The sequence below is a fragment of the Haliotis rubra genome, unplaced genomic scaffold (assembly GCF_003918875.1).
Source record: "Haliotis rubra isolate DU_JTF1 unplaced genomic scaffold, ASM391887v1 Scf24, whole genome shotgun sequence".
Taxonomy (NCBI): Eukaryota; Metazoa; Mollusca; class Gastropoda; order Lepetellida; family Haliotidae; genus Haliotis; species Haliotis rubra.
Window position 1 is genome coordinate 2,702,027 of NW_025766447.1, and position 72,089 is coordinate 2,774,115.

At 39.9% G+C, this 72,089-nt stretch overlaps 1 protein-coding gene across 1 annotated transcript; it reads right to left on the bottom strand.

The window, feature by feature from the left end:
• Window positions 1-18,167: 18,167 nt before the first annotated feature.
• Window positions 18,168-52,493, bottom strand: LOC124278633. The gene is made up of 4 exons (XM_046714400.1): window positions 52,233-52,493; window positions 22,208-22,301; window positions 21,267-21,341; window positions 18,168-18,952 (listed from the first exon to the last, which is right to left on the bottom strand). Exons 1-4 carry the CDS (start codon window positions 52,347-52,349, stop codon window positions 18,750-18,752), a joined length of 489 nt encoding a protein of 162 aa, XP_046570356.1. The 5' UTR covers window positions 52,350-52,493; the 3' UTR covers window positions 18,168-18,749.
• Window positions 52,494-72,089: the final 19,596 nt, after the last annotated feature.

Below are 72,089 nucleotides of genomic sequence, written 5' to 3' on the forward strand. Positions count from 1 at the left end.
GTTATGTTACAGTGTTATGTACAGTGTTATGTTGCAGTGTTATGTACAGTGTTATGTAACAGTGTTATGTTGCAGTGTTATGTTGCAGTGTTATGTTGCAGTTTTATGTTGCCGTGTTATGTACAGTGTTATGTTGCAGTGTATTGTACAGTGTTATGTTGCAGTGTTATGTTGCAGTGTTATGTACAGTGTTATGTTGCAGTGTTATGTACAGTGTTATGTTGCAGTCTTATGAACAGTGTTATGTTGCAGTGTTATGTTCAGTGTTATGTTGCAATGTTATGTTGCAGTGTTATGTTGCAGTGTTATGTTACAGTGTTATGTTGCAGTGTTATGTACAGTGTTATGTTGCAGTGTTATGTTGCAGTGTTATGTACAGTGTTATGTTACAGTGTTATGTTGCAGTGTTATGTTGCAGTGTTATGTTGCAGTGTTATGTACAGTGTTATGTAGCAGTGTTATGTTGCAGTGTTATGTTGCAGTGTTATGTTGCAGTGTTATGTTGCAGTGTTATGTACAGTGTTATGTTGCAATGTTATGTTGCAGTGTTATGTACAGTGTTATGTACAGTGTTATGTTGCAATGTTATGTTGCAGTGTTATGTACAGTGTTATGTTGCAGTGTTATGTACAGTGTTATGTTGCAGTGTTATGTTGCAGTGTTATGTACAGTGTTATGTTACAGTGTTATGTTGCAGTGTTATGTTGCAGTGTTATGTTGCAGTGTTATGTTGCAGTGTTATGTACAGTGTTATGTTGCAGTGTTATGTTGCAGTGTTATGTTGCAGTGTTATGTACAGTGTTATGTTGCAATGTTATGTTGCAGTGTTATGTTGCAGTGTTATGTACAGTGTTATGTTGCAATGTTATGTTGTTATAAGCAGTGTTATGCACAGTGTTATGTTGCAGTGTTATGTACAGTGTTATGTTGCAGTGTTATGTTGCATGTGTTATGTACAGTGTTATGTTACCAGTGCTATGTTGCATGTTGTTAAGTTGCAGTGTTATGTTGCAGTGTTATGTACAGTGTTATGTTGCAGTGTTATGTTGCAGTGACTATGTTGCAGTGCTATGTTGCCAGTGGTGTTATTACAGTTGTTATGTACAGTGTTATGTTGCAGTACATTATGTTGCAGTGTGTATGTTGCATATACATGTTATGTGGTGACATATGGTGACATGTTGTATAAGTGTGGTGTGTTTAAACCAGTGGTGACATATACATGTTGTATAAGTGTGGTGTGTTTAAACCAGTGGTGACATATACATGTTGTATGTGTGTTTAAGACATATGGTGTGTTTTAAACCAGTGGTGACATATACATGTTGTATAAGTGTGGTGTGTTTAAACCAGTGGTGACATATACATGTTGTATAAGTGTGGTGTGTTTAAACCAGTGGTGACATATACATGTTGTATAAGTGTGGTGTGTTTAAACCAGTGGTGACATATACATGTTGTATAAGTGTGGTGTGTTTAAACCAGTGGTGACATATACATGTTGTATAAGTGTGGTGTGTTTAAACCAGTGGTGACATATACATGTTGTATAAGTGTGGTGTGTTTAAACCAGTGGTGACATATACATGTTGTATAAGTGTGGTGTGTTTAAACCAGTGGTGACATATACATGTTGTATAAGTGTGGTGTGTTTAAACCAGTGGTGACATATACATGTTGTATAAGTGTGGTGTGTTTAAACCAGTGGTGACATATACATGTTGTATAAGTGTGTGTGTTTTTAAACCAGTGGTGACATATACATGTTGTATAAGTATAAACCAGTGGTGTGTGTTTGGTGTGTTTAAACCAGTGGTGACATATACATGTTGTATAAGTGTGGTGTGTTTAAACCAGTGGTGACATATACATGTTGTATAAGTGTGGTGTGTTGAAGCATGTGGTGACATATACATGTTGTATAAGTGTGGTGTGTTGAAGCATGTGGTGACATATACATGTTGTATAAGTGTGGTGTGTTGAAGCATGTGGTGACATATCCATTGTCCACCTGGCACAATGTTCAGCAAGGTCAAATCGTTCTTCACCTCCATTACCCCTGCCAGCTTCCAGTTTAACGGAGTGAAGGAACAGGGGAGTTAACTCTAAATATACTTGTTGAATCACATGTCCGCCATATGGAAAATTCGCAACCCTTGCTTCATTCGCCCGCTACGTCAGAAGTGTGTTTCAGAATAAATGTTACAAAAACAACGTCATATAGATATATAATCTTCATAAGTTTAATGGTAAAATTAGGCAATATAATATTTTTTATTAATTTCTGCTTATTCTTGTTCCTTCACTCCGTTGAATCTGAAGCTGGCAGGGGTAATGGAGGCGAAGAACGATTTGATATGCCATGAGTGGCGCTTTAAATGTTGAATGACATATCTTTTGAATATGAGGTAAGAAATGTGAGAGCACAACCTTGTGAGGAAATGGGTGTCTACCTTTGATGGTGGTGATATTATATTTTGACATTAAAGATCTTTTTTCGAACCGGAGCGGGGGAAGTACGTTGCCAACGTTTGCTCGCTTCGCTCGCGCATGAAAAGACTGATAAATTTTCTCTCTGTTGCGCAACCCTATTTGCGCTTCAGTTTGCATTTCAGTTTGCGGTGAGCATTTTAGGTTGAGTCCTATTGTTTACCTGGAGACTAGGGTACATTTCTTTACAAAAGTCTGCAACCGCATCTAAGGGCTATTGCTGTTCTGTGTTAAGAATAATGCCATAATCGGCATATCATCATTTCTCACACGCACTCTTTGATAGAGACAGCTCAAATGTTCTTTCAGACACACATTCTAATCTAGAGACGCTTAAACCTCATCACACACTCCAACACACTTATGTAAAGACGGCTGTTGTGTTTAGTCGTGTACTCGAAAATACGTTCCATCCATGATAACATGAAAGAATTCTCTTGTTGTTCGACATGGAACTGCTTAAGATGTAGCAGAGGGCACAGGAAAATACACACTTTACTTTGTTGCATGCTTCTTTTATCTGATTACTGCCGCAACACCTGGTGTCATCAGTATTTGATAGTGATTCACTGATACATACTTATGATATAGACCACATCACACCATGGACTCCACGAGATATTTCTCTTAATCACAATAACAACAGTTTTAGCGCTTTTCTCGAAGTCATATTGATCTGCACTATTCAATTCTTTCTAAAACTGGTATGAACACATTTATGTTGCAGTTATAAACAGTATTATTTAATCATTTATAATTAATTCATTATTTAATCAAACATAAACTCGATTTTCCTTCTATTATGTAAATCATAGGATAAGAGTGGAATTTACGACCACGTGACCTAAACAATCTTTTAAAATTTAAGTTTTTTCCAAAAAATCAAACGTGTTTTGTTGTTGAGTATTACGCAAAGATATTTCTTTTACATATTTTTTAAAGAAATGATTGAAAGTTTTAATTTCACCGAGAGTTCTTTTATAGAATGTTGCTAACTAAAACATATGATAAAATTAACAGAGAGATATAGTAACTTTTGTTCCCCAGGCAATATTTCGATGACGATCTCTGGAAACCATGAACAATTATTTCTTACTGTAACAATGAGTTTAGCCGTGGTGTTACAACAGGCATGACATAGCCATTTTACCTTACCATGCTACTGTTGGGGTGATGCAGGGAGGTGTAATTTAAAAGTGTACAGTAGTACATGCTATACGAGATTCTTGAAAGGCATTTAGAAGTAGTACATACATTAAAAATATACCAAATAATGGCACAACACGAATTTCCTTCCTACGCGCTTCACATTTGTCTGAAGGGAGATATCACAGTTACAGATGTACTTATATGGCACTAACGTCCATACACAAGGTGGATGCTCAGAGCACTAACATAATAATCCCGATTAATGGATCAGTGTGCACTACAACCTAAGCTGCATGTTAGGCATTGGAAAGATAACAGTCTTTTGACCATCTCATCCCACCGGGTACCCATTCACTGAAGGGTGAACATAAGCATTTTTCAATAACGTCACTTATCTAAGGTAAGATCACATATGATATCCACATATTTGTTTGTAATAGGGTAAAGTCTTGTTGGTCTAAACAGCAGAGCAAAAGTAAAAACAATGAATTTGACCAAGGAATGACAAACATTATCAAAACTTTATTTGACTAAAAGCTCAAAATGAAACGTTTCAAATTTGGGTAAAAAACACAGCTATTATACCCGTATGAAATTCATAACCGCCGGATAACCAATTCCTGTTTGCTTTAGTTTCAGCAACAAACATGGGTGTTTCGTGTTTCCAGTACTGATATGGGGCTCGGCACAACAACACCTTGACCATGCTGAATGACCACAACCATCCATTACGGTGTGTTTAAGCTGATCATCCTGACAGACTCCATAATCATCATGCTGTAATACAAGTATTGGTGCATCCTGTTCGCGTCCCAGAGTCATCCACGGGATTCGGTTCTAACTTCCATCGCTAATAAATACTGCAGCCTGTGTCTTTTCTGTGCACTACGAAGATTGTGGTTTCATTCAGATTAAAGCAAGATACTTATGTTTTTCAATATATTTCCTGATATATTAGGAGTTTGTGTTTATTTGATCTTGCCTTGGTTCCTGTCAGGCCCCTGGTAATTGTGAACATATCTGAGAACAATATGATGTTTGAGGAGGAAATGCCAACTCTGATGCATTCATTCATCCAGATGCGAGTATGTATCATTATGCTGACGAAGCATTTCTCCCTCCACACCCATTAACTCTAACATTGTTGTGTATTTGTTTGCAGGTTCTTGGTATCGCGAGTTCCGCCCGTGGCTGCACAAACTGCTTGACAACGTTATTGAATAGAAAATAGGGCTATTTAAGTACCAGCACTTATTACAGCAAGAAAATGATTGTCTCCTTTGCCGCCGCCATCGGGTACGACTCGAAGAAGACTAATTATAAAAACAGTCTCACGGCGTACGTGATGTTTCAGATTTGCTTCGAGCTAGCTCAGCCATGACTGTGGAAGAACTGTTGAGAAATGTCTAGAACCGTTCCTGACTTTCTTTTTTCATAGTTTGGCGTTAAATATGTCTTAAAACATAACTTTGATCGACATGTAATTACAATTCACTCATGGTTCTGATCATTGTGTGTCCTTTGGGGTTTGGTGTTATCGTTTAGTTACACTTCACTACAGACTTGCTGAGATAACTGCTCGGGTCGGTTATAGGAATCTGTGACACAGAACACAGGTGCAGTGAGTGAGTGAGTGAGTGAGTGAGTGAGGTTTGACGCCTCTCTGACAGTATTCCACTTATATCACGACGTGCCATCTTGATGATGCAGCAGTTGGAATGTTTACCCGTTTAATAAAACCCACGCATGGTGTTGACCTAGGAACATAATTGGAATGAACAGGTTCAAACCCATGTTTCTCCCTTGACTCAACTCTGCACTGCGAACTGCGGCGCCTCAGACAACTGGACCAACCGCGCTCCCCTACTCTGGATGTATGGTAACGGTTTCGGCTATAAGGCGGTACTGACCTTATGTTGCACGTCATTTAATTAGAGGTACTAAATGTATGTACATGAGCAATCTTTATTCCATAGATTGTTGACATTTAGTTTTGATGTGGCTTGTTTTATGTTATTCTGTGTTGCAAAGTCCAGATGCAATATGCTGATACGATGGATCATAATATCTACACACTGTAGCATACCCGCTCATATTGATCTTGACAATAATTCACATACTTGAACACCAATGTTTCCTTCTGGTATCGCGATGTACACGGGGACTTTTGTTTCTGACACGCTTTATCTGTAGACAGTCGGGAGCCTGAAATTCGCGGCGGGAAGTTTGGTATGAACAACTCGTTTGAAGCTATTCAGCATACCCATCGCATCAACGGTGACCAGCAGCCTATCAACCTACCTGTTCTACACTGTGACAATACCTGGGTTAAAACCGGTCTTCAGCAACCTATGCTGTTCTGCGCTGTGAGGATTCTGGGTTAGATTGATTGTTGTGTGCGGAGTTAAACAACAGACAAAGAACAAACCTCTTGATCCCAGGGTCCTGCATGTCTGACACAACTCCAGACTGGCTGTCATCAAGTATCTAATAATAATAATAATAATAAGTCCATTTATATAGCGCCCTATATCCAATCACCAAGTGGTTGCTCATGGCGCTGACATATATACATATTTACAACAGGACTTCATATATGTCATAGTGCTTCTTGAACAGGAAAGTTTTTAAGTTAGACTGGAAGCTGGCTATTGAGGGGGATTCTTTGAGAGACACATGCAGATTGTTCCAGAGGATAGCTGACAAGTAGGAAAAACGTCGATGTCCGTATGTCTTCAGACGTGCATTTGGGACGATGAGCAGCGACTGATTGGCTGATCTCGTACCTTGTACGGAATAGTATCATGTCTTAAACACATTCTTATATATTTCGGAAAGAAATCTTAGCTATCTTTCTTACAGGATGCATCATTATTGTGAAGGATATCTCTTGGTCCAGAACCAACCCCTTTTGTCTGGAGTGTACACACACTATAATAACATTGTGGGAAAGAACTGGAGCGCTAATCTGAATATAATGGGCACACTTAACAAAAGTGGAATTCATCTTAAACTTTTGGGATAATACACAATGGGCGCAACCGTCCTTGTCTTGGACTTTGTGATATCTGCCCGCTTCTACTAAAAGACTGTGGTTTGATGCGAGGAAATTTTACAATATTCATTCTACAGATTTTGACATCAATTAATTTGATGCAATTGTAATGCTGGAAGTTATCTGTTATGAAAGAAAACAATTCGAGCTTTGAGCAACATTAATTTTTTGTCGATGTAAACTTGCTTCTAAATGTCGGTACATCTTTGAAATGGTGTAGGAATAAATCAGCACTTCCAACACCTTGTTGAATCCAGGCCTCTGCAAATCCATAAGAAAACAGCAATAATCTTACATTAAAATCCAAGCACACACCACATTATCTGCGTTTTACATTGAAAGATGTATGCTTTACTCAATGGTGTTACATTCTAGTGATATTATAACCAATAGTGATAGTCTTAATCACAATCTAACGATCTTTAAATTATGAAATAATTGAACAGATGTTCTTGCCAACGCCACTTTTGCGGAGATATTTGGTGTATTTTTATGTAATCCCAAGGAGTTTACAAAATCTCTCATGAATGTTTTCTATATCTGCTGAGGCATGGAATCCCAAGACTTCCGAACTATAAGTCAAAATTGGCAGCACTTTAACATAAAAAATATGGAAGCAGACATGGGTAGTTGAAAATGAACATAACCTGGCCCTGATTTCTTGAAACAAACTTAAGTCTGAGTTTTGACTTAAGTTAGAGTTTTTTACTCAAATTTGAGAAAATGCATTTCCCAGAATGAACTGAAATTGATATTAACCTCGAACATAGTAGACAATTTGAGTTTGGGTTTTTTTATTTGGGTTTTTTTATTTTAAAATGCAGTTGAGTTAAAATTTCAGCTGTTTCAAATTGTCAAACTCAGTTTAAAATTTGAGTAAAAACTTCGAGAAATCGGGGCCTGGTATCTGAACTATCTTTCAGGATTGTTGAGCTGATATTGGGTTGTACGGATTGCAATACAACAATTGCAGCAAAAAACATCCAACCAGCTGTTGCGGGGACATGTGGCAGGGACCAACTTTTCCAACATGGTGTGGGGACCAACTGTTCCAACATGGTGTGGGGATGACGCTTGAGAGTTTGGAGGCAGGGACATATAACAATTGCAGCAAAAAACATCCAACCAACTGTTGCGGGGACCAACTGTTCCAACATGGTGTGGGGATGTGTCTCTCATGACTGTAAATTTGACTTGACATTACGCGCGAATTTGACATGTGACCAGTATATCCAGGAAGTGCAGGTTCCAGTTGTTGTCCGTTATTAATCATCCTCTTGCTTCAAGACCTGTATTTATGGATGGCAACTCTAGGCCACTCCGTTCTCGTGCAGTGACAGCTTTCATTCTGAATAATGCAGTGACTCACCTTCCGTGGCCCGCCATGAGAACAGACCTGAACCCCCTGGAGCATATTTAGGGCTTTATCGGGCGACGGGCGCAAGCACATGTACCACCTGTTCAAAATCTGCGTTAGTTGGAAGCAGTTATGCACCAAGAATGGTTTCCTCTGCAAGGGATAGGACTTCTGACGTGGGTATGCGACGTAGGGTACAGGCAGTTAGAGGGTACACTCGATACTGTAATAGGTTCCCAGGTCTCATGACATAGACGTCATGTTGCCTGATCCACGCTCTAGCCTCATATTTGCAGCCAAAACGGACGATGTGTGGCTTGTGCCATATTAACGATCTAAGCGTTGAAGGAAACTGTCGTTGTTTCTTGTAGTCAAGACATGATCTTACAGAATAAAACATGCTTTACCAAGGTACTGTGTGTGCACACCACTGATGCTAGCCGAAACATACAACTTTGTAAAAGTGACCGTGGGTGCGTAACTTTTTGCGTAACAGGTATATATTTGTCTCCATTAAAGATCTAAAATATGATTTTTTACTGAATATCCCGTGCTTTTTTAACTGTATATTACAGTGGAGCGAACCCCATTCACAAAATATCTAACAGTTGAAGAGACTGTACAGAAACATCAAAAACACGTTATCCTCGTCGATATTATTTACATATTTTATAAACTATCAGTGTTAACGAGTGCACAAAGACCCTTACGTCAATGGACGATCTTGACTATTGGCGGCTTCATTTTGAAGCAGGATACCCACGAGTTATTTCCCCTTTGTGCTAGACTTCTCAACGATTCATCACAAAATTCTTTGGGATATTTGCAAATCTCGATACTTCCTAGAGGTAATGCCTCCCTAAAGACTCTGACTGTCATCAAATATCGCCCACCAAGGGAACATCGTATCAATTTACACATCGAAAACACCCGAGGCGAAAAATATAACGACCTATTTATTATCCGAGTAATTACTGGATGCCTGTGTGGGGTAGCTCATTTGCAGTTAGCAACGAGGTTTACACTCCAATATTAGGCCCACTTGTTCTGAGAGTAATACAATCCGAGAGTGGGAAAACGAGTTTACACTAAACAGGGGACGCGAAGGAGGCAATTTATCGCGGATCGATGTATTCGCCATTTAATCTCCATTTTCGGTTTTGTTAGTGGCGCGTAGTGTGACAGTTGCAGCAGCGTGTATGTGATTTGCCTCTGTGTCGGAGGTACCTATTTCCAGCTGATGTTAGCTTGAAGCTGTTGCCCTGTCCGAAATGAAATTTACGGTTGTCTTCCTAAAATAGTTGAGTCGTCATTTATAGAGGTGGTTCTTATCTCACCATAAAGACATCGTACTTACAGCCTGTAGATAAAAGTGTCTATACTTTATGCGTTTTTGCCCAAGGAGAGATTATATATAACGAATAGTTTTATTCCGCTGTCTTTCGCTAAACCTGTAGACTGATTGACTGTCGGGGAGAGTGCCTGTCTGTAATAAAACGGCAAACACATATTCATACCTGTCTTCAAATATAGTTTCGATTCTGTTACAAAGTTAAGATTTCACAGAAATAAGTTTTTTATGATATAATTATGCGTATATGCTTTTAGAATGATATGCAATCATTTTCTTATAAATCTAAAATGTCTGTAAACGCTTCGTCTGGCCACTTTCTGTGATTCCGCACAAGGTATAAAACGAGAACACTGACCAGGTGATCAAAAACATTTTTTTCAATGAATAACAATTTCAAGACACTACGTGCTTTCATGCACACTGTGACCACCACTGCATATAGCACTTATGATTGCCTTAATGGCTCTGACAGTATGGGCCCGGGCGTTATCATGCGGGAAAATGTTGTTCTGGTTACAGGCGAAATGAAATGACTGTCTTTGGTCGATTTGTAACGACACCACAGGACCCACTCTCTGATTCAGGCCTATTCCACCCATACCATGATGCTTGCACCTCCCGATGAGTCTCTTTCCATAACACATTGGTCTGACGCTGGCCCACGTCGTCGCCATATTCTTGTCCTTCCATCTGCAGTTGACAGTACCAACTCTCATCTGTGAACCAGAACAGTCTCCATTGCCTGTATCAGTTTTGCCTAGATTTCACGCCGATGACGAGGTGACGATAGATCATCTACGGCATGGAGGTGCTGTTAAGCACATCAGTACTGATGGTGTTCGTGTGTTCCCATAACTATTCTTGTCTTGTGGTCACCCTTGGTCTGCCAGTACGGGGGCAATCATTTGTGGTGTACTTCCAGCTTGGTGGCCCGGAAACGTTGCTGCAGGCTGCAGATGGTCCGAACGTTGACCTGGAAGTGATTGGCAACGGATTGTGCAGTGTGGCCAGCTTCAAGTCTTCCTAGCGCCTGGTTCCTCTGAGCTGTCGTGAGTCGCGGCATCCTGCTGACGTTGTAATGTGAATATTTCAACCAGGTTTGGGGGTGCATTTTATAGGGCTGATCCTTGTAAACAGCATGTGCAGCATGAGTTGCATGAAAAACATGGAGAACACCATACCATCTCCGAGATCAGGTTGCGTTTTTGAGACCATTTCCTGGGTTCCATTCTGAGTTTGGGAAGGAATGTCTTTGCTCAGGTAAAGTTGGAGATGTTGTCAAAAATATACAATCAAAACATTAATTGAGTTTACAGTTATCTGTTTCTGCGAAGGAAAGTTCCAAACCGACGTTTCTTTTGCTGCTTAGTATATTTAAGTTTAACGTCAAATGCAGTTTGTAGAGCAAATAAACTCCAGTGTTCAAAGACAGTTACTGCAACTGATCTGCTGCAAACAAACATAGCTAATGAAAGTATAGATAAATAAACATGACGAGGTGAATGTGTTGGTTTTGGGTGCAAGCAGTGCTGACTGAAGTCCACTAGGCAAACTGGCAGGTTCAGCAAATTTGATTCAAGATTTTCAGACATCCAGCTCACCTGTTAATTAGAAATGAGTCAGGTGTATCCGTGAAGCGGGAATAATGTCTCAGTTCACGCATTACAACATTATAAAGTCTTAATCTGAGGTATAAATGTCTCCAGACCATCAACCACAGTCCAACTTGAAGCAAACCCATTGATAATGAGTCAGGGATTCACCCCAATGTAACCCCACATTGTTTAATACAACTGTATATTGCGGAGCTCATTAACTGCGTTCACGGTAGTGTGGACATTTATTAATGTTTATCTTCGGACCTATGTGCTCCCAATTTACAAAACCTGTGTTGTGTGATAGGACAGCTGGATAAAGAAGACCACGATCCATTTACTGTTACCCAAACACTTCCCTGTAGACATGTGGGCGGGGCGGTGCCATGATCTTGAAGAAAACTGGCGGGGGCGCATACTCGAGATGTAACATCTGTGTCATTATGTATTCTGTATTAAATGTCATGTTTGAAAACGTAGCATAACACGAGCATGATCCTTGAACACAGGAGAACACAGGGAAATGCTTATAACATGTTAGCGTTGTATCTTGTTGTATAGTACAGTAATATTGACATTTATCATCCAAAACTGTGTTCCACAGGAGATATCGCTTGTGTGAGATCAAACGATATCTCTAGGAGATATCGTTTTGACAGTAGATTTTGTTCAATGCCCTGACAATGCTATGACGTCATGTACTTGATGACGTCACAATGCTATGTCATCGCTGCACTGCAAGTCTAATGGCAGTACCATGTTCAGAGATGTACATTTTTCATTGAAAATTAATCAAGGGTGATTTTGGATGATAAATAGAATCTCACCCTCGTGTCTTCTGATATCAAATATATCAACACTCGTTGATAAAAGTAAAAATATCCTCGGCAAGCCTCGGATATTTGTAACTTTATCAACTCGTGTTGATATTTGATATCAAAATTACTTGGGTGAGATTCTCTATATAGGAATGCTTGCAACGTGTTAGCTACGTATCAATGGTCATGGTCCAGGATTACCATTCCATCAGGATAATGAACATCCTCACATGGCAAGGGTTGATATGGTCTTTCTTCAACAGCACAGTTCAAGTACTGCTGCAGCCTGCAAATTCACCGCATCTTTCCTTATGGAGCTCGAGCATGTATTGGATGAAATGGAGGGACGACTACATCATGTACCAAATACACCAAATAAAGTTTGTTATTTAGCAGCAGAGATGCAGGGAATATGGCACGCCATTCCACAAGCCTTCTGTGCTCATGGTGGGCATACCCGTTATTGAGTTTGTGACATTGTTGCTCGACCCCTGCTCTGTATTTAGATATTCGTAGCGTCAATGTCATGGACATTAAACATGAGGTTCTGACGTCTTCTTATGATCTCAATATCCACCTACATAAAACTCACACTGAAAATCTGTATTGTTGTTATATTTTCAAAGTTAGAGAGACTTTTAAAAATGTACGGTACAAGAATGCTTGTAACATGTTTATGTATTAAGCTGTCGCATATTTGGTCCTTGCGCGCACATGGACATATGGGAATGTTTGTAGCATGATAGTGTTGTATGCTGTTTTGTTCACTCCAGCTGGTGATAAACCCATGTGAGATAACAATACTGACGTACAAAAGAAAGTACACATCTAGTGTTTGGGGATTATATTCCCAGAACAAAGAACATATATTTTAACAGTTTTCAAAACAGATATCCTTTACAGTGCTGTGAGCGGAATTACATGAAAATCATAGTATGCGCCAACAGTAAGAAACATCGTCGATTGAGACTGATGGTGGTATACCTGTTAAATGCCAAGATTGTCAGCAGCATAGCGAGAACAAGCCATTGGAATGTCGTACATAGGGGCATCAGACTGCCATATTGCCAGAACATTCATCTGAACAAGGCAGGCCATCACCAAAGTAATGAGACGCTTCACAAGCAGATTTGTGTAATATTTACGTTGCTTTTTTTGGCAACCCTACTGCAAAACTAACATTGACATATAGGAATGCTTGCAACATGTTAGCTACGTAGTACGTTATTTTTAGTGCGCACTTTCTTTTGTACAACATTTTATTATACATTTTAATATATCCAATCTCTCTGTAAGATCGAATCCCAGGGTTGTAATTGGATACACTGCAACCTGTATTTAGATTATGAGGGATTACGTCCTATATTGTAAGATAGTCGTGTTTCTGTTGAACGTACTTCTCTGGGGTAAGTTTACGGTTTTAGACGGGGAAGTGAAGCGGGTGTCAGGCATTCATGACGTTGGTGAAATACTACGGCACCGGTATAGTGATTGCACACCTAGAAACATAATCGGGGGATTCAAATCCACGATCATACGTGCCATTGGAACGTTGACATCTCTGCAATCTATGCCCCTATGCTTCTTTAGGCCCCATAAACCCTCAGTTAATGCAGATAAACTGCGTATCTGCGTACATTACGCAAATATTTATGTGAAAACTCAATTCTTATTAAGTCCATTGCGTACAAGTAAGCTTGATTTTTTGTAAATACTCAATATATTTGACCTTACATGCGTAGACACAAAAATGTCAAATCTTAGCTTGCGTACCGGTGCATAGATGAAATAACTGAGGTATATTGAGAGGTACTATTTCAACACATGAACTTGGCAACTTGCAGTCTTTCTTATATTACAGATCCAATATGAATAAGATTTAAACTTTGTTTTATTTTTACAATTAATGGAAAATGATAAAATACCCAATTGAGTTTGAGTGGGGTGGGTACAATTTATTTGGTTACTCAAAGGAAAATTAGGATACCCAACTGAGATGAACACAAGCGAGTACATAACTCAATGACCCCAAAAAGTTATCTGTAGCTCTGTTAATGCTTGCGTCAGATCAGTGTTTAGTCCTATTGTATATGGCCACCAAGTACCTGTTGCTTGGAATAATTAACTAGTTTTATGGAGCATATACGTATAAATAGTCTAATCGTACCTTAACAATGGCTGTGTCGACTATATTTTGCCACGCATGCCTCTTGGCTTAACAAATACTATTCCTTGCTGTAAATAAATGCAAGCAACACATTTCCATATTCTTCTAAAAGCTGAGTCACTTGTTCGATTCCGACAATATCATCAGCATGTGTTTATGAATCGCTTTAAAAAGAAGTGACACCAAATGGATGGCATTGTATATGTTTATACATGTATTTCCTGAACATATATATCTTAGTTATATGAGCATTGTATATGTGTATAAGGGGCGGTGGGGTAGCCTAGTGGTTAAAGCGTTGGCTCGTCACGCCGAAGACCCGGGTTCGAATCCCCATATGGGTACAATGTGTGAAGCCCATTTCTGGTGTCCCCGCCGTAATGTTGCTGGAATATTGCTAAAAGTCTGCGTAAAACCAAACTCAGTCAGTCAGTATATGTATATACATGCAGTTCCTTAACATATATATCTGAGTTATATGATCTGTTTGTAACTGTAATGTAAGTTTGTATTTATTGCATTCAGCTGCGTGTTGCCGCTTTGAAATGCTTACACGCTCATGTTTACTGAGATCTATCTAATTAGATATTTGTCAGTTGGGATTTATGACATTGTCTTGGTGCTGAAATCATTGGGTCTTTTCGAATTCTGTGGTGCTGATGGTTGCCTACCGTGGCTGTACAATGACCGGAGTAATTATGATTCTTAATCAGCCTGTCGTTCCCTTGCTCTTGGGTTTCAGAGACCTGATCAGCGCCTACGACCCTTTGGAAACAGACGGTGATACAACTGAACCGAGGTTTGAGTCATGCACTCAGTTCATTGGTCACAAGTGTTTATGAAAGCCACTTTAGACCTTGTCTGCATAACGTATCATCCGCTTATGGTGTGCTGCCGTACTTGTCGGTGTCTGCAGATGAGACAGACTTTTGGGTTTCAAACTATGCACATGAGGCAGACCTTTAGGTTTCAAACTATGCACATGAGGCAGACTTTTAGGTTTCAAACTATGCACATGAGGCAGACCTTTAGGTTTCAAACTATGCACATGAGGCAGACCTTTAGGTTTCAAACTATGCACATGAGGCAGACTTTAGGTTTCAAACTATGCACATGAGGCAGACTTTTAGGTTTCAAACTATGCACATGAGGCAGACTTTTTTAGGTTTCAAACTATGCACATGAGGCAGACCTTTAGGTTTCAAACTATGCACATGAGGCAGACCTTTAGGTTTCAAACTATGCACATGAGGCAGACTTTTAGGTTTCAAACTATGCACATGAGGCAGACTTTTAGGTTTCAAACTATGCACATGAGGCAGACCTTTAGGTTTCAAACTATGCACATGAGGCAGACCTTTAGGTTTCAAACTATGCACATGAGGCAGACTTTTAGGTTTCAAACTATGCACATGAGGCAGACTTTTAGGTTTCAAACTATGCACATGAGGCAGACCTTTAGGTTTCAAACTATGCACATGAGGCAGACTTTTAGGTTTCAAACTATGCACATGAGGCAGACCTTTTAGGTTTCAAACTATGCACATGAGGTAGACTTTTAGGTTTCAAACTATGCACATGAGGCAGACCTTTTAGGTTTCAAACTATGCACATGAGGCAGACTTTTAGGTTTCAAACTATGCACATGAGGCAGACTTTTAGGTTTCAAACTATGCACATGAGGCAGACCTTTAGGTTTCAAACTATGCACATGAGGCAGACCTTTAGGTTTCAGGGGCAGACCTTTCAAACTATGCACATGAGGCAGACTTTAGGTTTCAAACTATGCACATGAGGCAGACCTTTTTCAAGGCACATGAGGCAGACCTTCAAACTATGCACATGAGGCAGACCTTTAGGTTTCAAACTATGCACATGAGGCAGACTTTTAGGTTTCAAACTATGCACATGAGGCAGACCTTTTAGGTTTCAAACTATGCACATGAGGCAGACTTTTAGGTTTCAAACTATGCACATGAGGCAGACCTTTAGGTTTCAAACTATGCACATGAGGCAGACCTTTTAGGTTTCAAACTATGCACATGAGGCAGACCTTTAGGTTTCAAACTATGCACATGAGGCAGACTTTTAGGTTTCAAACTATGCACATGAGGCAGACTTTTAGGTTTCAAACTATGCACATGAGGCAGACTTTGCACATGAGGTTTCAAACTATGCACATGAGGCAGACTTTTAGGTTTCAAACTATGCACATGAGGCAGACTTTTAGGTTTCAAACTATGCACATGAGGCAGACCTTTAGGTTTCAAACTATGCACATGAGGCAGACCTTTAGGTTTCAAACTATGCACATGAGGCAGACCTTTTAGGTTTCAAACTATGCACATGAGGCAGACCTTTAGGTTTCAAACTATGCACATGAGGCAGACCTTTAGGTTTCAAACTATGCACATGAGGCAGACCTTTAGGTTTTCAAACTATGCACATGAGGGCAGACCTTTAGGTTTCAAACTATGCACATGAGGCAGACTTTTAGGTTTCAAACTATGCACATGAGGCACATGACCTTTAGGTTTCAAACTATGCACATGAGGCAGACCTTTAGGTTTCAAACTATGCACATGAGGCAGACTTTTAGGTTTCAAACTATGCACATGAGGCAGACTTTTAGGTTTCAAACTATGCACATGAGGCAGACTTTTAGGTTTTCAAACTATGCACATGAGGCAGACCTTTAGGTTTCAAACTATGCACATGAGGTCAGACTTTTAGGTTTCAAACTATGCACATGAGGTAGACCTTTAGGTTCGAAACTATGCACACGAGACAGACTTTTAGGTTTCAAACTATACACACGAGACATACTTTTAGATTTCAAACTATGCACATGAGGCAGACCTTTTTAAATTTGATGCTCACCTCTCTGGACTTGCAACTCATTGGTGTTTGTTTAGTGTCTTAAAGGTGAGATTTCTTGATTGACTAATCAACTTAGTGAATACTGATCAATCAGGCATCACCTATATGATTAGTTATTCACCTATATTGAACCGTATTCAAAATGACACCTGATATTTGATCATAATAATGTGAAAAAAAATTCATTTGAATACTACATAAGGGAACCAGTGCATAGAGGGTGATCTACACACCCACCAGTGGAACCACCACCAAACCATCGGGCCACGGACCAACTTGGAAGGGTACCAAAGTCGCTTGGACAAAATCTCCAGTGAAAGGATCAACCATCACATTCCTCAAGTCAATAAAAATGTCCACTGAACTGAGAGTGAAGCAATATGCAGCCGGAGGCAAACCACCCTCAAAGAGAAGGAATATGTCCGATTTGATTAGACCCTTTTAGCTCTGAAACGGCGTCTACAGCAGGACGAAATCACTATCATTGACTATGCAGATTCTGCTTCTTTCAGCCTTAAGTTGTGCTAGCTTCCATTTGTTATGTAACATCTGAATTGTATATATGTAAATAAATGTATAAGAATATATATGTATATATATAATGTATCTGATTTCATTTTGTATGTACCAGTGTATAAGCAATGTAGACAGATAGACCTAACGAGCTGATCACAAAGGCATATAATCCGGATTATCCGGATTAGTTGCGAAGAAAATTAAACATAATTAAAACTGGCTTAACACTACTGGTCAAATGCACGTAACGCAGACCAAATTTTTTCCCTCGCGAAGCTAGAAGGTCTGCTTCATGTGCATAAACCTACTTGTCATACGTCGTCCTTGGTGATCTCAACGATCACGACGCCCCGTGGTTTATCGGATAGGGCGTTTGTCCGAAGAGCAGTAAGGCGGTGGGTCAATTCCCGGTCCGTCCTACCAAAACACACGAAGTGATTCTATTTCTTCTTTCCTTGACTGGTGTTTGGCTTTACGGGTCTGAGACGGGTAGACTCTGAGTGGGCATCACTTATGTTAAACTGCGGCATGGCATGTCAGTGGGCTTCAATAATACCAGCAGTAGCTCTGACTACACGTCGCTATATCAGTACAATAGTCCACAACGCCACGTTAAACCCTATATCACCCCCAGGAACAACGTAATGGTGTTCATTGATATTGGGTTGCAGGTGAATAATAATTGATAATGATAAACGTTAGTGATACAACTAATCATACAAGAGTCCTTTTTATGAGAGAAAGCTTTTGAAAAATGTCAGAACATAATAAAATAGAACACCAATATAGGCAATCGCCATGTATTGCATAAAATTCCACGAGTCAGATTCACAAAATGGATGAAGCGAACATAGTCGCTGTAGTCTACGTCAACATCAGTTATCTCCCCTTCAATGATATTTTATAGAAAAACGTTATTGAAATCCAGATTAAGATTGAAACACTGATAGAGAATACAAAGTGATATAAAGAAAAGAAAACAACATTCATGAAATTTTCAGCACAATATACATCCACATTCGATAGAACACTCTCGTACATATATAGGGCGCCTCTATGTAAAGTAGAATGGAATAACCTTTGCAACAACACAACCGCTGTGGAATGATGTTTTGTTTTTAAGTTAATGTTGTAAAAACCACAGTTAATTCGTTAAAATGTCAAGATACACAATTTCAATGACCTATGGAAAATGTTGATATTTCTTTCTGAAATATCTTGCCCTGAAACAATAGTATTTGGGCATTTGAACTTATAGTTTATATTCACAGATAAAGAACGAGTGTTATGTATGAAGTCTTGAAAGTGCTGACAACAGGGCACCCCAATATATAGGTCGGATTCATCCAGTTCAGAACAGGTCTGTCTTTAAGCCCAGGGATTTATTTTGTTGTAGCCACCAAATGTGTCGATGACCTCGTTCTCGCTGCGCACGTCAACGTTTGTCCTACACCGGTAGGACATATACCTGTCTTCCGGTTTCCCGCACACGTGGAACACGCCGTACCTGTGACCTCTGACCTCACGGCAGCAAAGGTCAAGACACTCGAGACTGTCCTTGCATTGCTGACCTGCAAATACAATAACTTGGTTTTATACTGTGACCTGGATGATAGATGGATGTTAGATGTACAGTTATCTAAAATGATAAACGATCGGTTCATAAGCATGGTTAAAATCATTCTGTTATTTGATATTTGCATGTGCAGTTATACACTGAATAATGAGGGTAAGGTGGATCCAGTGGAACGGAACTGAACGTTCAAAAACATTGTATGATTGGAATTTTTAGTTTTTCCGTGCGATCAAACTGGAAGTTAAGCACAACTCATGATATTATATATACAAGGGTCGTTGACGTAAACAACCGCACGAAAGGTCTAGTTACGAACTTATTTTGGAAAACATTGCAGAATGCTGGTAACCAAAAACATAGTGCTTGAAGTCAACATTCTGTCGTTTAAGCGTCTTGTCTCAACCCACTTATTTCTTCAAAAATGCTTTATCGGGAACTTTGGCGGACCATCGTGAAGATCGGATGAGAACTGATCTTCAGCATCCGATGCTTGTCGTAAGATGCGACCAACAAGGTCGCGTGGTCAGGATCGCCGACTTGGTTCATGTATGTCATCGTGTCTTAGTTATGAAGTTAGATGATCTTGTTATCAATCGTTGGATTGTCTGGTCCAAGTCGTGTATTTACAGACCACCGTTTAACAACAAACACATTTTGGCAGTCCTAGACATACTCGGTTTGCTCACCAGGATCGATGTGTAGATATCTATATTCCTATAGTGTAAGTATACATTAGAGTTTATTGTTCAGATGTTTCAGATTTGTTAGTACATATTAGCTTTGTTTAGTTCAAATCTCTACATTCCTCTATTGTAAAGATTCTTGTACATTGGTTTATTTTGTTCAGATCCCTATGTTCCTCTATTGTACGTATACATTAGATTCTCGACTCCATATCTCTGTGTTCCAGATTTCTTAGTATTCATTAGGTTCTTGAGTCTGTATCTATATGTTCTAGATTTTGTAGCATGCAATGATAGTTTCTTGAGCGTTATGTTCCTGGGACCTATTCCACGGAGGATTATAGCGCTAGGAAGTCTTTGTTTAACTTCGTGAGTAATGATTGTTTTCACGCATTGTCAAACAGGGACCAGTACTCTCAGCACTTGGTTATTTGAGTGAGGGTCCAGTATTGCAAGTATAAATGTTTTATTGATCATAATTCAGGGATCCGGCAATGAGAAACGTTTGCTTTTGGTATTTTCATTATCTAAACTCCCCTTTCGCCCAATCAAATGAAATACAGTACAAATGAAACAGTTTCAGATCAAGAAGAACTCACCGAAACTGGGGAGATCGAAAGTAGCAACGTCAACTACATCAGTGCATTTGAATACAGTAAATTACTAGGGGAGTGCATGTTTGATCTTAATTACCGTAATGTCTATAATAAACAAAGAGTTAATGAAGAATAAGCATAGTGTTCTTTTGCGTGATGGAACCGTGAGACACGGGATAGTTAATCATGTTCCTCTGTGATCAGTACAGACATCGGTGCCTTGTTATCAAGTAACGGCAATTATCCTGCGGTGATAGCTACATCGTTCACGGTCAAACGATATGTAATTAAATGTCCAATACGTTTCTGTCCAACAGAGCCTCGGTGATATTCTTTCTTTGTTGACATGTATGCGTGACATTCAATATGTTTTCGCTCCTTATTATTACGTTGATACTTTTGTTCTGACGCTGTTGTTTTCAAAGCTGCAGTAACAACATTATACACTGTCGAAACTTTGTAGAGAAATGGAATCATTTGAAGTTGTTTTTCAAGTCGTTTGGTCATATACACGGCAACAGGTAGTAAGCTAATTCATGGACAGTACTCAGCTGTTTACTTAAAGTTCCTGGATGCAGTGTCTGCTTGAGTTCAAAACTGAAAACTGAAAAGGACCCACAAGAGAGTTTTATATCTTATGGTTGGTTGGTTGGTTGGTTTTTAACGCCGCACTGGTCAATATTACACGTATTTGTATGGCAGCGGTCTACAAATAATTTACTCAGAACCAGACAATCCAGTGATCAACGGCTTGAGCAGCGATCTATGAAGTTGGAATGTGATGACATGTTTGTCACCTCTTACGACAAGCATGGCATGCTGAAGACCAATTCTAACCCGGATCATCACGGGTAGTTTCCAGTATTCTTATAGATGCTACAAACTGTTTTTCAGATTATGATCGATTTTTATGTTTCCAACATTTTAATATACCTGGATTGTACGCAGTGGTTGTTACATCTAAGCAACTTGATTAATACATATTCTCATTATGATGATGATGATGATGATGATGATGACGACCACTCACCTGCTTTCTTGTAAGGTGGCATATGCCTGGCCAGCTCCTCGACATTTCGGCAGGTGCTTGCCATGTACTTCTTACCTGTAATGATTGAAATGAAGCATATGATTGAGAGGGGGCGTTTATGTGTGCGTCAACAATTACCTTTGTGCCTACAACAAAATCTCTTTGAGGAATAATCACATCTCTTATACAACGCTAAATACCAAACCAGCAATATCGATCGTGTATAGGATGCAGCGTACCGTGGATAAATAAAGTAAAAATATTGATTTTTATCAAAAAGTTGTCATAATACTTGTTTTAGTCAGTCGAGAAGACTCGGTCGTTTATACATAAAACTATGTTCAGTCACGAAGGACAGTTGATGATGTATTATCTCAGTTTCGTTAATAGCGTTGATTGATAACTACAGCATGATGTAGTCTGTATTGTGCTCATCCATGTAATAAGTTAATAAAGCACGTTAAGCACCAGTTAGGGCTTCAACACTATTGTATTTGAGTATACTATATAGCATATATATAAGCATATATAGAAGAAATTATTATCATCACACTGATGTTTCCAGTTTCCATCGACTGCATGTTTGGTTGATGTATATGGATGTGTGCATGTGTGCGTGCGTGCGTGCGTGCGTGCGTGAGTGCGTTTAGGTAGATGTTTGGTATTGTGTGATCAGCCGATAAATATTTACTAAGTTTTTTTCATCAATTATTATAATGTAATTAGACGTTATTTTAGACATTAGACACATTGCTATTTGTTACTTCTATTCTCTCTCTCATTTGTGACCTTGGCTCATTAAGCGTTCACCATATAGCTGGAATATTGCTGAGTGCGGCTTAAAACTAAACTTACTCACTCATTAAGCGTTCAAAATAGCTGCTGCTGCTGAAAATTTTGTTATGTAGAAGTTTACGAAAAAGTAGCCTGCATATACTTACCTCCATATTTGGTATATTTTGTGCTGGTTAAACACACATCTCCGGGGCTGCAACACTGACTTGTCTGGAGACATTCCTGGCCTGTTTTTACGCACTGAAACAGAACGTTCCATTATGTAGAACATATATCGAAATCGTTTTATTTTCATTCAAAACAACTGATTTCAAAATGTAACGAAATACTTATACTCATGAATATTTTTCAGTTTCTCAAATTATAAAGAAAATCAACAAATTTTGAAATGATTCAGGAAGAACTCACATTACTTCACGAAATACACAGCCAAAATGTATGGACATCTGAACCAATTTACTAAATTCTGGTCATCTTGTCACCTTTTGTTTATCTAGACAGTTTATATACATGTGCAACTATGTACAAATGCAACAGAATAAAGAAATTATAAAAAAAATAATTCTCAATTCTCAATAAAATCCTTTGCAAAGTTAATATGTTCCAATATGTAAGGCCAAAACGTTTGGGGAGATTTTGGTTTCCGGATTTTGATAGTGAAAAGCATTTGGTCGGTAGGTATACAAAATAATACGGCCAACATGAATTGTATTGAATTGTTTAGAGTCTGATTTGGATTGCTTGGTGATAGCAACGTACAATACCTTAACCTGGATTGGGTCTATTACGGAGATAAAATCTGCCAGAGGCATTTTCTGGTCATGTTTATCCCCATAACGTTCTAAAATCGACTTTTAAGGTTAAATAATCCTATATCAAGTAAACAACCGCGAGACCTTGATAATATTTGCTTCCATTTAGACATCGTCCTGTTCCATTTCTTAAGATATCTGATATGTGAGAGATATATTGATTGGAAAATAGCTGTGATGTAATGACACTTGCAGCTACTCGAGAAGAGTAAAAAACGAAGTCGTCACAATAATGTCTTGCATCTCCTAGAACACTTCATCTCTAGACTGCGGTGATGCACTCAATGTGGAGATTTTTACAGCAACATAATGGAGCTTCCGTGTTATCAACGTCGTAAGATATCATCAACGGTAACCGTTCTATTGTATATAGTACATGACACCTGAATGCGTGCCATTGTCGACTCACTCAGCACGTCAGTGTTCAATGTGATAGTGTTCGATATCAACATAAGGGTTTCAAATCACAGCTGACCCTACAAATATGCCTACTCTTCTAAGTAAATCGATTCAAGCTTACTCCGTTGGATCTAACAAATGCGTTGGGATTCTTCCAAAAAGGTCACAGAACCCACACGTCTGTATAACCTTGCTCGAGGCAAAATAGTACGCTCTAAATGATGTCAAGCGTGAAATCTTCTCATTAAATTGTGCCTGTTCCGTTAGCCAATTTTCCATCCTGACCCCAAACTAAAACATCATGTCAAGAGGGCCCTAGTTCGCCCACTCCACAAGTTGTATTGGTAAATTTGAAATCATTCCAAACGGTAGTTGCTCCAGACAGAGCACCTACACTGGTAATTGTCATAACCTCGAGGTCTTCATCCTGATAATTGCATGATGCTAGCAGGCGGCATGACCCCTCAAGGAACCACAAGAGGCAGTTCAAAATGGTATTGTGCGATAGAATGTTAACCGAGAGCTTCAAATCAGTAATGATTAAGTTACTTAAAACTTCTTCCATTGATCTGATTGAGGCAGCTTGATTTTTTACTACATTGCCATTTATGGGACTGCATTGAGGATAACGAAGGAATGTGAAATACATATTTCCCTGGTCGCCTCATGGTTTGTACAATCGGCGGTATTCAATAAAGATACTCTCTGATTCATCGTAGATTCTTCCCTCAGCATCCATATTTACAAGGCGAGAAAAGTTCGTCAGTCCTTGCTTGCCAAATGCAGTATTGCGCCATTTGTTTTGAATGAAGAGGACAAATTCCAATATATGACACCACGTCCCAATCAATAGATGTGGTTATTATCACTATTGTAACATATTTACCTACATTAAATATCAGCAGTTGGGTTAAAATTTCCCACAGCGAAAATGTATCCCGAAAATCAGATATCACTCCGCATAGCAGTATAAAGTGTTGGAGAATTCAACAAACTGCAGACTAAATATGCTTCTTTAAGGAGGAGGTCCCGATGTTATGTATTTAATACAGTAATATATATGAATCGGGTGTCTCTTAACATATTTTAAATAGTATAGAACGTTAATACGTTGTACTTTAACGAAGTTGCAATTGAAGAATCGAAAGTAGCATATAAAATACGTCCACGCACTCTGTATCGTCAGATAACGAATGTCTAACGTCTTCACAACCAAAGGATCAAAGATAGTTTTCCCCACTTTTATGACAAAAGATATGACATGATAAAACAATATGGACTAAAAGGATAAAATGGTTCAGCAATTCCAGTGAAGCAAATAATCCCCTTGATACAAGCAACAATTATTTCTACAGTCAGATGGAACAAATTGTTTGTTTGATCAAAACGTTTTCAAATTACAATTCTAGATCATCTGTTAAGTCATCAGTTTTACTCATATTGACATATTGAAAAAAATAAAGGATAAGAACAAAAGCATTTAGGCCACTTTGAGGCTACCGTGGGTCGAATGCCACAAGCTGCGATTCACGGAAAGAACAGAGATGTGAGAAAAACATCTAAATCTTGTAATTTATACAGTCAGATAAAATTCAATATATTCCTCTACAAAGCTCAGTCGTAGCTTTTGCCATTTGCGTCAATCAGTTGCCAGTTAATTTTGACATATTTAGTTGGTTTGATCAAGTCAATCATAGGGAGACCACCACCTCCCACTACATGCCTGCTCTTTATGTAAGATGTCTTATTTGAAAATCAATAGAAATTAGATTGTTGTGTTTTAGTTTCTGACATTTCGATGTGGTTACTTGTAAGAAGGCATCTGGTACAAAACCGTCACACACTGGTTACAGTGGTATTCATCAAAACGATATTTCTGAGGACAGTGCCATTCGTGTGTTGTTCCATATGTTGGTTTAGAAATGAAAATAGTGTCATCATATACTGAATTAAGTTTGCGCACATTATTAACAATACATATACAAGCGTCCTCTGTAGTTCGTGGGGTGATGGGGTAGTTTAGTGGTTAAAGCATTCGCTCGTCACGCCGAAGACCCGGGTTCGATTCCCCTCATGGGTACAATGTGTGAAGGCCATTTCTGGTGTCCCCCGCCGTGACATTGAAGGAACAATGCTAAAAGCGGCGTAAAACTAAACTCATTCCCACTCTCTCTGTATTTCAAAATATAGAGGAGAATGAAATTATTCTTATTTCATTTGATTTACTTATATGATCATGTAAGTCGGGCGGTGGGGTAGCCTAGTGGTTAAAACGTTGGCTCGTCACGCCGTAGACCCGGGTTCGAATCCTTACATTGGTACAATGTGTGAAGCCCATTTCTGGTGTCCCCGCAGTGATGTTGCTAGAATATTGCTAAAAGCGACGTAAAACCAAACTCAGTCAGTCAGTCATGTAAGTCAGAGACAGTGAAGTAGCACGCTGGTAAAGGCCGAGACCAAGGTTCGATTCCCCACGTTTACAATGTGGGTTACTGTATCCCACCACGTGGTGTCGCCGTAGTTTTACTTATAGAGACTCCCTGACTCCATTGATCCCCAAGATGAATCTGTAACCCAATCAGTTAAAACACTGCGTATGTTAAGGCAATAACGGTTGACTGTCATTAGCGAGATTAAGTCTGTGTTTCGCGTCTAACAGGGGGATAACAAACTTCACCTTCCTTTAACAGGCCATCCTCTTTATTTGTGTCAAAGAGCATGCAAGCAATACTTCAAACTGTCTAACGAAACATTTAAGTCTTTTTTCGTATTCGTTTGCAGTTTTGAATCTGTGCCAAACGTGTATAACGTGAGCATGGTCGTCATTGCGACGTCTACAATCCCATCACACATATACACGGCGTTACCTCATATAACAGACAAATGTGGCTCTGCATCACAGGATGTCCCAATATATTTTCAGAAAAAAAACGAGAAGCTGTAGAAGATTGGTAGCACCCTCCTGCGATTAAAACAGCAATCTATGTTCTTCCAGCCTCACCACGAGAGACCATGCTTGCAAAACGTTTTGTCTTCCACGTCTCCGAGGTCGCGTGCAATTTATCAAACCGACAAATACGTTGACGTGTAGTACGTCTCTCTCTTTATGGCCGACCGTGACGTCCGGCGGGCTGAGGGAAAACCTTAGTAGAAAAGTACCCTCGAGAATTCCGTGATACAGTGCTGCATGTTGACTGGGCAGCTAACCTTTGCTCTCTCGTCTCGATGTCTTTAATAGCTTCCTCAACATCACACGTCCTGATTGATAGCAATAGGTCTTTCAAATGTCCCCCGATTTGATTACTTTCCAACATGGGCGTCGATAAGGTTCTCATGCTAGGAGACTGCAGCGGAATTGTCGATATTCAGCACATCATTTAAAGCCACTTCTAGAGCTCATCTACACTGTTGGCTACACAGAATTATTACGCAACATTAATCCTACACTACAGAATAATCTGTTAAGTTTACTTCCTACTTCAGGTTTTCATGTCTGACATGCACTGAACAAATACTGAACTGCATTGCAAATGAAACGGAGAATTTCTGAACTCGCTCATTAAAATGACGTTCATGCTTTCAGTAGAAGAGGGTTAAATGACCTCCACTGGATTTCTAAATGCAGGTTTTAGACTAAAACCAGTTTCATTAACATAACAAGGAGATACACATGAGAGTGGTCATTTTAATCCACTGTTGACAAAACACTTCCAATGACTTATATTAAGAGCATCGATGTAAGCGAGTACGACAAGATCACAAAAATCTACATGTGATCAGTCAGAAGGCCTGATCACCCGATCCTGATACTTCCATTGGTTGCTGAAGAACAGTTCGAACCAACATCCCCGTAAAAGGTTCTTCTGCCAGGTTTAGGCTGCCAAAACAAGAGGCACCAATGACCCTTTTGAAATGATATCGCAATTCCCAAAACTACATTATCTACAATCAATTTTGAAATATGCACACATTAGACAAGCCAGGTAGGCCTGAAAATATATATAAACAATACAATGTCTTAGAATGATACTGGAGGCTACTTGTAGTAGTAGTTCTGCAAGTCTAATTTACATATACTGGACAAAAATAATTAGGGATATATGTAAATTTTGAAATTATGAATAATTATCTATTTATTTATTAACACACTGATAAAATATCAATCATAAAAATACCAATATCCCTAACCTATTTTGTCCAGTATATGTATAATGTGTAGCATGTAGTAGGAGGTGGTGGTCTCCGCATGATTTTCTTGATCAAACCAACTAAATATCTATAACTTATAGATCCGCATCTCACAAAGAAACGGAACCCGAAGAATATCAAAGCAATTCTTGAATTAATAAAAGGATATGCATTCAAGAACACTATTATCAATCCTCCATAATATAGTGTTAATACTTGCCCTTCTTCAGCGTGCCCCAATACAGGAGTTAATTATGAGGGCATAGAGATGTATAGATGTAGGAACCATGATAAATGTCGCCATGCTGTCAGAACTATCGCAATTTCTCCACTGAAAGTATAGTGTTAAAGCAGATGTCTACTGGAGGAAGCTGACACCATCCAGCTGACACAAGAATGAACATTTCAATTCCAAGGTAATTGCCTCTTCTCAATCTAATATGTAAGTCCCCCATGGCCAATGACTTGTAGGATTTAAGCCTAATTTATAATAGATCTGAATATAACACTTTCTTCAAACCACACATACCCAAAGAGAGTTGAGTCTCTGGAACAGATACACTTGCCTTTTCAAGGTGCGAAAAGACATAAAACGGATTTTTTTGTCTTCGCATGTGTTGTATAGTCCGTGGTGTTGAACTTGGATTCAACGTGACTTTTGAGATGGATTTAACAGAAGGTTACCTCTGTACAATTGAGATCCGTGGTCATTGCCGAACAGTTGCAGGAGGTCATCATATAAGGTATCACCGGAATGCATCTCATTTTGTGAAAACATCCTCCTTAACAGTGTCTGCTAGTGTTATATATATTATGTATGGCAAACTGACTTGATTCAATCGAGATGTATAACATCAGTGCCGGAAAATATTCAGAACTAAATCAGGTCAAGGTGCCTGGTATTCTGGTATGAATACCGCTAAGACATTGACATTTTAATGACGCTAATACTCTCTCCTCAACCTCTTTCCACGTCTGGCTGTGATCATGACTGTCAATCTGTACATAACAAGACAACAGTATTCTCAAGCTGAAATAAAATACATTGTATCTTGTTCTGTATTGTGTACCTTTTGTACACCCCAAATAACATTCATCACATAAGTATCCGCTATACACAACCCTGAACATTTTGTAATTCTGCGTTAGTATATAGTAAGGGTATGACAGCAATAATCATGCCATTTAAGAGTTATGTATTCAGAGACATTAAATATACACCCAAATGCGTAGATCGATGCTCATGATGTTGATCACTGGATTGTCTGGTCCAGACTGGATTATTTACAGACCGCCGCCATATAGCTGGAATATTGCTGAGTGCGGCGTAAAACTCACTCACTCATTAAATTTACAGAGATCTCAGTGAAGAGGTATCAGAGCATTAATAATTAAGTCTTCGATGGGCATTTACAAGTTGACTGAACGTGAAGACATGAAACATTTCATGGAAAACAACTTCCTTATTGTTTGTGAGCCTTCACGAGACAAGAAGCAGGCTTGATCATCCCCACAAACACTGTAGAAGAACGTCTTGTTTTATGTCAGCATTGACAATTGTTGGCACGTTAACAGTATAAGCAGAACAAACCTGTCGTTCTGTAAGTGTATTGAAACACTTCATCAAAGCTACAGCATGACTACATGTTCTGTATTCTGTCAACCTGTGAGAAAGTTGTCTGAGTTCATACGGATCGGTATTTCCTTCTAGCAAATGGTGTAATCCCCTTGCCCCGGCGACTGACACCGACTCAAGTGTGGACGATGTGAAAATAGCAACTGGAAATTGACTCTGTTTCCCGTGGGGAGGTTTGTAGTGTTAGTTCTAGCTGCTTACAATTTAGGATTTTCTGATTACAGTGTCAACTGGTCCATTGCTGTTAACAGTCTTGATTCCTAATCCAAGGATATTTTCACACGTTGTTGCTGTGCCCCTATGAGATAACACCTACACGTGTTCTGCCCAGGAATTACTGAAAATGGTGTCAATGGTGTCAATATCAGCACTTAAACCTGAGACGAGGACGAGGAGAGGACAAATCTTACTAAGTCAAACTTACTGATTGCATCTCAATTCTCAAACATGAAGTAATTTTCTATTAACGTGTTGACTAATTCACCAATCAATGTAAATCTTGAAAATGACATTTTTGAAAGTCCTGAACTCAAAAACTCAATGCACACATACGATTCAAGAGGAAAGTTATTTTATTCATTTTTCGGCCAAAAAAACGTATTTGTAATAACTAATACATATCCTATCTGCGCCAAATATGAGTCAAGAGTCGGTTATTGCAGTGCCAGTTATACACTTGGAATATGACAGATGTAGATTGATTCCAGAATTTCAATTTACACTGGTTTATTGACTTGTTTCTGGATTTGCTTCTAGACGTGGTTCTAGACCTGTTTAAAGAACTTTCCAGACCCGATTCCGGTACGCCTGCAAAAAGGGATGTTAGTGCTAGGTTGTTTTACGTCTCTGTTATAGTAGTGAAGTTACGATCGTCTCAGCCCTACGATTACTTAGTGGAACGGGGTCCTGCTTCTAGACCTCTTTCTGTATTTGTTTTAGGCTGGTTTCTAGACGTACAGTACTATATATCGAAGTTTCGTTATATCTGGTGATGGATGTAAATCAGGTTCGTTCACCTGAGACTTTTATTCTTCTTTCATCTATTTGGTTGGAAATTACTGTGTTTCTCACAACATTTAAAACTAATAATCATCTGGTATGGTATTTTCAACATTGTTGTACATAACATAACATAAAAGAAGTCGGCAGTCTTTGAAGCGTGAGAATATTAACTAATTAGCAAGGTGACACTGAGTTAGACGACTAATAGACGTCCCCGTTGTTTTGGTAGTGACTTTAATCCGGAAGGTTTATGTTAGGTACAGCATGACATCAGAACTGTTTCGTGATTGGTTGCTAGCATTTGACAGACAGATGTATGTACAGGTATGTTCGCACGTGTTATTGACTTGACTACTCTATTTGACAAGATGTGATTTTAGTACATTGTCATTTGTTAATGTCTTTATCAATAAAGATTACGCCTGAAGTAAGTTTCTTTGTATTTCTTTTTATATATGGTCCTTGGGTTAACATACGTTATATTTGGGATTACACTTTCTTAGTAAAGTACAGATTCTAGTACTTTTTGGGTTGAGTCCCATCCGGGATTCGAACCCACATCCTCAGAGTCAGGCACCTAATCGCCAGCACACAAAGTCAGACGCCTAGACCGCTCAGCCACCGCGGCTTCCACAAAAATGGTTTAGATATCCGGAAATTTGTTTATCCGGACAATTTCAAGAAAAACACAAGTTTCCGGATAAACGGGGCACGACTGTACACCATACAAGTGATTTAAAGGCATTAGCAACTCTAAACGTATCATCGTAGGCACATCGTAGGCTGTCCACCCTAAAAGGGTATCTGCCATCTGTCTAGCAGTTTATCATGAAAATTAATTCTGCAAGATACACAAGAAATATTAAAAAGCGAAAAGCTTGCTAAAACTAACATAATGATTCCTCTTTTGAAGACCTGCACAGAGTACTCGTTTTACTGAATTAATTTGTTTTATTTTGGTCCTTTCTGTTGTCCACAAAAGCTATACGCCATCACAACCGTCAGTGTTCGTAATAGGTATTGTGACAAAAGTGTAATAGAAAGCCACTGATCGCCTTTACACATGTCAATACACCATTCAGAAGAAACTAGATTCTGTCGAAGGAACGTAACTGCGTGATGGACACGACAACTAGATAATGAAGACTCAGCAAATGGGATAGAAGAATGTCTTATTTCTATAGTGAAAGACCTAGACTACCCCTGACTGGGACGTACAGCTGTGTTCTCGCTTTGAAGTTATTTGAAGAAACTGTAGACGTCCGATCACGACCAGTTCGACATATCTACTACTGCTCCTGATATTCAATACTATATTGCAATTCCATATTCACTATTCAGATGTCACAATATCAATATCTGTTTGTCAGTATATCGTCTATTCTCCCTCATAACTTCTATAATATTTCATTCAATAATCCTCAATACCATACAGTATTCCATTTCATGTTCTTAAACTAATATACAATTTCATTTTTCTTGATTAAAGCTCTGTATTCCAGTTCATGTTGCTAATTAACACGCAATATTTCATTTCATTAAACTATTTAAATTTTTCTTCATTAATCACAGCAACAGAAACCAGCTGTTTATCATAAGAAATAAGCGTACATTGTTCCACTTTAAGAGCCTTTGTTTGATGAAAGGTCAGACATGGGGGAAACTGGGGAGGTTAGGATTGCTATGCAAATAATGCCCTCAGGCTCACGGGGCATACAGGCTGCAATGAAAATTAATGCTTGCTTGGTCACAAAAAGTTTTGATCACCGTATCAGTTAAACGGTAATATGTCTGAAGTTCTGACTGAAATTATGTTCTGCCTCAAGATACAAAATCCTACTTCTCCCCCTCACACGCACGCCCTCGTCTCTTAAATATGTCCGACACGTAACAGATATAGACGGTAAACGAATATACGTCGTAACCCCTGACACAAACGTGGATATCGATATTGTGTGAGGAATTAACGCCAGCTGGAACAATCAGTTGAAATGACAGATACACGATTACAACATTTAGTAAATCGTCGCATTATAATATTAATTTCAGATAAAGGAGCTATGTGTAAGGTTATGCACTGACGTTGTTAGGCCAAGCTGTGCTAACGTTAGCCGATCATCATATCTGTTATATTATTACATGTTCGCCAAGATCAAAAGCTTTGATGACATTTGAATATTATCCAAAGCAACTTGACTACTCACTCAATTAATATTCCGTTTGGACCCAGTTTGTACATTAGGTTGAGAAGTAAAGTAAGATTATTTTTGTAACTACGATATGTTTCTATTGTTCAAAAGCAGATGCCGCAATGTGTAGATATTCTTGTTGAGATTCCAGGTTAGAATTGAACACCAGCAACATGTACTGGTCGTGAGACGACGGTTGGTTGGTTGTTGTTTAACGCTGCACTCAGCAACATTCCAGCTATATGGTGTAGTAGGTGTAGGTCGACCTCGGTGACTCTGTATGTATATATGTATGGTGCCTGTATGTCATCTGACCCCGACCCTGGGGATTATACTTACATCATTCTAAGGATTGTGTAGTGAAGACTCGATAATTCACAGGACACCGTTGTACATATTGCTGAGATCGGCGGCCAACAAACAAATAAAGTATTTGACAGAACATACTGGACCAAGACACTTTAAATGTACTGATACCTGTCCAAGTGCTTGGAGATTTCAAAGCTTAACCTAGGGGTGGATGGTGTCGAAATGCTTTGTGGGGAGTTACGTCCCCTTACTACAACGATCGGACCGAGGTCCCTGGTTCGTCAACGCCACTACCGTAGTATGAATATCATCCCAGTTGTTTACAGCACAATATGCGACCCTTTGGGTTAATGGCTGAACTACTGTGAAAGGAAAGCCCCCACAATATAAGTTGTTCACTGGTCACGAGGGGGACATGGGTTGATGTACCCTCGATGTTTGTTTATGTTCCCTGAGCCCGAAACAAACATCGAGGGTACATCAACTCAGGGCCCCGAGGGACCAGTGAACAACGTATTTATCTTACCGAACACCTTTATGTTAATGTTGAATTGTTTGAAGCACGGGTACAAATCTGTTTGTAGCCATCGCTAGATTTTGCTGACAAGAAAAACAGATTAGAGTTATTTCCCTTCCCATCGATTTGCATTCGCAAAACATCGGTAATTTCCGTACATCATACGTGATTCAAATGTTATTCGAGATAAAGAATTACTACCACGAAGTACCAAATGAGTTGCCATTGACAGCGGGGTACATTGAAATGTTACTCGCTTGTAAGCGGGGTACATTGAAAATAATAGAAGAGTGCTCAACCAATCAGAAAGCGACATTTATGTGCGAGGTAAGATAAAGTAGGTTGTCGCTGCGGGGACGACCAAAGCACCTTTCCATATATCCCCCACCATGAATCTCTAATTTCATCACTATCAATAAGTCTCTGACTGTTTAAACATAATGACGGATTCCCGTAGAAGGGAGGTGCTTTGTATTGGAACTAATGATCTAATTCATCCCACGTAATTACTATGGAAATGCGTGTGGGACATGAAATCGAAAATTAATGATGAGTTTCATTGACATTATAGATGGTTTTCATCGGTAAAAAAGTTGAACCGAAATGCAAAACATGAGCATTGTGGCTTTCGGGTGCCCATAGCATTATCCATCAAAGTCAGGGGGTGTAATGTTGGACGCCCTTGGGGATATCCTCCCCGCATCCTAGTTCCACTTCGCACATGCTCTGAGAAACTGAATATACAGGAATCGATGTCCTGGCAGCAATTACAAAATGATACATTCGTGTATCTGCCAATAAAGTTAATGACTCGTGAAGAATTCAATATATCATATCCGTTACTAACGTTGCCATAATCTGCAATCGTACAGGATCAGAGCGAGCGAGTGAGTATGGTTTTACGCCGCCTTTGGCAATATTCCAGCAATACCACGGCGAAGACATCAGGAATGGGATCCACACATTGTACCCGAGTGGGGACTCGAACTCGATTCTTCGGCGTGACGAGTGGACGCGTTAGTCACAAGGCTATCCCACCGCTCAAATCAGGGTCCGAATTGGCCCCGGTTACATCATGCGTCGATGTCGACTGGATGTCGAGGCTCTCGTCCTTGATCAGTTGTTTGTCAGCGTAGTTCGCTTCTCCTTCTATAAGTCACTGGTTCGCGTGGTTCAGAATACATATAGGTGTTTTACAAGCCGTCGTGGTTCACTGTTTTCTTTTGCCTCAAACAATACTTACACGAAGACTACACCACAAGCACACTGTTCAACACCAATGTGAGGAATGTTCGTTCACAAGGGACTCGATTCATTACGTAATCTCAGCGATAAGACTACCGTCACCCCCTCACTTTAACAGACTTAAGTAAATCGTAGCGCTAACTTGCCCGCTAAGATCATTTTGTAGGCTGGGGATTTTTCACCAAGAAGTCGTATCGCTACGACCATCGTAAGTCTAAACTAGGTTATAGTGCGGGAGTACGATCAGCTTATCGCTTAGATCGCCTTGTGGAACTAGTCCCTGGACAACCGACGAGAAACTTGTTTTCTAAAACATGTTATTCATGGTCAGTGTGCATGTGATAAAACTGCTTCTGTGATCTGGATCAGATTTCAATATTTTCCAGCACAACTCCACAATGATGCATGAGTAAACTATTGAAATAATCAATGAGAAAGATATAAACTATCTGTGGTTTCAAGATTCCATTCAAACTTGTTCACATAAAGTTTTATAGCGTCCTCACTTAAACTTTGGTTGAGGACGTCCGTGAAATGAAAGCCTGTATTACTGATCAATACACTCAAGGCATAAATCCTCCAAAACTGACGTTAATTCTACATTAGCAAATCAGCAAGCACCAAGAAATGTAAACTCGAGCATCATAACGCAAAAACGTTTTAATACATGGATGGCGTCTCCTGGTAATTGTCGTGCGAGATTCCTCGTAAATAACACACTGCGTGTAACAGCTACTTCCAGAAGAAAGATGAAGTAGCGGCTTGTCATGTCTTTATCCCATTTCAAAACGACGAAAGAACTCAAGGATTAAATTATATCTTCCTATGTTCTTAATCCATCTCACACGAAGTCGACTGACAAGATAATCAGAAATGGCCAATATAGGTTGGGTGAACACTGGCGCAATTTGCAATGTTGCATCGACGTCGATTATACTTTACATGACCTCTTCACTCCTTGACCTTCATATCCATGTATACTAAATCTGCTCAGTATCGAATTATGAACAATAGAAAGCCTCTTTATGCAAATGAGATGTAATGCCTCATAGTCCCATCCGTGAAAATAAGTGCTGTAACATTACTGTTCTGATGTTGTGGTGTGTTGTCCTGTGCATAGAGCTTAGGTCACAAATATGTTGAATTTAAGCAACGATGAGCGCGGAGAGTTCTGGGATGGGTGACCGTGTTTGGCAGCTTGACTCTTGAGAGTTTATAGGACTTCGGTCCTGCTCCACAACGAAGCACATGTGATACACGTGGTCTCACCTTAGGCAAATGAGTTGTTCAAACTTGCCTCTGTGGGATAGGCCACATGACTATTAACCTTCTGGCGCCTCACAGGCAGCTTTGTGTTATCCGGGGTTATAATAATCAGATTGTGATTTCAGCGCCGTTTAGCACAAATTCATTACCATCAAATATAGAGAGGGTCTATGGTTGAGAAACAAACGCTCTCGTATACTTACTTTACCTTCACAAACACACATTAAGAAGCTTGAGTTAGGGTTAACTAACATTAAAGCAATGTGACCGTGATCGAAGAACGGCAACAACGACCACAAGTTGAGGGACTAAGGACAATGCCAAGCACATTTAGTATATGACATGTTTGACAGTGGCTCAAACGGAAGCATACATGACACGGACCTCTGAATGGTATTTAGAAGTGACTCACAAAAGAGGACAAATTGAGGGATACTGACTTCTTTATTGTAAGAACAGAACGTTTCGGAGTGTATACTTATTCCTTCAGAGGTTGACATCAATAAACCAACTGTCTATATGTCATACTATATATACTGAACATCATTGAAAACGCACCAGTCTAAAATTGTCCATATTTTCATCAAGATGGATTTCAGCATGACAATGATCAATGAATATAACTAACATGACGTCGAAGGGCATGTCCAGTTGAAAAAAATGCTTTAGAAACAAATTCCTGTCCACAGTATGACTCTTAATTCCAACATGCATGAACATGCAGCCACGCCATGAAAAAAGCGCGAATTTCATTCTGAAATCATACTGACTGTGACATTAAAAGCAGGTGTATGAGAACCGATTCTCATTGCTTCACTAACGATTGTGAAACGAGGACAGAGATGCCGAGGTTAGCACGTCGCGAAGGAGAACGTGCACTAGGCATGATTCAGGTGGGCACCAGCAGCAGGGATATTGCTCGACAACTTGGACTTGGCCACTCCACCGTCGTTAGGCTTCATAGACGACATCAGTAGACAGGCAGCACTCGTGACCTTCAATGACCTTGGCAACAACGTGTTACGACGCTCCATCAGGATCGCCATATTGACCTTGTCCATATCAGTGATTGAACACTGCCGAATGCCAGGACTGCTGCACTAGTTCAAGGCTGACGTGGGGGTCATCAGCGCTGACTCCATGCGACGCCGTCTACACGCTACAGGGCTCCATGCTCGACGTCCTTACGTTGGACCAATTCTGACTGACAGACACCGTAATGAGCGTATACAATGGGCTAGCAGGCATTTCCATTAAAGGTTACAACAATGGCATGGTGTGGTAGTCACAGACGAGTCACGTCTTCATCTACGTAATGCTGACGGCCGATTACGTGTTTGGCGTAGACGTGGTGAACGTTATGCTGATGAGTGTGTGGTTCAGACAGACCTTTGGGTTGTGGGAGTGTCATGGTCTGGGGTGGAATAAATTTCAATCACAGGACTGCCTTCATGTCTGTCAAGGGAGAGTTAATGCCCTATATTACCGTGAGCAGATTCTTCAGAATCACATCGTATCTGTCTTCAATCACCACCAAGATGTCCATACTTTTCAACAGGACAACGCGCGGGCACCCACAACAAGACTTTCCATGCAGTATCTGGCCCAGCAACACATCCAGGTTATTCATTGGCCAGCACAGTCGAAACATCCGGGAACTTGAGGCTGCACTACTGCAGAGTGGAATGCCATCCTCAAGAACTCTATTCAGACGCTTATTGACTCAATGAGGAGACGTTGAACTGCATGTGTCAATGCAAATGGCGGTCATACGCGATATTGACTTTTCGATTTGACCCCACGTGTGTTTGATCCTTTTTGACTGTGGAACATTTCAATGAATGAGAGTCTTTTCTGTGTTGTTGTTTTTGTCAGTCGTCCATCTGTTATTATCCACTCAAAAATATCAATTCCTTACACGTGCTTTTAATAATCTAAACTTTTATAAGTGGTGCGTTTTCAATGATGTTCAGTATATTTGAAGTGTCCCTCCAACGATGTTATTGACAACCTATCTATCGGCCATGATGTTAATTTGTAATAGACGACTCTACGCAATGGATTCTTTCATAGCAATTGGCAAGTATAAATATTAATCATAACTTCACAATTCGCTTGCCGAGCATATTTTTACTTTTATCAACGAGTGTTGATATATTTGATGTCAGAAGACACGAGGGTGAGATTCTATTTATCATCAAAATGTAATTTCTGAACATAATCATACTGCCATTAGACTTGCAGTGCAGCGATGTCACAGCATGTCATCAGGTTTTGACGTCATAGCATTGTGAGCCATGTAAATGATGATGTCAGGGCATTGTACAAACTCTACTATCGTTTGATCTCATACAAGCAATATCTCCTGTGGAACACACTTTTTGGGTGATAAATGTAATAATCCGCCCCCTTTTGAGAAAAATAATGTTAAGTTCGTCAGTGACATATTTTCTCACTCCTTTCACTCCAGAGTGGAAGGTTAACTAGCATAAAATCAACTTAATGTCTTTTTAATTGTGTTAGTTTTCTTGAAGTAAAGGCCAAGTGATTCCTATGACATGATCAATCTAGCTGTGTCTACAGTAGGGTAAAAAATCTTGACAAATAGCAAATTGGCCGTCTAACCAAGCATACTTTCTATAACAGCAGTGTTAGCCATGAATCGTGTCCAGGCAATACCCGCATAATATACCCATCATGTATACTTTGTGTAGTTTGTCGGGTAGAGTCCCCGGTGAACACCCTGTCTGAAATACGTCCCCAGCACAATACAGCCAACATGGAGACCTATTGGATACGGTGGGGACATAAGGGAATGTATGACTAAGTCCTGATGTGGCGTGTTGCTAATATCACCCACTGGTTCGACTCAATAACTTACAGATCACCTTGTATATGACGGGACTAATGCTGTGGCGTTAAAACAACAATCAGAACAGCCAAAAACACTAATCGTACACGGTATTCAAAATATAATTAATATGCGGATGTATCGAATATCTTCGGTTTATTTGTAGGACCCAGTGGTATGACTCGGATTGGATATATAATGTCGCCTTTCTAGCCGGCATGACTGGAACTACCAGGGTTGGAGAATGGTTTTCAAAGATTATCTAGTTTCCACTGAATACACAATTCCTAGTGTTGTCAAGGGAATCGGTTTCTTTATCCCTTGGCGACAGTTTGTCAGACCGAACATCGGGACATTCAATTATTAAATGAAAACTTCCATCCTTTTGCAAATCTTGACAACTGCTTTATCAAGCTTCTAAACCAATTATCTATGTGTCATATAGAAATTTGAGATTTCCCTCCTACGTATACGCTGTCATTGACAACCTATCTATCGGCCCTGGTCTTAATTTGTAAAGACGACTCCACGCAATGGATTCTTTCATAGCGGTAAGTATAGCGGTAAATATTAATCATCACTTCACAATTCTATTAAATTGAATTTAAAAGTTTGCGAAGTTTACAAATGAATGTTATTTGCTCAACAGAGTCGTGTCGGTATACTGAGATCATAGTGTTAAACATAAGGTGCATGTAACGTGTTGTCAGTTATTCTGTTAAAAACCTGGGAATTGGTAATATTTTTCTGTCACTTCCCTATGATATGTTTCTTGTGTCAGTTACAGAATTGAGAGAACAATGATTTTCGTGAGTGTAATTCAGAGGCAAAAGCAGAAACTGGTTATCTAAACTTGAATATCACAAATGTTATCAAAACAGCAAATATTGTCAGTTTCGTTAGTGGTAGCATTGTCAGCAGTAATGTGTCGTTACTGAAAAGATAAATGCAAAGGAAGTATTTTTTCCGGGTCAAAACCAAATAAATCTATTTCAAGTAAATGGAAACCCATTACGTGGCGTCGACTTACTCAAATTGTATCATGTGTAATATAGCAAATAGTTTTCACTATAACTGCACGACGAGAGTGTTACCCAACCCTTTTACTTTTCCAATTTAATAAAACAATGTTCAGTGAACTTTGGTTACAACGTCTGGATCTGGGCCGACAATTGGCGTCAGGCTGTGGAGCCGACTTTTCAATTAGACTGTAATTGTAAATTGCTAGCTTACCTCCTTTATAAGTGTATAACGACAATATGTGTAACTACAGGTTGGGGAAACATTAGGAACGTTTTGAAACATTGATGTTTAATAATCTGTGGTTCTAGCCAAAGCCGTAATGACCATTGTCTATCGCTGACGAGTTTTTAATACCAACATGGTCTGATGGTTAAAACCTGGTGCAAAACGTTGAGATCGGGTCACTAGTTGTGGCTAAACATATCTACTTACCATGAAACCAAAATTGACATCACAAACGTTGAATAATGTTATATATATATTCTTCAGAACAACTGTACTAATGGGATAAATACAAATATCACAGGTACATTTTGAAATATGGAACCGAAAATACATTGGGTTTATATCTTTGCTGCCATGACACAATACGAAGAGACCTCTTTAGTGTTTTTAGCATGAAGTTATCTGACTGAACCCAGATAGTATGAGTACAGTGGGTTGGGTGGCTGGTCTATCTCAATCACGGATCCGCCGATAATAGCCTTCAACCAGTTTGGTGTTGTGTGAGATCAAATATTGATTGTGATCATTATACTTTACTCACAAATATAATAAAACAACAACAGATATTATCCCGTCTCGATTATCCACCCAAACAGGCTCTGTCCCGCGAAAAAGGCAAGCAGCCGGTAAAACATGTGAGTGAGTTTAGTTTTACGCCGCACTCAGCAATATTCCAGCTATATGGCGGCGGTCTGTAATTAATCGAGTCTGGGCCAGATAATCCAGTGATCAACAGCATGAGCATCGATCTACGCAGCTGGGAACCGATGACATGTGTCAACCAAGTCAGCGAGCCTGACCACCCGATACCGTTTGTCACCTCTTACGACAAGCATGGGTTACTGAAGATCAATATTCTAACCCGGACCTTCACGGGTCGCCTCACAACAGCACGAGGGCATCACCTGAAAGGCTAACCTCCCGTTGTTAGCCAGCCAGTTGTTAGAATGTGTAAATCAGTTAAAGTGTGCATCCAGAAGGCAAATAAGCAAGCCAGCAAGTTGTAATGTTTCACGTCTCTCTTATTACATCACACTTTTCAGTATGACGCCATCTGTCATCAAAGCGGTTCAAGAAATCATTAAATGCCAAGATCGCTGCGGTCCCTAAAATTATAATATAATGTTAGAATATACATGTACTTTGAATTGTGTACTTATACTTACTGCAAATCTGCGTGTTGGGACCTATAATGATACATAGAAATATTCAGAGCTGACTGCCGACAAAGACTGAGAAAGGAATAATTTTCCAAATTGACTCATTAATCAGTCATATGAGCAGTTACAGTCAGCGGTGGGTATTGTGATTTGATACCTCTGTTAGACACAAAGCAGGACAATGTAATTTCCAAATTAATGTCAGACCTAATAGATAAACCTACTGTGTATGACTATTTGAGGTCGTCTAACTGTTGATAACTGTTGTTTTAACCGACAGATAGTACAATTTCGAATCAATTTAGTTTCTACCATTACGGCAATGCATATTTGAGAACGGTATTCTTTTAGAACTCGTTATTACACATCGGTAAATAGGTCAGCTACCTTAAAAGAGTTAGTGGGAAATAAAATACAAATATTACCCTCGTTAAACAGTAATTATGTTAACTTCATATTGACTGGGCTGATGCGTACAAAAAAGGAGAAGATAATTTATAACCAGAGACATACGCAAGAAACTGGATGCATCACTTTATTTATTGATACCTTAATGGACCCCCAAATGCAGTTAATATTTGTGGTGGGTGATCTGTGACGCGCTCTTTGTGTTTTTCAAGTGTCGATTTCAATCTCAAAGTTTACCAATATGAATATCAGTGCTTGGACCTGAAGGGGATTATTTATATGAAATGAATTTTTCTTGCACACCATTTTGGCAAGTAAGTTCGGACACCATTTTTAATTGGGTAGGACAAATGGCAAATTGCGACTGTAGTTTTTACAATGGACATCGCAAAAATGGCTTTTTGTTTTGGTCGGCGTCCATGTTGTGGATTTACAATAACGTTAACTATAACGAAAAGATTGCACTGTGCATATGGGCCAAGGAAGAAGACGCCAGCGTTATCCCTCAATCAGCTCCTGGAACTCCGATGTCTTGTTGTAGCGACCTACTGAGCCATCAGATGGTAATAACTACAATGAACAGAATTGTCCCATATGTTATGAAACCAAAGTCAACGGGCTGTGATTAAATCCATAGTGGGCACGACGAAAACATGCCCTTCCCCCTTACATCCCCACACTACTAAACGACCTACAACAAAACTCGCACCACCCTCACGTCCAACTCCTTACACTTCATCACCACCAGACCTACACCAACACTCGCACCACCCTCACGTCCAACTCCTTACACTTCATCACCACCAGACCTACACCAACACTCGCACCACCCTCACGTCCAACTTCGTACAACTCCTTACACTTCATCACCACCAGACCTACACCAACACTCGCACCACCCTCACGTCCAGCTTCGTACAACTCCTTACACTTCATCACCACCAGACCTACACCAACACTCGCACCACCCTTACGTCCAACTTCGTACAACTCCTTACACTTCATCACCACCAGACCTACACCAACACTCGCACCACCCTCACGTCCAACTTCGTACAACTCCTTACACTTCATCACCACCAGACCTACACCAACACTCGCACCACCCTCACGTCCAACTTCGTTGCAACTCCTTTACACTTCTTCATCACCACCAGACCTACACCAACACTCGCACCACCCTTACGTCCAGCTTCGTACAACTCCTTACACTTCATCACCACCAGACCTACACCAACACTCGCACCACCCTTACGTCCAACTTCGTACAACTCCTTACACTTCATCACCAGACCTACACAGACCTACCCACGTCACTCTTTGCACCTCCCTCACGTCCCAACACTCGTACAACTCCTTACACTTCATCACCACCAGACCTACACCAACACTCGCACCACCCTTACGTCCAACTTCGTACAACTCCTTACACCTCATCACCACCAGACCTACACCAACACTCGCACCACCCTCACGTCCAACTTCGTACAACTCATTACACTTCATCACCACCAGACCTACACCAACACTCGCACCACCCTTACGTCCAACTTCGTACAACTCCTTACACCTCATCACCACCAGACCTACACCAACACTCGCACCACCCTCACGTCCAACTCCTTACACTTCATCACCACCAGACCTACACCAACACTCGCACCACCCTCACGTCCAACTTCGTCCAACTCCTTACACCTCATCACCACCAGACCTACACCAACACTCGCACCACCCTCACGTCCAACTCCTTACACTTCATCACCACCAGACCTACACCAACACTCGCACCACCCTCACGTCCAACTTCGTACAACTCCTTACACTTCATCACCACCAGACCTACACCAACACTCGCACCACCCTTACGTCCAACTCCTTACACTTCATCACCACCAGACCTACACCAACACTCGCACCACCTCATCACCACCTACAGTTTAGAATATGAAAGGTCGGGTAAAGACACCGGATTAAAACCCTATACGTTGGTGTCGCCGCTATCCGTGTTTACAAACATGGCATCCCCCCTTGTCGATCAGCGATCCAATCTGAATAAACCATTTGGAATATAGAGAAACTACTGGGGCAGTTGCTATTACTATAAATGAGTGTAGGATACTGATAACCTGTCTTCAATTTGGACATAGTTGACACACGTCATAAGTTTGTGCTACTTTGGATATATCTATTGCAAGGTAATGTGGCGAGGACACCAGCCTAGCTGTCCGATATGTTTCCATACCTCTGCGGCTCCGGTCCTTCTCCCCAATTTTTAACCGAAATGTCACACCACGCAGACTAGAAACAAATGTGACTAGGATTAGAGTAGTTTCCCTTTGATAAAGGACAGTAACTCTTGCGGGCAATGTAAACAATATGTGTAGACGTTTGTTATTTTGTCTATATGTAGTTACGCGCTAAGAAACACCGAAGGTCCGTGTTCAATCCCCAACTTCGTAGAATGTTTGAAGCCTATTTCTGATCACACCTACCGTACTATTGACGGAAGACTGTAATTATGAGCGTTCCTGCACGTAACAGATAGTCCTTGTGGGCAGTGATTATATTGTTCAATGGTAAAATCCCCGATAATGGCCAAGGACAATGGATTCAAGCAGTTAATCACCCACGTTTATTCTAAATATCGACAATTCGGCGGTGAACAGCGCCTATTATTTTCGGCTTTACCGTAATAGCATGCAGTATCATTGCCCACACATGCAGTATAAACAAACAAACGATGCATGTCGCTTACTGTAGCAGACAATGCGTGCCTTGAGCTGCACGCACGTACACGTTTACCATAAAAAACACACACGAACTGCGGGAAAAATAGAATATACAGACGAAAACTGGATCGACTAAACAATTGTAAAACAATCGTTATCAAAACGTTACTAGATTATGACAGTCCCGAAACAGTGCAAACATTAGGTCCACAACGCATCTATAATACGAGTAGATCGCCATCGAATAACCATTTGTTGTTTGTTTCTGACACTGTATATTTTATTTACTACTATCTGTTTAGATGTAATATAGTGCCTTGTGTCTCATAGGCCATATGGCCGGATGTTATATTTTATTGAATGTTTTAAAATCTATGTATGTTTTATATATAACATGTGACACGTAAATAAAAACATTTTCTTCTTCTTCTTCTTTATTTAGGATGTGAACCATAACGCGTGTGGTTTGAATAGAGTTGTAAGGACTTGCTTATGACTGTGAGGTGGCGCTGCGGGTAAAGCATGTAGCAAGAAGGATCGGGTTCCATCACTACACGCATACAACCAGTAAAGTACTTTACAAATTATAAACTGACGAGCAAAAGAAAGTACACGGGTGTAATTGTTGTTGCAATCCCAAATATGCGTTCTAACTAATAAAATTATTGAAAAACATTGATTGTATAGAACGCAACCATCATGTTTCATTTGCCAAAATGCAACCAAAAACATTTGTACGTGTTTTGTACGAAGTTTTGCAAAGTTGTGATTATTGTCCCATGCACCAGCACTTTTCTGACAGAGAGTATAAAACCTGTTTGTCGTGAAGACTGAACAATCACTTGACAGAACTCTCAAGAGGAAATGCCAAGATTGACGTCGGCCCAACGAGAACGGGCCAAAGGAATGACACAAATGGGTTCTTTCAACAGCGATATTGCAAGGACATTGGGTTGCACAAGACAAACCATAATTCGGCTGTTTAACCATTTCAGTACGACAGGCCAGACATGTGATCGACCCAGAAGTGGACGTTCCAGAGTCACAACACCCCAGAGGATCGCTATCTGCGGGTTATTCACCTACGCAACTGGATGTTGACGGTGACGTCATGAGCAACCACATCATTGGGTCATCGCGTAAGCCGATTCACAGTGACAAGACGACTTCGTCCTGCTGGCATGTATGGGCCTACCGACCGCTGCGTGGAATGGCCTTGGCCTTCCAGCATCGTAGGAACCGTCTGCAGTGGTCATCACTACATAGCTGTTTATTGTTACAATGTCATTTTTCCGATAAAACACGTGTATTGCAGTGTGCTTCAACATACATTTTCCATTTCATCAAAAGGTTTTGTTATTTTTATCTTATTGGAAGAAACACAACCTGTGTACTTTCTTTTGCACATCAGTTTAGATGAATACACTATATGCTGAACGGATGTAAAATCTTGCTTACATACAATATCGTAATTTTACCATAGGCGATTCGGTGGTCCAGTGTTTAGTGGTGATCCCGTGTTTAGTGGTCGCCCGATGTTTAGTGGTGGTCCAATGTTTAGTGGTGATCCCGTGTGTATTGGTGGCCCTGTGTTTAGTGGTGGTCCAATGTTTAGAGGTGATCCCGTGTTTAGTGGTGATCCCGTGTTTAGTGGTGGTCTAATATTTAGTGGTGATCCCGTATTTAGTGGTGATCCCGTGTTTAGTGGTGGTCCAGTGTTTGGTGGTGGCCCAGTGTTTAGTGGTGATCCCGTGTTTAGTGGTAGTCAAGAGTTTCTGTGGCGGTCCGGTATTTATTGGTGACCCAGTGTTTAGTGGTGGTCCAGTGTTTCTAGTGGTAGTCAAGTGTTTTTGTCGCGGTTCAGTGTTTAGTGGTGGTCCAGTGTTTAGTGCTGATGTAGTGTTTAGTGGTGATCCGGTGTTTAGTGGAAGTCAAGCATTTTTGTGGCAGTCCGGTATTTAGTGGCGACTCAGTATTTAGTGGTGGTGGTTCAGTGTTTAGTGCCGACCTAGAGTTTAGTGCTGGTCCAATGTTTAGTGCCGACCTAGTGTTTAGTTCTGGTCCAATGTTTAGTGGCGACCTAGTGTTTAGTGCTGGTCCAATGTTTAGTGGCGACCCAGTGTTTAGTGGTGGTCCAGTGTTTAGTGGCGACCCAGTGTTTAGTGGAGACCCAGTGTTTAGTGGTGGTCCAGTGTTTAGTGGCGACTCAGTGTTTAGTGGTGATCCGGTATTTAGTGGCGACCCAGTGTTTAGTGGCGACCCAGTGTTTAGTGGTGGTCCAGTGTTTAGTGGCGACCCAGTGTTAAGTGGTGGTCCAGTGTTTATTGGCGACCCAATGTTTAGTGGTGGTCCAGTTTTTAGTGCGTGCGGTGTACAGCGCCGTATGATTGCATTCACTTCTTAATCCATGTTTCGTATACATGCAGTAACGACCAGGCGGTACCTTGTGAATTCTTTGCAAAATATACGAATAAAATACATCAATAAGTCATGATGTAATTATGGAAACTAAAGTATTGCATAAATATGTTTTGACGATTCCCTTGGAGATACGCCCTTACGATGGTGCCTCATTAAACTGAAAATGCTTCAATCATCGTTATATGATAATATTCTATCAAAACATAATTGGATGTTGGACTGACATTAAAGATCTACAAGAAAGTTATCCTTTCATTTTAATAAAAATGAATGCATTTAGTGTCTGTCCGCGCAAAACATTATTGCTTATACAGACTCAATAATCCTCAGTTTAAATGGAATGTTTTCCATACTGTGGAAGTAATGATTTCTCGAGCAAGAAAAACCTCTACTTAATTATTTTGTGAACACTGTTTGTTATCCTGTGCCGAGAAAATCAATTATAAGAAGTTAATGAAGTAAACAGCACACTGATTTCTATTGACAATTCCAGCACTGAATTTAAAAAATATTATGATAAATGTTTCTAGAAAAACAGCATGTCTTTGTGGGCGGATACTTTAATTAAGCTGCGCTCTTACAACAACCAACATTTATACACATGCCAATTTGGCAGACAATCCTCAGAGAGTCCCTTCGGAAAGCGTTGGAAGTGATGGAATATTTGGAAAGTGCATCATTTCCATAGTTTGTGCTCTGATTAAATTGTTGTTTTGTCTCGATGATGCTCATCAAGTTACAGCGTGAGAAGCTTTCAACAAAACATCGCCTATTTCAGATGGCATAAACCACTTTCAGGTGACATACAATGTGTTCAGACGCAATACGCCTCCAGACAATATCAGCTGTGTTTCGACGACTACACATTTAAATATTTTCTGTCATGTAATTAACAGTTTATGTTTGTGTTTGTAAGCACTATTTGTCGTTAGAGGTATCTTTAAACGGAATAAAATTATAACATTTCTCTTTCTATTTAAGTGTTTATTCTTTTTTCGGCCCTACATGAGAGAGTTAGTGAGTGACTGTGAGGTAGTATTATTTGAAGCTATTATCAATAATATTCACGATGGAGAACTGAACCGGGTTTTTCGGCATCGGTTAACTCAGGGGCCAAACAGCCCATAGGCTAAGTAAGGAACAATCTCTCATTGCCTCCAAAGAATTTGACGAACTATGTGTTCTCGTTTTAAACATATTTGTTCCAAGAGAAAGAAAAGGGATTGGCAAACAAGCTCAGTGGGCGTATATATATGTGTGTGTGCGCTTGATTTGAAATATGTCATTTTTATCACATAGAAACCTGATTCCATGGACCCAGTTGGACAATGTTATCAACCTGTGTCACCGTACCCATTACTCGACATGTGGACACCCATGAAGATCCGGGTTAGAATTGTTCTTCAACAACACATGCTTGTCGTAAGAGGCGACTAACGGGATCGGGTGGTCAGGCGTGATGACTTGGTTGACGCATGGCATCGTATCCCGATTGTGATGATCGATGCACATGCTGTTGATCAGTGGATTGTCTGGTCCAGACTGTATTATTTACAGACCGCCGCCATATAGCTGGAATATTGCTGAGTGCGACATTAAACAACAAACAAACAAACAAACGACATGTGGTGGACATTAGTTCCCACAAGTTCACGCATTGATTCTTCCTCCGCCCCTTCTTCACACCTGTTCATCGATAAGTATTAATCACACCCTTTTTGATTGACCTATTCATGTGCATACATCGACATGTGAATATTACTTCCATCTCTTTCTGCAAATTCACCCATGCCCATACATCGACACACGAATATTAGTCGACATATGGTTATACGGTTCAATGAACCTGTTAGCGTCGTTAAGCGTCTGCTGTTTTCAAATGTATTAAATATTGGTTAAATCTTATTAACATGCCTGGATGCCGTTTGCCTCGAAAATGTTACAATATGATGCGTATGTATGATGAGCAAGGCAATGAGAACTGGGTTACCAAGGTTAGAAATATCATATTTAAATTAGGTTTTGGTGATGTTTGGGTATCACACACTTACGGAGATAAAAACGTTTTTGTTAAAATGTTTTTTCAACGACTGAAAGATAATTTTCGGCAAGTTTGCCATAGTGATTTATCTGAGAGCCCCAAAATGTTTACGTATTGTAATTTTAAATTAACGATTTCTTGTGAAACATACTTAACTCATATTACTGTATCCAAATATAGATCTTGTTTATCGCGATTTAGGTTAAGTTCCCATAGTTTAGAAATTGAAAGAGGCCGTTACTATAACATTCCCCGGGAACAAAGAACATGCAAAATGTGTAACTTAAACGTAATTGAAAATGAATATCACTTCTTACTTATCTGTCCAGCCTACATTGAATTAAGACGTAAATATCTTTTGTCGCAATTCTGTTTTCCCCAATATACTAAAATTCAATTCGTTGTTATCATCCAAAAATGAAGACATTTCCTTGAATACTGCTAAATATCTGTTTTATGCATTCGAAAAAAGGAAATCAATTTTGTCATATTAAGATTGTATATATTATACATGCTTTCATTGTTATCATTTTATTTCATGTCTGCACCGATGAGGTGTTTTTGTACTCATAGGCCCGTGGCCTCATAGTATCAGAAATAAAGATTTGAACCTGTTAGCGTCGTTACATCGACACAGTATAAGTAGCACCGCCTCTTTCTGTGAACCGGTTCACACACATACATCGACACGTGGGCGTGGAAGCCGCGTTGGCTGAGCGGTCTAGCCGTCTGACTTTGTGTGCTGGCGATTAGGTGCCTGACTCTGAGAATGTGGGTTCGAATCCCGGATGGGACTCAACCCCAAAAGTACTAGAATCTGTACTTTACTAAGAAAGTGTAATCCCAATATAACACATGTCACATTTGACCACTTTCTAAAATGGCATTGTGTATTTCACGTGGGCGTAAGTTCCCACCCTTTCTTTTCACCCGTTCAGATCCATACTTTGCGACACGTCAATGTCAGTTCATACCCTTCTACATTCCTGTCACGTCCATACATGGACGCGCAAATATTAGTTCCACCTCCCATAAACCTGTTCACGCCCATACATGGACACGCAAATATTAGTTCCACCTCCCATAAACCTGTTCACGCCCATACATGGACACGCAAATATTAGTTCCACCTCCTATAAACCTGTTCACGCCCATACATGGACACGCAAATATTAGTTCCACCTCCTACAAACCTGTTCACGCCCATACATGGACACGCAAATATTAGTTCCACCTCCTATAAAACTGTTCACGCCCATACATGGACACGCAAATATTATTTCCACCTCCTATAAACCTGTTCACGCCCATACATGGACACGCAAATATTAGTTCCACCTCCTATCAACCTGTTCACGCCCATACATGGACACACAAATATTAGTTGCACCTCCTATCAACCTGTTCACGCCCATACATGGACACGCAAATATTAGTTCCACCTCCTACAAACCTGTTCACGCCCATACATGGACACACAAATATTAGTTGCACCTCCCATAAACCTGTTCACGCCCATACATGGACACGTAAATATTAGTTCCACCTCCTATAAAACTGTTCCACCTCCTACATACATGGACGCCCATAATATTAGTTCCACCTCCTACAAACCTGTTCACGCCCATACATGGACACGCAAATATTAGTTGCACCTCCTATAAACCTGTTCACGCCCATACATGGACACACAAATATTAGTTCCATCTCCTATCAACCTGTTCACGCCCATACATGGACACGCAAATATTAGTTCCATCTCCAACAAACCTGTTCACGCCCATACATGGACACACAAATATTAGTTCCACCTCCTACAAACCTGTTCACGCCCATACATGGACACGCAAATATTAGTTCCACCTCCCATAAACCTGTTCACGCCCATACATGGACACACAAATATTAGTTCCATCTCCTACAAACCTGTTCACGCCCATACATGGACACGCAAATATTAGTTCCACCTCCTATCAACCTGTTCACGCCCATACATGGACACGCAAATATTAGTTCCACCTCCTACAAACCTGTTCACGCCCATACATGGACACGCAAATATTAGTTCCACCTCCTACAAACCTGTTCACGCCCATACATGGACACGCAAATATTAGTTCCACCTCCTACAAACCTGTTCACGCCCATACATGGACACGCAAATATTAGTTCCACCTCCTACAAACCTATTCACGCCCATACATGGACACACAAATATTAGTTGCACCTCCTACAAACCTGTTCACGCCCATACATGGACACGCAAATATTAGTTCCACCTCCTACAAACCTGTTCACGTCTATACATGGACACGTGAATATTAGTTCCACCTCCTACAAACCTGTTCACGCCCATACATGGACACGCAAATATTAGTTCCACCTCCTACAAACCTGTTCACGCCCATACATGGACACGCAAATATTAGTTCCATCTCCTACAAACCTGTTCACGCCCATACATGGACACGCAAATATTAGTTCCACCTCCTATAAACCTGTTCACGCCCATACATGGACACGCAAATATTAGTTCCACCTCCTACAAACCTGTTCACGCCCATACATGGACACGCAAATATTAGTTCCACAAACCTGTTCCTACATGGACCTGTGGTTCACGCCCATACATGGACACGCAAATATTAGTTCCACCTCCTACAAACCTGTTCACGTCTATACATGGACACGTGAATATTAGTTCCATCTCCTACAAACCTGTTCACGCCCATACATGGACACGCAAATATTAGTTCCACCTCCTACAAACCTGTTCACGCCCATTCATGGACACGCAAATATTAGTTCCACCTCCTACAAACCTGTTCACGTCTATACATGGACACGTGAATATTAGTTCCGTTTACTTTCTCTAAATCTACACATCGACAAATTGATATTAAATCCTCACTTTTATATTCACCAGTTTATACATTACCACGTGGGTAATAGATCCTGCCTTTCTATACACCTGATAACATTCTAATTCGACACGTTGATATTACTTCAGAACTTGTATAGGTGTTAACAACTATTCGTCGACATGATATTCAGCACTTTACATGTCCCATTGAATCAACCTGACAGAACAGGTTGTTGAGATAATATATAATAGCGTGAATGCTTTCGTTATCGTTTGTGATAGCCCAATCACATAAATATTGTTAAGACGTCGAAGTGAAAATCCATGCATGCCTACTTGCCAATGAACCTATGACAAACACTTTGCAAGTATACTCTTTCAAAATTCCCTATAAATGCCCCGTAATTAATCAATTACAGATAACATCATTAATTTACAGATACAGGATATCCTTGCTCATTTAAAGGCAAAATACGAACATGTATACGGTTTCGTTGGATACTGTTATGACACTGACAGCATAAGTTAGGCAGGTCAGTTCAGAAACGGTTCTCAAAACAATTCTGTAAGTATCCAGCCTTATTTGAAATATCAAGGATTGTGTGACTGAATATCTATGCTTTTAATCTCTGAGACTCTTCCACGCGAATGGCCATTGCGCACCACCGGTAGTTGCAAATAGCTCTTCGCGAGATTTTTGAAAGGCTGTCGATGTCTGTCGGACATACATACGTGAAAAAGGTTAACGTCTTCTTAAGTGCAAACATATTAATAATACCGACGAGGAGAACATCTTTAATCTTGCTCATAAAACAGGAAAAAAGTTTTCGTCAATCGTAAATCTGGATTTAAAGTCAACATAATATGCTTTTCAGGAAACTTACGTAAATACTCCGCCGCGAAGGTGCCCAGGCAATTGGTTTCTGGTCCGATCGTCCAACCCAAGCTGCATTAAGTCCAATTAAGCACACCAGCACAAACAAACAAAGAAAATTGCACATGTTTGTGGAATGTCCCCGCTCCTAACGCCCTGGTGTATCAGCTCTGTGCCTCTGCCCTTCACTAACTGTTAGGCCTACTGTATCGATTGGCAGATGTATGCTTCATAGGACCTAGGCGTAATCCGCGAATCACACAGCCGAGACCCCAGTCTTATGTAGATTGACGCGACGGACCAGTTCATTTCTTGTATCAACGAGTCCAAAGTTGGTACATCTGCCCACGTGCTTGTCATGTTCTCTACAACATATATATTTTATGTTTTCAAAGAATCCCTGTTGGTTTTTACCCATGTTGGGTTATTGATCAAATTAACGATTATATATACAGAACGTTCAGAAACTTTATGGACTAAACGTAACATCACTGACTTGATGAAATTATTGACGTCTTCGAGAAATTTATTTTGCAGTTGTTTTTGTTCACAGAATAAGTAAATTAATTATTAATGGTAGTGATTGTTATATGGAAACGTTTTAACTGGCTTGTTGATGTATTGACCGTAGTGAAACCTGCGTAGGTTCATTATTCCAATATATAGGAGTCAGTCGGTAGAACGTAACGACAACACAACGGGATATATACAAGCTTACGATACATTATAGCTAAAATTGATGAAGCTCTGTTGACTTATAAAGATACAGTCTCAACACGGATGAGAGATACAGTCTCAACACGGATGAGAGATACAGTCTCAACACGGATGAGAGATATATGTCTCAACACGGATGAGAGATACATGTCTCAACACGGATGAGAGATACAGTCTCAACACGGATGAGAGATACATGTCTCAACACGGATGAGAGATACATGTCTCAACACGGATGAGAGATACATGTCTCAACACGGATGAGATACAGTCTCAACACGGATGAGAGATACATGTCTCAACACGGATGAGAGATACATGTCTCAACACGGATGAGAGATACATGTCTCAACACGGATGAGAGATACATGTCTCAACACGGATGAGAGATACATGTCTCAACACGGATGAGAGATACAGTCTCAACACGGATGAGAGATACATGTCTCAACACGGATGAGAGACACATGTCTCAACACGGATGAGAGATACATGTCTCAACACGGATGAGAGATACAGTCTCAACACGGATGAGAGATACATGTCTCAACACGGATGAGAGATACATGTCTCAACACGGATGAGAGATACATGTCTCAACACGGATGAGAGATACATGACTCAACACGGATGAGAGACACAAGTCTCAACAAGGATGAGAGATACATGTCTCAACACGGATGAGAGATACAGTCTCAACACGGATGAGAGATACAGTCTCAACACGGATGAGAGATACATGTCTCAACACGGATGAGAGATACATGTCTCAACACGGATGAGAGATACATGTTTCAACACGGATGAGAGATACATGTCTCAACACGGATGAGAGATACATGTCACAACACGGATGAGAGACACATGCCTCAACACGGATGAGAGATACATGTCTAAACACGAATGAGAGATACAGTCTCAACACGGATGAGAGATACATGTTTCAGCACGGATGAGAGATACATGTCTCAACACGGATGAGAGATACATGTCTCAACACGGATGAGAGATACAGTCTCAACACGGATGAGAGATACGTGTCTCAACACGGATGAGAGATACAGTCTCAACACGGATGAGAGATACAGTCTCAACACGGATGAGAGATACATGTCTCAACGCGGATGAGAGATACATGTCTCAACACGGATGAGAGATACATGTCTCAACACGGATGAGAGATACAGTCTCAACACGGATGAGAGATACATGTCTCAACACGGATGAGAGATACATGTCTCAAATGGGCGTCATAACGTCTTATGACTCCCAGGAGACCAACCGAGAACTAAAATATCAATACATTTGGACTGAATACTAGATTCCAGTGGTATTGATCGGGGGTGTAAGGGTGTGTGTGGGAGACTGATGGGGAGTAGTTTGATGTCATTTTCGGATTTGGTTGAGCTGCATTTTACGCTCCGTGAGTCAGGCCGTCGTAACGATAATTCGATTGTCGTAAATTAGAGGAACTCGTCCATGTACTACTCTCTGATTAAAGGAACGATCCCCTATGAAGCTTCATGTCTTAACGTCACTGGTTATATAGTTTTATGGTTTCCAGAATGTATATATCCGATTCTGGGTTGATGAGTAAATATAATTATTCTGAGTCACTGACAACTAATACGATATATACGCTGTCATTGAGATCTTCATCGTCATGACGTCACAGTGTACTTTTATGTCGCATTATCGTCATCTCGTAATAATAATTTAGGTTTGCTTCGATTTTGCTAGAATGTTATCGACATACATGTTGTGTACATGATTTATTTTCAAGTCATTCACAACAACTTAAATGTGGTTGAGTAACAGCAAATACATTTTTCAGTATGTAAATACGCAGTACCAGTAGTCTTAAAGAATATATTTTTTTCTTTTTGACCACATGTTAAATACACCATGGTCAACCCGGACATCGGTTAAATGCATGCCATGTTTAGCGCTATGGTTGTCTTTTCCCCATTTCTCAATACTAGTTGCAGAGGCTATAGGAAGCCGTAGTTCCCATTCTTCTACGGCAGTTGTAGCGCTAGAGGCCCTCTTGTTTCCATTCTTTTAGCTCTAACGACAACGACAGTTTTAGCTCTAGAGGCCCTCTTGTTTCCCAGTCTTTAACGACAGTTGTAACGCTAGAGGCCCTCTTGTTTCCCATTCTTTAACGACAGTTTTAGCTCTAGAGGACCTCTTGTTTCCCATTCTTTAACGACAGTTTTAGCTCTAGAGGACCTCTTGTTTCCAGTCTTTAACGACAGTTTTAGCTCTAGAGGACCTCTTGTTTCCCAGTCTTTAACGACAGTTTTAGCTCTAGAGGACCTCTTGTTTCCATTCTTTAACGACAGTTTTAGCTCTAGAGGACCTCTTGTTTCCATTCTTTAACGACAGTTTTAGCTCTAGAGGACCTCTTGTTTCCCATTCTTTAACGACAGTTTTAGCTCTAGAGGACCTCTTGTTTCCCAGTCTTTAACGACAGTTTTAGCTCTAGAGGACCTCTTGTTTCCCATTCTTTAACGACAGTTTTAGCTCTAGAGGACCTCTTGTTTCCCATTCTTTAACGACAGTTTTAGCTCTAGAGGACCTCTTGTTTCCCATTCTTAAACGACAGTTTTAGCTCTAGAGGACCTCTTGTTTCCCATTCTTTAACGACAGTTTTAGCTCTAGAGGCCTCCTCGTTTCCCATTCTTTAACGACAGTTTTAGCTCTAGAGGACCTCTTGTTTCCCATTCTTTAACGACAGTTTTAGCTCTAGAGGACCTCTTGTTTCCCATTCTTTAGCGACAGTTTTAACTCTAGAGGCCTCCTGTTTCCGACATTCTTTTTTCCACTTTAACGACAGTTTTAGCTCTAGGGGCCTCCTCCTTTTTCCCATACTTCTACGACAGTTGTAGCGCTTGAGGCCCTGTTATTTCCCATTCTTCGACGATAGTCGTGGTGCTGCCGTTACCTTATATTTTCATTCTTCTACGACAGTTGTGGTGCTACCTGTATCATATATTCCCATTCTTCTACGATAGTAGTTGCGCTAGAGGCTATCGTTTCTCCAATTTTATTCGATAGTCACAGCGCTGTGGTGGTCGTTAAACTAATTCTCTGTTATTCCAATATAAATTATGAATTATTTGTTGTCAATGTTGGAAGGATTATGCGTTGAACAATGGCAGTAATTGATCTAAGGGCAATTAACAATCACGGGTTCCGAAAATATACCTAACACAATACATAGTTATCGATATTCCGTGTTACATGAACAGAAACAGAGTGATTGGAACGTGGTACCATAGACTGGCGGTCATCTTCTATTGATTGTAAACACTTTCCGTACACAATCATGTAAGCTGCGTAAGCTCATTTACACAGCCCTACTAAACAAGGTAAACGGATCATGTATAACGATTCTGCAAAATTAATAATCTCTGATACCAATATAACAAAGGTTCAAGTTTCCAGCTGTCTTCCAGGTTTATCTCCGTATGTCACGATTAGCATCTTGTTAAAACACAATGGCTTGTGTAATTATTCTTGCATTTAATGTTACTTGTTGAGTGAGTAGAGTGAGTGGGAAGAAAGCCTGAAGTTATTCAGATCTCAGACGTATGCCACGTTCATGAAACACACGAGAGGATTTATAGTGTTGATAAGCAGAATAACTCAGAACTTAGGGCTACAAACCGGCAAACATATGTTTTTTTTGCACAGCGAATTGCGCGTCGGAGACTACTGGGCCACCCCTGCCCCTGTTTATAATTGCTCAAAATAATCACATTTTATTATTGGTCATTTTTCTAATTATATTTGTTGAATCATTCTTTCTTCTTGTATCGGTACATTATTTGATGGCGTTAGTTAATTTACGTCATATTTATTTCATTTGTGTGCAAATGACGGAGACAGCGGGATCTCTCGAAGGCCGCCATCAATGTGTTTTAGTCTCCTTTCCTCCGACCCAGCAAGCATTAAGTTAATAACTTCCTTTATTTAATTCAAAGGTCAATGTTCGACGTCAACATATTGTGAGTGACGCAATCAAAGAGCGTTGCCGAAGTTCACTCCACAGTTTGACTTTACTTTGATTTTTTTCTTGTATCTTTTGTTTGCATCGGAGTGGGATTCATGTCTCTATTGATCAGGTGTAATTGTAGTAGAGCAAGACATTTCAGATTGGGTTTTACACAAAGATAGCCGCGGTTTCTGCAGAGTCAGCTGGAGTGAAAATGGGTCTCTTTTCACAACAGAACCACTGTAAGGGCAAATTGAGAGATACTGAGGTTTACTTCTTAAAGGTCTGTGCGTGCGTGCGTGCATGTGTGTGCGTAAGAAAGTAAAGACAGAGAGAGAGGAGGGGGGGGGGGCAAATATCTGTGTGCCCAGCTAATGACGTCAGTTTTTAAAGAATCGATGCAAAGTGCATTTAATGTTACTACGTCATAAGGATGGCGCCATCAGTTACGTCGCCGAACATGACCATGCTGTTCATGAAATCGGACTTCCCACGGAGGTATAAATGTAACGATTGTTAGCTGTTGTTCTATTGTTACAAATCCATAATTGTTCTTAATTTTAAAAATGCGGCATCATGTAAGCTATTAATATTTTTTTAAAACTGTCAGCTATCATTACTTTAATTGATGTATTCCACAAATGTCAGTCAGCTGTTTATGTCAATAGACTCATTATTTACATTTTATTGAGTAATAGACGTTTAATTCCATGTACTGCAGCTGGTTTCTATAGTAGAATAAAAGAAGACAGGAAATACTAATTGTGTACAAAGGCATCTAGGTCCTTCACCTATGAACAATAATTGCTACATCCTGTCGACTAACTGTACAAGTAAATGGACACACAATGCACGATCGTAGTAGTTTTGGATACCGAAAGTGAGAAAAAAGCGCTCGTCGTTAACACGCTCCTGTTTCGGGACTCTGAACGGGAATGTTTACAACCACGTATGTGAAAAAGTAGAATCCATCTGGAGCCTATACTTCCAATCACTGTTATACTCACCTCACAACTACTCGTTTGTGGAATGAATTATATTGTCTCGTTCTCAACTGGCGACAAGACAAATTGCTGGCCGCTATTATCCCCTGCGTAGTATCGTTCAGGATTGTGATATATGCGCACGTAAACAATGGGCGTCACACACTGTCCCCATGTGAGGAATAGAACCCGTGACGGCGTGACAAGCATTTGTTTGTTTGTTGTTTAACGCCGCACTAAGAGATATTCCAGTTATATGGCGGCAGTATGAAAATATTCCAGTCTGGACCAGACAATCCAGTGATCAACAGCATGAGCATCGATCTACACAATTGGGATATGATGTCAACCAAGTCAGCAAGCATGCCCACCCGATCCCGTTAGTCGCCTCTTACAACAAACATTGGTTGCTGAAAAACAATTCTCGGCCAGACCTTCACGGGTAGTGACAAGCAAACGCTTTAACCACTGGGCTACCTCACCGCCTCCGTAAACAATGTAGTTACTGAACCCGTTATGTGATGGTGAGTAATCTGTTGTTATACAGATAAGGAAAGTATAATGTGGTTCAACCTCTCAGAAAACTGATCAATGACAGATTGGTATATGCCACTCAAAACAGATTAAGGGCACCCGATTACTTGTTGTCACCATGGCATGATGGCATGACATTTTAACCATAGCAGTTTCAAAGAATTGGATGTTCTGAAACTTCTTTCGTCTAGTAAATCTGGCAAAATCTGAATGGATGATGCCATGTTGGCTTTGTCAAAACTGGTACCCTGAGACGTTTTGTATATTTTCTTTAAATTAATTCTTGCGCCAAAAATAAAATTCAATAAACTACTTGAACGTGAATTCCAAAGAGACAAATATTCATCTATATATAACATACTTCTAACTAGCTTCTGTCAGATCAATATGTTCGTCACAAGCATCAATCTATACATAGAGATACAAAAGCTTCAAGTAAAAATGGATATAGTCAATATTTAACTGAAACAAGTGAAGGACGAGTCCTTATTCATGTATGTTGACTAATTACGGCAGAGGTAGTTAGCATTATTTGAAAACTGTTCGGTTGTGACTTCGGAACCTATCCACAATCAAACGAAGGCAATAGTAATTGTTTTCATGATTGATTTTATTAAACAACGAATCACAGGCCACTTTAAGAAGATATTTATTCTGGGAATCCTGGTTAGATTTATCAGGAAAATCTAAACTGAAAAAATAAGGAACTTCCTTTCTCTGACAACGCTCTGATAAAGATGTTTAAGATCGTAAATATCACGATTACAGGCAATCCAAAATCTGTAGTAAATTGCTATGGGGTGATTTCCCATAAAAGAAAGGTTAAAAAGTCAGTTTGTCCTAAACCACAAATAATCCCTCCTCAGACACGCTGGAACATGAAAAAATGTTCAAACAATTTCAATCAATGGCTAAATTCGTGCTGGATTGCGTGACATCCATTTGTAGAATTGGCGCAGTTTTGCAAGCATTCCACTGAAGTCAACAGAGCGCAAGCAAGTAAGACCAACGATCCTCCAGAATTTTAAGAGAGCAAAAACATATTTGAATCTGTTAATTTGGTCAATATCAAGTGATGTGCGTCTAATTGCAGCAGACGATCGCCTTAACGACTCTCTATACCAGGCGATAGCCCGCGAAATATTAGCTCCGGGACCTGACAAACTACCAAGGTAATGCCACAAAATGGCTCAAGTCCTTGAAGAACTCTTGATTAAATTTTCCCCCTAGCACCAGAGTAATCGTCAGTGTTTGCAATGCAGGCAAACGGAACCATTTACAAATGTCAGCCTCCCGTGATACAGGGTTAGGGGGCGCCACACCATCCACTAATTCTAGGATTCAATTCTTCATTTCTACAGCCCGTTCCATTCGAGCGATAGTGGTGTAGGTCTTTAAGTCACTTAGTTAATGAATTGGTTTGTGTTGTGGACCCTTTGCCCGTCTACTCAGACACATCTCAACCTTTTAAAACAAGACCAGACACGTATCGGTATGCTAGACTTTACATGTATTGATTGGACATATTTTTCTATTGACAGATCACCCACGTCTTTGTAGCTGTAAACGAACGTGGTCCAATCGATAGATTTGAGAAGTTTTAACACCACATGCAAGCGATACTGGCCAATATGCGCATTCAACGCAACCTCCGATATTCCTTATATCAAGATACTTTATTTAAACTATCCCTGGCCATTTTCTTGCCTCGAACATATCATTTGCTCGCCTTAATACTAAAATCCATTGAGTAACATATCATCAGCTCGCCTTAGTACTAAGATCTGTTCGGAACATATCAACAGCTTGTCTTAGTACTAAGATCCATTGTGTAACATATCATCAGCTCGCCTTAGCACTAAGATCCGTGGCGGAACATATCATTAGCTCGTCTTAGTATTAAGATCCATTGAGTAACATACCATCAGTTCGTTTTAGTACCAAGATCCTTTGAGGAACATTTCATCAGCTTGTCTCAGTACTAAGATCCATTGAGTAACATATCGTCAGCTCGGTTTAGTACAAAGATCCGTTGCGGAATATATCATCAGCTCGCCTTAGTACTAAGATCCGTGATGAACATATCACCAGCTCGTGTTAGGACTATGATCCATCTAGGAACGGTCCCTGTGTTTGTATTCGATATAATAACATCAGATAGGCTTATAATCCATATCCGTTGTGGATAGATTTCCATGTCCTTCATATTGTACAAGCTAATCATACACTCACACTGTAGCATCCCAATATGGTTGCTTCCCCACTAATGATTCTCATGTCAGTAATTAGATGATTGGATGCGATGTTAGCCACGGGTACATAACCTTGTCTGCTTGAAATAGATGAAGTCAACTTGAACATTGATATCTGATGACGTGACACTGATTAGTCAGTCTCGAAAATTTAACGAAATAGATTCCATAGAGGGTAAAAGGCCAAACAGCGATTAAAATCATGCGAACAGATTTCTGAAAGTGAATGATGACACCGATATCAGTATCATGCACAATATGTTCATCAGCCCTTACTAAGGTAGCAACGAAGGAATTAAAAGATTCATTTCTAATACAGGTTATATATATTTTCAGCTCTTTCTCAAGAACCACTGATTCTAGAGATCTGAAATACTGTGTTTAGGTACCTTGACCAATTGGGATAAGGGAATATAAATTGTAGAATTTGTAAGCATCTGACCCCAATTAGGGCTACAGGGCCACAAACTAAAAACCAATTTTGGAATTATTTCTCCAGAATAAAAAGCCAGAGAAAAGCAAAATCTTGTGTACAGGTTCTTGCCCAATGTAGAATAATTCTTTAGATGCGGCCACAGAGACTCTGTAATATCAGAATTATATACATGAACATCCAAATGTTCGTATTACTTATACACATATATGGGAGCATGACACTACATATATGCAATATTGGAGATACTACATGGACGATAATAAATGCAAGTCATGGGTTACTGAAGTGAGGAAATTAATTTATATTTATGGTTTCAGCTATGCGTGGGATTTTCAAAATATTGTTAACACTGACTTGTTTGTTAAGCAGTTTTTTCAACGAGTTAAAGATTGTAATATCCAGTGTATATTTTCTATGATAAATGAACATTCTAATTTACAGTTCTATTAATGTGTCAAAACAACATCTAATATAGAATCATATTTGTCAACTTTATATAACAAAGATTTTAGAAGATTTTTATTACTTTTAAGATTAGGTGAATTAAATATTATGAAGAATACAGGTAGAAGAAATAATATCCCAAAAGACTTCCAAAACTGAACTATTTGTTTAGTAGTATTCCTAGCCCCTCTAAAAACAGTGGAAGATTTTCAAAAGAAGTGTTACCAATTCATTTGGAAGGGTAAAATCGACAAAATCCAAAGAAATATTATGCAACTACCACCTAAATATGGTGGTATCAGTGTTCCTGATGTAAAAACTGTTATTGCAGCACAAAAACTGAGTTGGATTAGGAGATTAATCTATAGCAATGTCATCTGGACAAAGCTGGTCTCAGAATATATCATTGATTTAAATGTACTTTATTTAGCAGATTCCAATTACATTACAGAGAAAATTACTCCCAATATTCATAATAGGTTTTGGAAGGAGGTACTCTCCTCATGGTCAACATACTTGTACAGCTGTGATAATGGTGAAAACAAAAGTGATGAAGAGAAAATGTCAAAATCTCTTTGGTATAACAATGCTATTAGAATTGGGAGTGAACCTATTTATTTACAGCAATGGCATAAAAAGGGTGTAACATATTTTAGAGATATGATTGATGTGATGGAAAATACATGATTATAAAAACTTTGTAAAAAGATATAATATCAAAACAGACTTTCTGACTTATGAGGGAGTCAAGAAATCAGTGTCATCCTTTTTATACAACAGCAATCCTTGTGTTGAATCCAGTTCTAGACTCATTCTACCTTATAACATGTCAATAATAAGCAATAAACAAGGCTGTTAAGCATTTTATATGAGTTTATTATACCCAACTTTTCAAAACGCTGTTGAAATGGGAAGATCATTTACAGAAAGAGTACACTGATACAGAGTGGAAGAATAGTAATCTTATGGCAAAACGATGTACACAAAGTAGTGAATTAAGATGGTTTTAGTTTAAAGTCATTCATAATATATTGAGTACTAATAGCTTGTTATTTAAGATGGGGTACGTTGAATCCCCAGCATGTTCTTTATGTAATGATTCACTAGAAACCATTGTACATGTTTTATATACCTGTCAATATGCCAAAATTATATGGATAAAACTTTCAGAATGGCTTGCAAAATATATTGAAGGAAACATCGAATTCAATGAAGAGAATGTATTATTTGGATTTAAGGGTATGAATAATAATCCTTTGAATGCAATTATGCTTGTAACAAAATCTATGCTTTACAGATGTACTATTAGGAAAATCAAACCAAATTTCAAACCTTTACAACAAGAAATCTATAGATACTACCAGGCAACAAAATTTACAGCATTCTCAAACTGAAAACAAGCAAGCCTTTTGGTCGTCTCTGCATATGCTTTTCAGCAATCCTGTGTAATGTCTTAATGTGACATGTAAATGATCACAGCCCTGTGTACATCTATAACGCCTTTGGTCATATCTACATATGCTTTTCTCTACATATGCTTTCAGCAAACCTGTGTAATGTCTTTGATATGACATTTAAATGAATTACAATACTGTGTACATCTATGGCGCATTTGGTCATATCTACATATGCTTTTCTCTACATATGCTTTCAGCAAACCTGTGTAATGTCTTAGATATAACATTTAAATGAACCACAATCCTGCACATATATATGTACGTGTATGTATTGTTGTTATAAAATGGATGGAAATGTAACCAAAAAGTGGAAATAAAAAAAATACATATATATCACAAGAGAATTAAGATTTTGTCCATTTTGTAAGAACATTTAAGAAGATGATGTGCATTTTATGTTTATTTGCCCACAATATAATGATTTAATACAAGATATATATTAAATATTGACTATAAGATAGAAATTCTCTCATTCGCCTTCTTCAAAAGGAAAATAGCAATTATTTACATATGTATTCAAAATATATTAAGGAAGCGTACTATGCGACGTAGCGCATTATTATTGTAAATATATCCAAATATGTTCTAGTTATAATTCCTTTTGTATTGTATTATACATTGTACATGGGTAAATAGAGAATCTCACCCGAGTGTCTTTTGATATCAAATATATCACCACGAGTTCATAAAGTAACAAATATCTGAGGCTTGCCGAGGATATTTTCACTTTTATCAACGAGTGCTGATATATTTGATATCAGAAGACACGAGGTTCAGATTCTATTTATCATCCAAAATCACTGTTCATTAGTTTTCAATGAAAAATGTACATCTGTGAACACACTACTGCCATTAGATTTGCAGTGCAGCGATGTCATAGCATTGTGACGTCATCAAGTTCATGACGTCATAGCATTGTCAGGGCATTGTACAAAATCCACTGTCAAAACGATATCTCCTAGGAGATATCGTCTGATCTCACACAAGCGATATCTCCTGTGGAACACAGTTTTGATAAAGTTATATATAATATTGGAGATATGCAACTTAAAACCACAATACCTAGTCACAAAATACAAGTCAGAAATACAAAGTAAATTGACACAGTTCCCGAAAACCAGGTATTATGTTTGAAACAGCTTGAAGTTTGCAGTCTCCTGAATAACAAATAGGATGGATTTGAGATTTAGCTGAATCCCATAGCACAAATGTTGTCTCAAAAAGTGTTCAAGTTCATACCAGAAAAGACCAACCAGTGGACATTCAAAATACACATGTACAATTGATTCATTTTCGTTATTGCATCTTTTACAGAGACTATTGTCGATTAACTTCATCTTAAACAATTCCGTCACAGTTATTTCTGAAATTCCAAAGTTTACAAGACCAAATATTACAATACAGTAACCGATATAACACAGTGACCAATTATCGCGGGGGTCAAGAGTGCATGTGACCAAATTTCACAGAGAACAAATTAAGTAGCGCATCTTTTGTTTTGGGGGATTATCTCGCACTACAGATCTGGAACTCCAAAACAAAAGCTGCTGGGTGAACGAGAATGACACCAGTAAACAATAGTTCGGTTCGCCTTTGTTTCGGTTGATCTTTGGTTAAATCGGACCCATGACATTGTATCCATTACCCACGTATGCCGCTCACAGACTAACACAGCAATTGAGACTTGGCAGAAATCTACCTCCTACGACTGTAGGTGCATCACCCCCCATGGTGAAAATCTATCTATATGTTGTTTTATTGTACATACACAGCAAAATACCCACGCCTAGGAGTGGGCGTACGACAACCAAGGTTTTAATTATGTGTTTGCTCCAAAATAACAAATGCCCATGTTAATGTTACATCATTAAAATAGTGATATGACACAGTACTTTCAGGTTCAGTGTAATGTGAGAATGGGCATTTTTTTCTTTAAATAATTATTCAAAATAATTTAGCGTTGGCAAATTATTTCAGTTACCTTGAAATGAAATATATATATCTCGTTATATAAAAACATCACGTCATTGCACACCAACATCAACTTGAAATACATGATTCTGAAAGATCTGAATTTAATGATCAACAAGACATGTCTGAGCTCATTATGTGTATTTCGAAATCAAAGTAAACGTTTAATCTTCTAAAACAGAGAAACGACAAGTACGTTTTTTCAACGGCGCCAAGACCCCACAGGTTTTATTTTATTGTTCCAGTAAATAATAGATAGGTAACCGCGCATCCTCCACAGACAAGCCGAGTCCATTTCACTGGATTAATACTCACAGTACTACATAAACTCACACATTTAAGTATCATTTCAGTACCATTACAGTTGTTGAGTTTGCTCACGTCAATAAGGCTTGCTTTGCAGCATCGTTTCATGGACTTGAAGTCTAAGGAGTACATGGAACCAACATGGAACCAACATGGTTTCTGGTGATGCAGTAAAGGATAACATCATGCCAGCTTGACGTCGTGAGCACAATCACTGGTGTATTTAGCAACTCGGAACACTCAGAAATGCGACCTCATACACACTGCAGCAATAATGGCTCCATATTCATGGTGGTTAGTGATGTGGCATGAAATCTGTTGCTCGGGCGTTTCAAATTTACCACGTCATTAGTGGTTCAAGGACAAGGACTCCATGTCAGTTAGTACGAGGTTGATCCATGCCGTTTGGGGTACAAGGGCAAAGGCATCAGCGCCAGGATCATGTGACTGATACACGCTGTTAGAGGCTCGTGAGCAAGGGCACCCATGACCCACCTGGTTATGTGCTGAAGGGCAAAAAGACTATTTTGCATGTGGTTGATCCAATGGGCAATGGCATCAGTGTTAGTTTAGGGTGCATGTGGGTGATCCACTCCACTAGGGGCTCAAGAGCAATAGCTTCAATGTCAGTGTGCATGTGGGTGATCCACTCCATTAGGGGCTCAGGAGCAATGGCTTCAATGTCAGTGTGCATGTGGGTGATCCTCTCCATTAGGGGCTCAAGAGCAATGGCATCAATATCAGTGTGCATGTGGGTGATCCTCTCCACTAGGGGCTCAAGAGCAATGGTATCGATGTCAGTGTGCATGTGGGTGATCCTCTACACTAGGGGCTCAAGAGCAATGGTATCAATGTCAGTGTGCATGTGGGTGATCCTCTCCATTAGGGGCTCAAGAGCAATGGCATCAATATCAGTGTGCATGTGGGTGATCCTCTCCACTAGGGGCTCAAGAGCAATCCACTCCATTAGCATCAATGTCAGTGTGTGGGTGATGTGGGTGATCCTCTCCATTAGGGGCATGTCAAGAGCAATGGCATCAATGTCAGTGTGCATATCGGTGATCCTCTCCACTAGGGGCTCAAGAGCAATGGCATCAATGTCAGTGTGCATGTGGGTGATCCTCTACACTAGGGGCTCAAGAGCAATGGCATCAATGTCAGTGTGCATGTGGGTGATCCTCTCCACTAGGGGCTCAAGAGCAATGGCATCAATATCAGTGTGCATGTGGGTGATCCTCTCCACTAGGGGCTCAAGAGCAATCATGGCATCAATATCAGTGTGCATGTGGGTGATCCTCTCCACTAGGGGCTCAAGAGCAAATGCATCAATGTCAGTGTGCATGTGGGTGATCCACTCCACTAGGGGCTCAAGAGCAATGGCATCAATATCAGTGTGCATGTGGGTGATCCTCTCCACTAGGGGCTCAAGAGCAATCATGGCATCAATATCAGTGTGCATGTGGGTGATCCTCTCCACTAGGGGCTCAAGAGCAATGGTATCAATGTCAGTGTGCATGTGGGTGATCCTCTCCACTAGGGGCTCAAGAGCAATGGCATCAATGTCAGTGTGCATGTGGGTGATCCACTCCATTAGGGGCTCAAGAGCAATGGCATCAATGTCAGTGTGCATGTGGGTGATCCACTCCATTAGGGGCTCAAGAGCAATGGCATCAATATCAGTGTGCATGTGGGTGATCCACTCCACTAGGGGCTCAAGAGCAATCATGGCATCAATATCAGTGTGCATGTGGGTGATCCTCTCCACTAGGGGCTCAAGAGCAATCATGGCATCAATATCAGTGTGCATGTGGGTGATCCTCTCCACTAGGGGCTCAAGAGCAATAGCATTAATGTCAGTGTGCAAGAGGTCGATCCAATGTTGGCTCATTGACAGTTGATTCAGGTATTTCGCAAATATGCAGTTAATTCTTTATAGACCTTTTCAAAAAGGTCTGCAAGATTTATCAAACTACAAGTTATTGTTATCATTCATTGCATTGGTGTGGTCTGATCGGTTTCGAGCGCCGATCATGCCGTTCAGTTGTCCCCGTATCATTATGCCTGCAATACAGTCTCATTAATGATGTTGTGGTGATGACAGTTATTATTTTTGCGTTAATTTAGTTCGCCTTGATTAGACCAATCATGATAACATCGCAAGCTGGAAAGGAAAGGGGTTTGCATCCACTCATGTAGCGGTCGAACTTAAGAGACCTTGCAGAAATCCCGTGATGAATAGCCAAGAACATGATCTGATACAAACATATCTAAAAATGTTTAGAGATGAAATGAACTCAGCAGATAATTATCAGTCTCGATTATCTGCAAACAAATTACAATCATGACATCAGGTGTTTACAAAAAAAATAAGCATGTCCTTACACGCTTTGCTTAAAATAATAAATGTTTGTTGTTTAATGAGGCGACAAAGCAACACTTCTGTGATATGACGGCAGGACTTGTTTACGAAAGATTTCAACCACAATATTGATAAAATACGATCATGAAATAATGTTGGTAATTTCATTAAGTGGTTATGCAATTCGTTTCATCTGATAGATTGATGTTACGTTTCATGAAATGAAAGCCTTTGAGGCTTCTTCTTAGGTTTCTTCGTTGATGCAACTCACAATAATGACAAGAACCCCACACAACACTAATGATGCTGTGTTTTATCTAGAGAAAGGTATTTGTATTGAAACCCTTCTTTTGATAACATAACGTTTTTGCAGAACTCAACGTTCAATGCATATCATTCTGAACTGATATTTTCACAGAACTACGCCTACAGCCCGAATTGGACACAGAAAGGAATCATAGGGATTGTTTTTACTTTTCAAAAATGGAAAAATGGAAAATCGACCTGCTGTAAACTTTGAGAAATTTCTAATAATGCACAATGTTTATACTACTTTAATTGAGCGTACATACAATACCTTGTAGGGACTGGTTGATTCGGGTTTAAAGTGAATGTGAGTGAGTGAGTTTCCGAATCTTTGAGCAATATTCTAGCACTGTCAAGTAGAGGGACAGAAGTTGGCTTTGATGCATTGTATCGATGTTGGGAATAAGAAATAGTTTTAACAACGAGGCTGGACATAAGTGTCAGGCTCCCTGAGCTGGCTGATGGGTGCCAGTGTGTCCAGATAATTAGAATCGTTGCTCTTGCTTTCAGTCATTGGTTTGTCTCCTTGTCTGCGTCCTTAAACGTCATTTTCTGACTCACTCACTCTAGTGTGTTGGACTTTTGATATAGGATAAGTCCATGCTAGAATATTTCATTGGTGAACATTTAAATCACACAGAGAAGACTGATGCTTCATGTGTTCCACAGACAGAGATTTGCAATCAATACTTGTACATGAGAGAGCTCCTACACAGTATATATAAAGTTATAAGTTTTATCGATTAGTATGTGCTATGGACAAGCCGTGGAAGCGCCCGAGAACATGGCGGGTTCTTTATGACGGAAAAGTGACTGCATCGACATAAACTCACGCCATGTTAGACTGGTTTTACTAAAGTCACTCACGTTCTGATGAAACATATAAACTTCTGTCTCACAAACGTACGTTCAAGGTTGTTTGCACGCTAAACAGCAACGGTAAGGATTGCTAATTTGCGAGCTTTGAGTTCACAATTGTGTGCCTGTTTTCATTACTATACCCATCGCAAAAAGAAACGCATAGGTGATATTGGTACATGGTATTTCAAATATTTTTCAAAATTGGTGTTTGATTATTATAATTTCGTCATTATAATGCTGGTTTGTGGACATGGAACGAATGCATAGCGCAAAAACGCATCTTCGGAAACTTTAATGCACGTGTCAACTTGCATGAAAATGTCATGGAGAAAAAGTTGTTCGCAATATGCACGTGCAGTTCTGAGGAATCGTGAGCAGGGACATTGCCCATATAGGGACATTTTGCTTGAAGACGTTCATTGGCATTGTTTAGCTAAATGAAAGAATATCGCTATGACGCGACTCAATGTTGTAAATCGAAACACTGGACTTCAAGGGACTGGGGAGTCTCAATCTGCCGTTGCACGACACATCAATGTTCACCAGAGCACCATATAGTCCTTTATGGAACCGACATCAACAAACCAATTCCACGTAAGATCAGCCTCGAAGTGGTAGACCTCGGATTACCACTGCAGCGCAGAATAGATACATCCGGGCACTTCATTGGCGGAATCGAAGTATCACAGCCGCTGCAATTGGTTTGAGGAGAGTGTCGGCGCAAAAAAATCATAATCGTTTACGAGAAGCTGGACTTCTGAGCTAGAAAATTTTGGCCCTGTGCTGCGACGACTACATCGACGTCGACGGGTCCAGTGGTGCAATAACAGTCGATTCTGGAATCTACAAAAACCGGCGACGTGTATGTTTCAGTGACGAATCATGCTTTCTGTTTCAGTGCCGTGACAGAACAGTACGTGTCTATCGCAGTCGAAATGAACGTTTACCCCAGAATTGTGTCGTCCAGGTTGACAATATGGTGGTTGACAATATGGTCGTGAGAGTGTCTTGGTGTGGGGAGCCATATCCCACATGCAGAAAGCTAACTTTGTGCGCCTTCATGGCATTTGAACTCCTATTCGGTACAAAGACGAAATAAAAAAGATTCACATGGTTCCGATCTTTGACCACAAGAATGAGTTGTTCCAGCAAGATAATTCTTGGGCTCACACAACACAAAACACTATTCAGTATTTTCAGAATGAGAACATTGCAGTGCTTCCATAGCCTTCCAAATCATCCGACGTCAACCCAATCGAGCATGTGTGGGATGACATCTCCCGACGCTTTCGTGAACGTCAACCGGCACCCTAGACTTTAGATCAACTGTCGCAGGCATTGCAAGAGGAATGGGTAAGATTTTCCACAAGGTCGAATTCAAAGACTTATTCAGTCCATGCCGAGACGGTGCAGGGCAGTTTTTGGGGGTTTATGGTGGCCACAACAGATATTGAACACAACACCCAACTGGGAAGGGACGCATTTACTTATTGAACCTTTTAAAAGCTATAAATGTTAACAGACATTTGATCGTTTATACAGTGAAATTTGGCTGAAACTGATCCTGTTTACATGTGTTATCTCAGATTACATTCGTGAAAATACACATATGTGTTTCTTCTTTTTGAAGAGTATACTAAGGACAATATTTTACAATCGAAATCAGTATTTTCACAAATTGGACTGAGGGCACTATGGACAGGAAATACAGCGGGGACATCTCGAATAAAATAACTCTCTTATATTCCTGGCCCCAGAAACGAAGCTGTAAATAAATCAAAGATGAATAGCAGCAATAATACAATTTTCTTGCGTTAGCTTTATCATAAGGCTGCTTTTATCAGAATATCATCAGTATCATCAGCAGTATTTACGTTTTGTCATTTTCAGGGGTCACTGATGGCTTAATGCTGCTATTCAATTGCATTTTCATCATCCAATCTTAGACATGGCACATCATCGTGGCTTCAAATACCAGATCAACCCTGATTTCAACCTCGTCAGCACTCTACACGTACTTCTAGTGTATACAAAAGTAGTAAATATTCAACATGAACGCTAGAGAATAACCAGTCTGGATTATCCATTAATGCGTAAAAGGCAAAAACAGCGATCAAAATGGCAAGTATCACTGAATGTGTGATGATAACAGGTTACTTGGAAAGCGGTAAGTATGCCCTTAGCCCGCTCTTTCAGATCGGGGTTAGACTTGGTCTTCAGTAACCCATGCTTGTCGTAAGAGGCGACTAACGGAATCGGGTGGTCAGGCTCGCTGGCTTGGTTGACACATGTCATCGGTTCCCAATTGCGCAGATCGATGCTCATGTTGTTGATCACTGGATTGTCTGGTCCAGACTCAGTTATTTAGCTGGAATACTACTGAATGCGGCGTAAGACAACAACCAACCAACTAACTAATCTTAGCACAAATACAATATCCAATCAAAATACGTGTTTCTTGCCCGACGTTGCAAAGCATAAAGACCTGCAATACTAATGACTTGCTTCCAATATCAAGCTGCCACGAAACTTGTAAATGGGTCCAGGCTCGGTTGTATATGGTGTTTCTAGGTAGGTTCTACAACAGTGACAACATTATGTAATATCCTGGTTCGAATCCACAATAGCATGTAGTCTATAACTCAGGCCATGAGCAAACACGTTGAAATCACATCGCACGTGTTTCATCTGTACTTGAGAAATGAATTTTAAAACTCGGAAAAGGCAAGAAGGTGACTTTGTTTAAAGAGACAAAACCGCTAGAACACTAAAAATAGCTACCACCAAACTATCTCTTCATTGCTCCGGTTTCACTGATGTTATTCAATGAGTTCCTGTCACAAACCTGTTTCGAGAAATGGAAGGTTTCTCGCCTTTTACTGCGGATTTCATCTGACCAATGCTTCCCCTAGTGAACAAGGCAAATGGCCTTGTTAAACAATAACTAGTTTAGATGTCCAGAAAATGTTATTTTAAACTTTACTGTCGTCAGCTACAGAATCGAATCTACATCTGGACGAGAAACCATTTACTGGAGTTTGCCTAAGGTCTGTGGTTTAAATGAGACGAGCCTTGTTCAACAAGGCTTCCGTCATAACAGGGTTATCTCCCTTGATAGAGTGTGGGGGTGGATTTTAGGAGTCTTAGTGTTATAATATTACTGAAGAACGTCAAAAGCCATGCCCCTATTTCAGACGCACATGTTCGTGTAGGACACTTGGACCACTTGTGGGGTAATACA

Coding starts and splice junctions, on each gene's coding strand:
- LOC124278633 (XM_046714400.1), bottom strand. CDS start 52,349: ATGTGCAATTTTCTTTGTTTGTTTGTGCTGGTGTGCTTAATTGGACTT. Junction 21,342..22,207: donor AAAATATACCAAATATGGAG/GTAAGTATATGC, acceptor CAATCATTACAG/GTAAGAAGTACATGGCAAGC. Junction 18,953..21,266: donor GCCACCTTACAAGAAAGCAG/GTGAGTGGTCGT, acceptor TTGTATTTGCAG/GTCAGCAATGCAAGGACAGT.